Source organism: Pristiophorus japonicus, chromosome 1 (genome assembly GCF_044704955.1).
Source record: "Pristiophorus japonicus isolate sPriJap1 chromosome 1, sPriJap1.hap1, whole genome shotgun sequence".
NCBI classification, from domain to species: domain Eukaryota; kingdom Metazoa; phylum Chordata; class Chondrichthyes; family Pristiophoridae; genus Pristiophorus; species Pristiophorus japonicus.
Genome location: NC_091977.1, coordinates 347810488 through 347882576, shown reverse-complemented (window position 1 = coordinate 347882576; position 72089 = coordinate 347810488). Strand labels below are relative to the sequence as shown.

The window sequence follows — 72089 nt, the reverse complement described above, 5'->3', positions numbered from 1 at the left end:
GTAACCTGGACGGAAGCGACCGGGAATACAACATGTCGCACATTGCGACGCGCAGCATAATAGAGAGGACCATTGGCATCTTGAAACAACGTTTCCGATGCCTGGACCATTCCGGAGGCTACTTGTTATACTCCCCTGAGATTGTCGGTCAGTTCATTGTTGTGTGCTGCATGCTGCATAACTTAGCCATCATGAGGCAGCAGCAGCTGATAGTAGAAGACCCACTTGAGGTGAGAGTGGCTGATGATAATGATGAGGAAGATGCAGATGACGAGGAGGAGGAGGAGGAGGAGGAGGACGAGGAAGCCATGCAACTACCTGAACCCGTAGCACGATGGCGGAGGAGGTTGGGCCGTCATGCCCCTTTAATGATTGCTCAAGCCTTGCACCAGCAGCTCATCTGTGAATGCTTTGCTGCCTGAAGGCTCAGCGGCAACTATTCCAAATGGACCATGTTTACTGTTTGGACCTGTTCTGTAATGTTGTGTTGTGTTAATGGAACAAATGATGGAAATCATTCTTCTTTACTTCAAAAGTTGTGTTAATAATCAAACAAATAATGGAAATGATTCTTCTTGAGTTCCAAAAGTTGTGTTAATAATGGAACAAATAATGTACATGATTCAGTTATAATTTAAAGTATATTTTATTCTAAAATGTAACCAATATTTGTTTGTACTTAGCTTAACTTTAATAAAACATATTCTTGTCTCAAACTTTAAAGTTTTCACAAGATCACTTACAAACTCTAAGATCACTTACTAACCTTTAAACTTGTAAATTTACATAATTTACAAAAAACTTTTAATTTGACGGCAACGACAACGACAACGACAATGACAACAACAACAATAACAACAAAGAAAGGCTGCACCCATCCCTCCTCCACCTTATTCTAAGACCGCCCGCTGCGCTTGGTCTTAGTGATTCCACCCCTGCCCGCAGGGGGTGGCGCAGCACTTCTCGAGTTGGTACCAAGCTTATTCTTTTGAACATCTCGGGTAATGCGCATTTCTTGATGAGGGGGGCAGGCGGTAATGTGGAAGGCCAGGCTTGGGCCCCTTCAGAGGCTGGTCTGGGGATTGCAGTCGGAGTGGCAGTTGATTCTGTCAATGGCCGCAGGGTCTGGGCGTGTTCCCTTATTGCAGCAGCTAACTCCAAAATTCCCTCCCTCATGTGCCCTGACAGTGTCTCAATTACCTCCAACATTCCCTCCCTCATGTGCCCTGACAGTGTCTCAACTACCTCCAACATTCCCTCCCTCATGTTCGCCAACAGTGTCTCAACTACCTGTAACATGCCCTCCCTCATGTTGAGCAACAGTGTATCAACTACCTGCAACATTCCCTCCCTCATGTTCACTGAGAGTGTTTAAACTACCTGTGACATTCCCTCCCTCATGTGTACCGACATGGTTTCAGCTGACTGGAATATTCCCTCCCTCATGTTCCCAGACAGCATTCCCATTTCTCATACGAGTGTTGTTACTTCTCCCAACAGTCCTGATACCTCATCACCCACCCCATTGATGGTGTCCAGGAGTGATTGGGTAAGGTCAATGTTCTCCGCACTCATTGCCATCATCTGAACTACATCTGTTAGATCCTGCACCTCAGGAGAGCGCTGTCGAGCTCTGCTTCCTCTTCTCACCCTGGGTGTGGCTCGCAGCATCCCAGTGGGACTTGCAGCCTCAGACGTGGGGCCCTGGGTGTGCCTTGTTGTATCCCACTGGACCCGCAGCCTGGGACGGTAAGGCCCTGGCTGTGCCTTGCTGCAACCCACTGGAATCCCTAGCCACGGATGGTGGGAAACCATGAAATGTCCCACCAACAATTAAACCACTACTCAGGGAAGAGGCTGGCACCTCAATGGGCGGCATCTGCACCTCCTCCAAAGTACAATAGTGGGGACTTCATCCATCCCCTCCCCTTCCCCCTCACCCCCATGCTCTTGGTCTGGAAGGTGGGATTGGAAGATGTTCTCCTCTTCAGGCTCGTCCTCATCTGAATCTTCTTCTGCATCGTCAGGGTTGGCCTCAAGTTCTGCAAAATATAACAGAACACAGACAAATGGTTAGCAGCACAGGAGGAGGCAGGGTGGCATGAGTAGACTCACGCAGTGCAGGTAGCAGGCTCATTTGAAGGACCACAGTGAATGATCGCACATTGCATCAACCGAAACATAGCTCAGGGAGACCTCCCCATGAATCGAAGCATGGCTAGCCCGCATAGTACTTAACATTCAGCAAAGCCAGACTGTGGAATTTGCAGAACTTACCCTCTCCCTCGAGTGTGGGCCCAGCTTGTGCAGTGGTGGTTGTTTTTCTCCAGGCAGGACCCATCAAAGCAGCGACCCTCTCTTCCAAGGGTGTCAGTGGGTGTAGATTTTCTAGGCCTCCTCCTGTTCGAGTTCTTTTTCGTTTGTTGTGTGCCACTTTTCTCTGCAAAGATAAAAATATAACTTTTTAGAGAGGGTGTCTTTCTGCTGGGTGGGACATATACAGATTTGCAATTGCAATTCCATTGAAAAATGAAAATATTACTTACACTAACTACTTGACCAAGGTCCTGCCGCTTCTTTTTGCAGTGGCCTCCAGACCTCGTGGTGGTCACCATTGCACGGTAATCTTCTACAAGTTGGTTCCAGCGTTTCTTCATTTCTTTGGGTGGAACTTTTATGTGATCTCTGCTGGTATCCAGCTCCTGCCATCTGGTCTCAATCACAGTAACTAGTGCCTCCACTTCTTCCTGTAAGAAATTCTTGGTCCTTGCGCCGCCTTACATCTTGTATCGCAGCTCCGATTTTTCCAATGAGAATTCAAGTTCTCACACACAACTGGCTCTTTAAAAATGGCCGGGAGCTGTACTGTGCATATGAGCCCATAGGAATCACGTCAAAAACATCCTTTCATTTTTCGCACATGCGAAAGTAGTCCTGGAGACGTTCTGGCCTAGAAAAACGAGCGTAACTCTAGCAATATGCCAAAAAACGGCTTTGGGCAAAATTGAGCCCCAAGAGCTGGAAAGTGGGATTAGGCTGGATAGCTCCTGGTCGGCCAGCCCAGACACAATGGGCTGAAATGGCCTCCTTCCATACTGTAAATTTCTATGATTCTATGAAGAAGACGGCTCATCGCCATCTTTTCAAGGGCAATTGGGGATGGGCAGTAAATACTGGGCTTGCCAGCAACGCCCACCTCCCATGAACGAATAAAAAAAAATGTGAACACAATTACCTGGGTAACCTGGCATAGCCCAATAAATTTCTGCCTCAGCTGCTGCCAGATTCAGGCCACAGGTGAGACAGCATTAACTCTCCGTCGTCTCCATCCAGGCCTCTGGCAGTACACTTGACTGGAGGGTGCCCTTCCACTCCTAAAGGATCCACCCTTCTCCGCAGAACCTCTGGTAGAAGCATCTCCATAGGATCTGAAGTCTGCTCAATTTGAAATTAAATTTTCTCTCTCTAAACATTCTCTGGTTATGTTCTCCTTGTTATTACATAGTTGCTTTGCACAGCATTTTCACTCGATCCCCAGTGGTGACCTATTTTGGTGAATTTGAAGAACTCATTGGGCTAGAACCTCCACTTTTGAGCTTCGCGCTCAAAAATGGGCGTTATTTCCAGCGTCGGCATTAAAAAAGGGTTTTCAGATTGGCGGCTTCTCGCCCATTCTCAAAACACCTAGTTTACATTTTTGAAAATGGGCGTTACCACGAGCGATATCAAATGGGCGATAGCGTTAAATTTTTCTGACCTTCTGCCGTAAAGTGTCGCCGTCCTTAGCAACGGCATGGCAACGCTCCATTCCCGCGATTCTGGAGGTCAAGGGTCACCATGACATGCGCAGGAAACAGAGAGAGAGGGAGCTCAGAGGGAATGAAACTGCGTGTGTGGCTGTGGTGTGTGTTGTCTGGCTGTGGGAGGAACGACAGAGATTCACCAGCAGCAAAAGGTCCACGAAGCACCAAGAACATAGTTGGCACCGAGTTTTTGTCCAACAAATAACATATAAAATGGAAGGGATGGAGGAGGCCCTGGAGCTGGTAGCCAGGAACACTGGTGGCAGAGGGCTACCAGTGGTCCCGGAGCGCCACACTGCACCCCAAGGTGATGCACCCCCATTGTCAACCACACATGAGAGCCAGCAGCAACATCTTGCTTATGGCTCAGAGCAGGCTCCCACCTCAGGACCATCCTCTCCTGCATCCGTCCAAGCAGCGCTTCGGCCGTCACCCCCACCCCCCACAATGAAGCATCACCTGAGGACCTCCTCGGCCAGGCGGCTTGGAGTCAGGAGGGGGAGGGGAAGGGGTAGAGGTGGGGAGGAGAAGCGAGGTGGGGGGGTGGGGGGGAGGGTTGGTTTGTACAGAACTACCAATGATTTCAGACAAATGTTCGGTTTAAATGTTTTTTATTTAACAAAATCTTGCAGCACATTGCCTCAGATAGCTGCACCATTACACGCTGGTGATTCCTTAACATCAAAGGGTATAATCATACTTAACTTCAATCAACTTAAACTTTAACTGTCACCAAGGTGATGCCCACCATTGATGTATAACCTGCACACCCAGCAAATAACACTAACATTCTTTCAGGCAAAGCGATCATTGATGAGCTCCTAATGTAAGGCTCTTGCAGCGATCATGCCACCATGTGTTCTTTCATGCAGTCTACAGGAGGGCGGGGGCATGGCTTCAGCGTCAGCCTGATTGTCTGGGCCAATGTCAGCATCCGTCTCCTTGTCCTCCTCTTCCTCTCTCTGGTGAGGTGGACTGTCAGGCTCATCAGGCAATTCTTGTCCCCCCGATAGCCAAGTTGTGTAGCATGGAGCAGACCACCACGAATTGAGCTACCTGCTCAGGGTGGTATTAGAGCTCGCCTCTTGAATGGTCCAGGCATCTGAAGCGCTGCTTCAGCACTCCAATGGTTTTCTCAACAATATTGTGAGTTGCTTTGTGTCTCTCATTGTATCGCCTCTCAACCTCGGTGTGGGTGTCTCGCAGGGGGGGTCATCAGCCAATCAGATACAGTGCTCTCACACAGGATGTGAGCATCATGGGTGCTGCCCAGAAATTGAGCATTCATAGTTAGTATAATTTTCTGGTGGTCAACAACCAGCTGGACATTCAGGGAGTGGAATCCCTTGCGGTTCCTGAAAACCTCAGCATCCTGAAAAGGTGCCCACATCACGATGTGCGTACATTCTATTGCTCCCTGCACCTTGGGGAAGTTTGCAATTCTGGTGAAATCTAGAGCCCTCTCACTCTGTGTCTCACTGGTCATCGGGAAGCAGATCAAGTCCCTCCTGCGTGCATATAGGGCTTCAGTGACCTGTCTAATGCAGCGATGTGTGGCATGCTGAGAAAGTCCGCAAATGTCGCCAGCTGTGGCCTGAAAAGAACCCGAGACATAGAATGACAGTACCGCGGTGACTTTGATCTCGACAGACAGTGCAGTTCTGATGGTGCTGGCAGTCTACAGGTCTGCCCTCAGCCGGCATACCTTTGTGGAAGCGCAGTCTCCGAAGGCAGGTGGATTCGGGCAAGTCGAGGTAAGAATGCTTCTCCTTGTACTTGCGGGGGGTGTAATGTCTGGTCCTCTCATCTGGCTGTCACTTTGTTCATTGGGAACATAATGCAGTGCAGCGTTCCTTCAGCGATGTCGAGACTGCTGCATGTATTTGATCACCAAGAGAGGGTAAGAAAGGACAGGGCCCATTGCAATAGCTCTCTGTTTTCCACCGATTGCACACAAACAAGGAATGTCCCGACGAACACATCTCTTCAATTCCAATTGGTCACAGTGTGGTCAAGATGTTTTTAGAGATGTTCACATCAACTCCAATGACCTGCAGAGTACATCCGAACTCCGCCGAGGTTGAAGCACAGCAGCCTGTGATCTACAACACGGCGTCCACAACACTGTGATTCGTCCCGGTTAGTTCCACTTTTTGTGGGTGGTTTTTTGAGCGAGCGATATTGTAGGCGAAATGTGTGCAAGGTGATGAAATTGACGATGGGTGATCTCCATGGCCGCTAGTTTGGGTAAATATGCTCTTTACGACAAAAAAAGTCACCGGGCGTTAATATTGAATTTCGGCATTAATTCTGTGCAGAAAGTAATGCTGGGCGATATTATGGGCGTTGAATTCGCTCATCCTGCTGATTGCGCCCCAAAAAAGTGGGCGGGTGGTAATATTTTTTTTCGGTGTTATGCACATGGGGAAAGTAACACTCGGTGATAAGTTTCCGAAAAATGCCCGCCAGTTTCCATTTTGAGCCAAAATGGGCGATATATGGGCGTTATACGTCATTTCAGTGGTAAAATGGGAGTTAAGTGGGCATTAAGCAGGCAAAAAAAAATTGTTTTCTCATCTCTTCTCACTAGAACCAACACAGCATGGGTGCAATTCACCTGCAGCTTTTGCTCTCTGCTATCAAATGCTGTTACATTTGGATTACTATGGTTTCCATTGTGAAGTCATGTGACATAACCTCCTCAGTTGCAATGTGATGGTGTGATGTGCGGCCTGTGATGAGACGCCCATGGCAGCACTGCAAGCTGTTTAAGGGTGGGTGGATGAGCTTAATTCACAGATATGAGATGCAGAATACATCGCTCAAAGATTGGACCCCCAGGAAGAGTTTGCAGCTGTTTGTTGCTAATGTAGACACAACAGTCCCACAGGTTGTGTCCGTATTCTGGTCATTCTACCGGACTCTGCCTTACCCAGTCTGTATGTGATTCCAGTGCCACACCAATATGGTTGACTCTTAAATACCCACTGAAGTGGCCTAACTATGATACTCAGTTGTATCAAAAGCACTGCAAAGAATTACCACCATGCTCTCAGGGTAACTAGGGAGGGGCAATAAGATGAGAGAGCAGAGGTTTGGGAACACACTTGGATTGCACTTTGAAGATTGAATGGAGCTTTCAGGTGGCTGAACTTTAGCAGTAGACATGGTTGGGGATATGGGCTCAGGGTACTCATGGACTTGGGCGCGCAGTGAGGGAGTGAGGAAATTGGAGTACTCAAGGGAAAGTCTAGTGACTGAGCAAACTCAAGAGCTTGGGTGTCTGGAAGAACTGTGCAATAGAAAAGCAAGAAAGACTAGCATTTATACTGCGTCATTCACACCTTCAGGATGTTCCAAAGTTCTATACAGCCCATTAAGTACTTTTGAAGTGTAGTCACTATTGAAATGTGACAGCCAATCTGTACACGATCAGGTTCCGCCAGCAGCAATGTGATAAGCTGTTTTAGTGACCTGAAACATTAACTCTGTTTTTCTCTCCACAGATGCTGCCTGAGCTGCTGAGATTTCCAGCATTTTCTGTTTTTATTTCATATTCCAGTATCCGCAGTATTTTGCTTTTGTATTACTGTTTTAGTGACGTTGGTTGAGGGATAAATATTGGCCTGGACACCAAGGAGAATTCTCTTGCTGTTCTTCAAAATAGTGCCATTGGATCTTATACTTCTACCTGAGAGGGAGACAGGGCTTCTGTTTAGTGCTTCATCCAAAAGACAGTACCTCCAACAGTACCTCAGTGCTGCACTGGAGTGTTAACCTAGAATTTACGCTTAAGTCTCTGGAGTGGGACTTAAAACAAGCGGTTTCTGACTCAGAGGCGAGAGTGCTACCACTGAGGTACAGCTGATACCTTAATCTGCACATAGGTAGCTGTGGTATTGTGTGCCATACATACAGTTTCATATTGGCGAGGTCGGGACGAAGGAGTGGCAAGAGTTCATAGAGAGATGTGATCGGGGCCCAGGAGAGGAGAAGGTTCGGGGCCCAGCAGAGGCGAGGGCCCGGGGCAGCACGGGCAAGCCCACACTGCGATATGTGTGCGTACTACGTCCATGCAGCAGAGCTGGTCTCCAGTCGTCTTGGTTAATCCTTGCCACTGGACCAAGACCTAGCTCTGTCAAGCCTGTGTGGTGGCTGGGGTGCAACGGCCACCACACGTTAAAAAAAACCACGCACAGGCATCTTCCACACTTCAGGATGTAGTTCGGGAACCGGAATATGATTGAAACATCTGTGAACTCATCCATTTTTGATGTGGAAGCAAGTCATCCTCGTTTCGAGGGACTGCCTATGATGATGATTCATATATAAGAGGCTAGACTTTCCACTTAGATCGTTAGGGCCCAAAAAATGGCCGATGTTCCAGCCTTGGCGATGTCAGCCTTCATGATCGCTGGAACGTCGCCCATTTTTGGGATCGCGTCTTTCGGCTCAGCAATAGCCCAACGATGTGAAATGGGCCCAGCGATAGCCCAACAATATAAATCGGGCCTCAGCAATGTGGAAGGCAAAGCTTCCCAAGCAACGGCCTTCTGCGCATGTGTTTTTTTTTTGTAAACAGGTTTTACTGCGTTTTGGGAGGTCAGGGGTCAACCACACATGCTCAGAAGGCGAAGGGAGGGGGAGGGAGAGAGAAAGAGATACAGATACAGAGACAGAGACAGAGAGAAAGAGGAAGGAGAGTAGAGACGTGGAGTAGAGATTAAAAAAGAATTATATGGATAAAAGAACATACAAATATATTTTAAAACTGTCATCCTCTGATAAAAGTCATCATGATGTGGAGGAGGGGAGAAAAAGAGATAAGCCCTTTTCAGATGAGGCGAACAAGACCCTGGTCAATGAGGTGCACTCGAAGTGGGCCCAATTAACCCAGGGTGGGCGTGGGAAACCCCCACCCCGGGCGTATCGAAAAATCTGGGCCGAGATCGCAAACGTGGTCTCCTCAGCGTCCCATGAGGCAAGGGGGTCCGACCATGCTGGAAGCATTGGAACAGCCTGGTTGCTTCAGCAAGAGTAAGTATAGATTTTATATTGTAATGATGCAAATTGCAATTATAATTATAAATCTCCTGGATTGAATTTAAGCTTGTTATTCTTACATATATTACATATATTCCCTGCTAAGACCTGGACAGAGCTATGAACCTGCGCCCTTTTTAAGTCTCTGTGGCTGCTGTCACTTACACAGTGACCCAGCATGGACTGGGGGAGAGCTGCCCTGCTCACTGTTTGCCCTGGGATACTTTGGGACATTAGCTCCTGTCATTGCTGAGTTCAATGGAGATTGTAGTCGAAAGAAATGTTTGTGTCAAGCATTAGCTCCTAAACATGATCGTTGTTATATTCATGCATTAATTGTGGATACAAACTATATTCGCATATAACGTTGGAAAATGTTGTCTGTCCATGATAGTACCTAGTCAATTAGCTTATGCCATGCTCTTGTCACATTTGCAGAGGAAGATATCGAAGAATCGGGCAGAGCGGAGACGAACCGGAGGAGGCTCTGTCCAGCTAACTCAGCTCACCGAGTTGGAGGAACGTGCTGCGGCACTGGTCAGCAGCCACAGTCGCTCAGCCACCCGTGGTGAGGCAGAGCCCTCGCTTGTGTTACGTGAGTAATACATCAAGCAGTGTTAAAGTAATGGAACGTCATTTAATTATGATATACGAATGATGTCATGGTATGCATGCAGCTATCCTGATCCTGATAAGAGCAGGAGCAGGCGATCTGGCCATCTGTCTCCTTCTCTATCCACTCCCCATAAACATTCACTCCCTTATCATTTTGTCTTTCTCCGACTGATCCAGCCTCCAGAGCTCTCTTGGTCACTGAATTTCAACTTGGATTTACCGCCATATGTACTACCGTGTGATGCGTTGTTATGTAATGTCTCTTCGTCGCATTTATTGTAGCAGTGCTGCTCCTCCTTCGTATGCCAGCGCAACGCAGCTCAAGAATGTGAATCCTTCCGTTCTAATAAGCTCAATAAGCTCAATTGTGTTTTTCAGATCCACCAACACCCATGCGCAGCAAGGCGCTACCGGAACCCCTCCCCCTCCAGCTGCAGGTGGTCCTCACCCCGGGAGGGGAGGAGGAAGAGAGCACCGACCATGAGGAGGAGGAATATATAGAAACAGAGGAGGATGCCCCTACCATCACCATGCCTGATGTATGTGTGGAAACTGTGGCCACAACGTCGGTTTCTACGGAAGAGGTAGCGGGACCAAGCGGTGTGCAGCCAGCGATGCCAAGGCATTTGGTGCTCACACCAACCCCACGGTGGTCAGGCCAGCGAGGTCAGCACACGCCTCCTCTGGCCGATCAGATCGAGGGCTTGACCAGACTGTGCGAGGAGAGTGTCGCAATTAGTTGCGAGCATCTCCAGGCATTTGTGGAATTCATGAGGGACATCTTCCTGGCGTGTGCTCACAATTCGGACGATATGCAGCAGATGATCCGGGAGATGCGTGCGACGACCGCCTCTGTTGATGCCTTGCGGCATGCAATGGTGGCGGGAAACGGCACTGAATCCCAAGTTGCCGTCATCCGACATACCACCAGCACCAGCACACAAGCAAGTCAGGAAGAAGCACTTCCTTCTGGCTCAGAAGGCGATTCTCCAGCTTCGTCTTCCCCTCCAGCAGCACCCCCCCCCCCCGGCCAACAGTCGATCGCGCCACCATCACCCCACCATGGCAGGAAGTCTTGCCGTTGCCCGCTACACGTCAGCTTCATCTCGGTACCCGGGGACCAAAACGGGTGGGTGGGGTTAAGACATGGGCGGGGATGGGTGGGTACAGGATCTGGAGGGAAACATGGCCGTAGGTATGGGGGGCAGGGGGTGCTCTATTGTTTTTTTATATTATTGATATTGATCATTGTTGTTGTTTTTATTGTTGTTTCATTGTTGGGGTGTGGGTTGGGGGATGGGTTGTTGGGTGTTATTTTAAAATAGTTAATTAATTTTGTTCATATAATAAAAAATTATTTCACTTTACAATTGTTGTGCAGTGTCTTCTAATAACATAAGTTAAGGTAAAACTATCAACTATTGTAAAACAATGGCCAGGCCAGACCAGGCAAGAATGAAACATCATTCAACGCAAATGCAACTGTTGTCTTTCCATAACCGTAACTGTAACTGTGACTGTCCCCAATGTAAGTTCATGCAAAGCATTCATTTATGAGCTTTTGGCACAATTGCTTTGCAGCCGCGTAACTCCCACAGGGTTTTTGCAGTTTTGCGGGGGTGAGTGGGGGGAGACCATGGATTCATCACCAGACTGATTGTCCCCCCAAAGTCCTCACCAGCCTCCTCCTCCTCCTCCTCCTCATCTGCCTCTTCCGCCTTCACTCTCTCCTGAGGTGGACTGGCAGCTCCATCTGGCAATTGTTGTCCTCTCCTTATAGCTAGGTTATACAACATGCAGCACACCACAATAAACTCAGCGACCTGCTCAGGGTGGTACTTAGGCTGCCTCCAGAGTGGTCCAGGCATCTGAAGCGCTGCTTCAGCACTCCAATTGCCTTTGCCGATATTGCGTGTAGCTATGTGGCTTTCGTTGTAACGTTTCCCGGCTTCTGTCTGGGGATTACACAGGGGGGCCATAAGCCAGCTCGCAAGGCCATATCCTTTATCCCCTAGCATCCAACCATGACCTTCTCGCTGACTGTGAAACAGGTCAGAGACAGCGCTCTCACGCAGGATGTGCGCATCATGGATGCTGCCTGGAAATTTAGCATTAACTGCCATGATTATTTGGTTGTGGTCGACAACGAGTTGCACATTCTGGGAGTGGAATCCTTTTGGTTACGAAACACCTCAGCGTTCTGTAAAGATGCTTTCAGGGCAATGTGCGTTATGTCTATTGCTCCCTGCAACTTGGGGAAGTTTGCTATTCTCGAGAAACCCAAAGCCCTCCTGGTCTGTGCCTTCCTGGTCATAGGAAAGTTTATAAAGTCCATCCTGCGAGTGTAAAGGGCTTCAGTCACCTGTCGAAGGGAGCAGTGTGTGGCGTGCTGAGAGATACCACAGATGTCACCAGCTGAAGCCTGACAGGAGCCAGATGCATAGAAGGATAGTGCTGCAGTAACCTTTACCTCAATGGGCAGTGCAGTCCTGATGGTGCTGGTAGGTTGCAGATCCCCCTTGATGGGCTAGCATATCTCATCGATGACCTCCTTTCAGAAGTGCAGCCTCCTAAGGCACGTGTTAACGACAAGTTGAGGTAAGATTGTTTTTCCCTGTAAGTTCGTCGGCTGTACGTTCTCCTCCTCTGCCTCCGCATTAGTCTTCCACCTTTTCAATTGGGCCCTTCACTGAACCCTTCGCTAAACCCAACTTCAGACTCCAGCATGTGAGCATTTACAAGTAATGGTAGAGAAGATACAGGCCCCATTATAACTATAAATTACCTTTGTACTAAAATAAATATAAATATAACTGTGAGTGGATCAATGAGTAACTTAAAGGCCCTTAAATAACTCACAAATTATAAGCCCCTTGTTTAAGCACCCCCCTCACTTCCTCCGACTTTCAAAATGGTGTCCATAGTGCCGAGTTCTGTGACTAAAGCCAGGTAAAAGCAGCTTTTCTCCAGCGATGTCCAGTGATCTTCTCGGCGAGTGATCAGCCTGACGCTGTATGGGCGATGTGCCGAAAGTTGCACTGGGCGATGTGCGAGCGATAACCTCGTCGATGTGACATGAAAGTTGGGCCAGGAATTTTCCGGCGATGTTCCGGCCCAACTTTCCACTTTTTAAGCGAAATGGGCAATAGCCTGCCTTTTTGGCCGTTATATGGGCACTGGCCCAGCGATGTCAAGTGGAAAGTCTAGCCCATAATATTTAACATATCTCCTGTGGCATTGTTCACAAGAGCAATAAGGGAGTGAAAGGTTAAGGGGAGCGGGCAGGGAAGTGGAGCTGAGCCCAAGATCAGATCAGCCATGATCTTATTGAATGGCGGAGCAGGCTTGAGGGGCCAAATGGCCTACTCCTGCTCATATTTCTTATGTTCTTATAAGTCAGATGTTACATTGTTTACAGTGTAGTTGATAAAAAACAAAATTATACTATGTAATGTAAAATGTGTTGTCTGCTAAAACCACAACTTGTTAAATCTAATTGTAAAGTAAACACAAGCTGAGATCACTATGATTAATTATTTGAAGAAACTGGTATGGGCCTGTCTGTTTCAGATTGTAAATCAGAAGAGCACAGTATCTACAAACAGTTTTGCGTCTAGAACGAAGTGTGAAATCTGGAGCAACGATCTGGAGCCTGACTTCCAGACCGATACGAAACTTGCTCCATAAATTCAGACACGGGGCCTGATCTGACCCCTAAACAAAACAGTTGGAAACTTCCACGTTGTCAGACACTTAAGGTACTGGGGAGCTCTAATAGCCCATCTACTTCTCAATAATGGGCGATAACCAGTGATTCCCCCAAAGGTGCACATCAATCCCGAGGTCCCGCATAGGCTGCACATCAATCCCGAGGTCTCACGCATCAATCCCGAGGTCCCGCACAGGCTGCACATCAATCCCGAGGTCTCACGCATCAATCCCGAGGTCTCACGCATCAATCCCGAGGTCCCGCACAGGCTGCACATCAATCCCGAGGTCTCACGCATCAATCCCGAGGTCCCGCACAGGCTGCACATCAATCCCGAGGTCTCACGCATCAATCCCGAGGTCCCGCACAGGCTGCACATCAATCCCGAGGTCTCACGCATCAATCCCGAGGTCCCGCACAGGCTGCACATCAATCCCGAGGTCTCACGCATCAATCGCGAGGGCCTGCGCATCAATCCCGAGGTCCCGCACAGGCTGCACATCAATCCCGAGGTCCCGCACAGGCTGCACATCAATCCCGAGGTCCCGCACAGGCTGCACATCAATCCCGAGGTCTCACGCATCAATCGCGAGGTCCCATGCAGGCTAAACATCAGCTGTTATCGCTCGAAGCAAATTTAAAGAGCCTGCGCGCGAAAAAAAAATTAGAGGAAACATTGGCGATACCACAAAATGGGTGATTACGAATCAGAAGCCCATTTTATACCTCGCCCAATTTTCTTTTCCATTGAAGTCAATTTCACCCCAAGTACCTCAAACAACAAGACCATCAGAGGAAACCATGTAAAGTTATCAATGCAATCAGAGACACCCAGTTTTACTTAGAGAGGACTTTTTGCTTGGTGTCTCAGATTTCCTAGTGCCACCAATCAGCAGTCACTGGCAATATTAATAGCAAGTCTGCCATGGGCAGGTTTAAAGGCCAACCCACAATATGGTGTCCACTTTTCTTTTTTATTTATTCATTCATGGGATGTGAGCATCACTGGCAAGGCCAGCATTTATTGCCCATTCCTATTTGCTCTTGAGAAGATAGTACTGTGCCGCCTTCTTGAACTGCTGCAGTCCGTGACGTGAAGGTACTCCCACCTACCTGTTAGGGAAGGAATTCCAGGATTTTGACCCAGTAACGATGAAGGAATAGCAATATATTTCCAAGTCAGGATGGTGAGTGACTTGGTGGGGAACTTTGAGCTGGTGTTCCCATGTGCCTGCTGCCCTTGTCCTTCTAGGTGGCAGTAGTCGAAGCTGTCGAAGAAGCCTTGTCGAGTTGCTGCAGTGCATCTTGTAGATGGTTCACACTGCAGTCATGGTGCATCGGTGGTGAAGGGAGTGAATGTTTAAAGTGGTGGATGGGGTGCCAATCAAGCGTGCTGCTTTGTTCTGGATGGTGTGGAACTTCTTGAGTGTTGGTGGAGCTGCACTCATCCAGGCAAGTGGAGAGCATTACATCACACTCCTGACTTGTGCCTTGTAGATGGTGGAAAGGCTTTGGGGAGTCAGGAGGTGAGTCACTTTCTGCAGAATAACAGCCTCTGACCCGCTCTGTAACCACAGTATTTATGTGGCTAGTGCAGTTAAGTTTCTGGTCAATGGATGTTGATGGTGGGGGATTCTGCCACTGAATGTCAAGGGGCGGTGGTTAGACTTTCACTTGTTGGAGACAGTGATTGTCTGGCACCTGGTACTTTGCTGCCCTGCAGGCCTTGGAGCAGTGGTAATGCTCTTGCCTCTGGGGCCACCATTGGCCAGGCCCATCCATCTTCAGCTGCTTCATCAATGACCTTTCTTCAATCATAAGATCAGAAGTGGGGCCGTTCGCTGATGACTGCACAGTATTTAGTTCCATTCACAATTCCTCAGATAATGAAGCAGTCCGTATCTGCATGCAGCAAGACTTGGACAACATCCAGGCTTGGGCTGATAAATGGTAAGTAACAGTCGCACCACACAAATGTCAGGCAATGGCCATCACGAACAAGAGAGAGCATAATCACATCCCTTGATATTCAATGGCATTACCATCCCCCAGCATCAACATTCTGGCGGTCACCATTGACCAGAAGCTGAACTGGACCAGCCACATAAACGCCCTCCAGTGTCAACATTGGAGGCAACTGAGACACAGAGCAAGAGTGCAAAATGAGGCCAGAGTTGAGGGCCAACAGGGCTCTCAACAGGAAGCCTTAACTACCGAGGGTATTCCGGCAGCAGGTGTCCTACATCAATTTCACTGAGGAACAGTGGGCTAGAAATTCCACTTTTGTGCTTATCGCCCAAAAATAGGCATTATTTCCGGCATTAAAAAAGGGTTTTCTGATCGCCGGCTTCTCGCCCATTCTCAAAACACCTAGATACATTTTTGAAAATGGGCGTTACCGCGAGCAATATCAAATGGGCGGTAGCATTAAATTTTTTTGACCTTCTGCCATAAAGTGTGGCCTTCCTTAGCAACGGCATGGCAACGCTCAATTCCTGCAATTCAGGAGGTCAAGGGTCATCATGACATGCGTAGAAGAGGAGACAGAGAGAGAGGAAGTTCAGAGGCACTGAAAGCGTGTGTGGCTGTGATGTGTGCTTGTTTGAATGTTGTGGGAAGAACGACGGAGATTCACCAGCAGCAAAAAGCCTACTAAGCACCAAGAACAAAGTTGGCACCGAGTATTTGTCCAACAAATAAGAAATAACTGGAAGGGATGGAGGAGGCCCTGGAGCTTGTAGCCAGGAACACTAGTGGCAGAGGGCCCCTAGTTATCCCGGAGTGCCGCACTGCACCCCAAGGTAACGCACCCCATTGCCAACCACACGAGAGCCAGCAGCAACATCTTGCTCATGGCTCGGAGCACGTTCCCACCTCGATACCGTCCTCTCCCGTATCTGTTCAAGCAGTGCTTCGGCCGTCACCCCCTCCCCCCCACCACTGAAGCATCGCTTGAGGACCTCCTCAGCCAGGCGGCTTGGAGTCAGGAGGATAAGGGGGGGGGGGGGGAGGGGACAAGGTTGGTTTGTACAAAACTACTGATGATTTCAGACTAATGTTCGGTTTAAAAGTTTTTTATTTAACAAAACCTTGTAGCACATTGGCTCAGATAGCTACAAGGCTGGTGATTCCTTAACATCAAAGGGTACACGCTGGTGATTCCTTAACATCAAAGGGTATAATCACACTTAACTTCAATCAACTTAAATTTTAACTGTCACCAAGGTGATGCCCACCATTGATGTATGACCTGCATACCCAGCAGTGTGTCAGCCTTGTAAATAACACCAACATTCTTTCAGGCAAAGCGATCATTGATGAGCTCCTGATATAAGGCTTTTGCAGCTATCATGCCTTTCATGTGGTCTACAGGGGGGCGGGGGCATTGCTTCAGCGTCAGCCTGATTGTCTGGCCTGATGTCAGCCTCCTCGTCCTCCTCTTTCTCTCTCTGGTGAGGTGTACTGTCAGACTCTTCAGGCAATTCTTGTCCCCTCCTGATAGCCAAGTTGTGCAGCATAGAGCAGACCACCACGAATTGAGCTACCTGCTCAGGGTGGTATTGGAGCTCACCTCCCAAATGGTCCAGGCATCTAAAGCGCTGCTTCAGCATTCCAATGGTTTTCTCAACAATATTACGAGTTGCTCTGTAGCTCTCGTTGTATCGCCTCTCGGTCTCGGTATGGGTGTCACGCAGGTGGGACATCAGCCAGGTGGCGAGGCCATATCCTTTGTCCCCAGTCATCCAGCATTGACCTTGTGGCTCATTGTTAAACAAGTCAGATACAGTGCTCTCACACAGGATGTGAGCATCATGGATGCTGCCTGGAAATTGAGCATTCACTACCAGTATAATTTGCTGGTGGTCGACAACCAGCTGGACATTCAGAGAGTGGAGTCCCTTGCGGTTCCTGAAAACCTTAGCACCCTGAATACATACAGTCTATTGCTCCCTGCACCTTGGGGAAGTTTACAATTCTGGAGAATCCTAGAGCCCTCTCACTCTATGCCTCCCTGGTCATAGGGAAGCTGATCAAGTCCCTCCTGCGTGCGTACAGGGCTTCAGTGACCTGTCTAATGCAGTGATGTGTGGCATGCTGAGAAAGTCCGCAAATGTCGGCAGCTGTGGCCTGAAAAGAACCCGAGGCGTGGAACGACAGGTCCGCGGTGACTTTGACCTCGACGGACAGTGCAGTACTGATGGTGCTGGCAGGCTGCAGATCTGCCCTTATCAGTTGGCATACCTCAGTGATAACCTCTTTGTGGAAGCACAGTCTCCGAAGGCTGGTGGTGTCGGGCAAGTCGAGGTAAGAATGCTTCTCCCTGTACTTGCGGGGGATGTAATGTCTGGTCGTCGTCATCTGTCTGTCACTTCGTACATTGGGCACATAATGCACTGCAGCATTCCTTCGACGATGTTGAGTCTGCTGCAAGTATTTGGTCACCGAGCGAGGGTGAGAGAGGACAGGCCCCATTGCAGTAGCTCTCTGTTTTCCACCGATTGTTCACAAACAAGGAATGTCCCGATGAACACACTTCTTCAATTCCAATCGGTCACAGTATGGTCAAGATATTTTTAGAGACGTTCACATCAACTCCAACGACCTGCAGAGTACATCCGAACTCTGCCGATATTGTGTTCCTAACACAGATGAGACTGCACACAGGGAGGTTAAAGTAACAGTGACCTCAGTCTTTATTAAGACACTCCAGAGTGAGCAACAAGCTTTAGGGGCCGGCTTATATACAGTGCTCCCAAGGGATGCTGGGATCCCTTGGGACTTCAGTGGATGCGCTCCCTGGTGGCGGAACATGGGAGTGCATGCTTTATAGATAGACAACATCACTCCCCCTGCAAAGTCAAAGTGAAAACTATTTACAAGGTGAGGCGGTCGGGAGCCTTTCTTTCCCTGGTGGACCGCCTCGGTCCAAATGTCTGTTCTGGTGGCTGTGCCCTTGCTGGGCTGGCGTGTTGTTGGCCCTGCAGGGCTGCTGGTGAGCCTGGCCTTGCTGGGCTGTTGGCGTGATGGGTTCGATTTTTTGGTCCGGGGTGGTGTCGTTGATCATTTGGGTGTGTGTTGTGGGCTCGAAAAAGGTGGTGTCTGCTGTGGGTTGTTCAGGGCAGTCTGTGAACCGCAGCCTCGTTTGGTCCAGGTGCATTCTGCAAATTTGTCCATTGTCTAGTTTGACTACAAACACCCTACTCCCTTCTTTAGCTATCACCGTGCCCGCGATCCACTTGGGACCATGTTCACAGTTTAGCACATACACAAGGTCATTCAGATCAATTTCCCGTGACACAGTGACGCGACTATCATTTACATTTTGTTGCTGCCGCCTGCTCTCTACCTGATCATGCAGATTGGGCTGAACCAGCGAGAGACTGGTTTTAAATGTCCTTTTCATGAGTAGATTAGCCGGGAGCACCCCTATGAGCAAATGGGGTTTGTGCGGTAGCTGAGCAGTACTCGGGACAGGCGGGTTTGGAGTGAGCCTTCTGTGACTCGTTTAAGGCTCTTTTTGATTGTTTGTATTGCCCGCTCTGCCTGCCCATTGGAGGCTGGTTTAAACAGGGCCGAGATGACATGTTTGATCCCATTGTGGGTCATGAATTCTTTAAATTTGGCACTGGTGAAACATAGCCCATTGTCACTGACCAGTATATCAGGCAGGCCGTGGGTAGCAAACATGGCCCTCAGGCTTTCAATGGTGGCAGTGGCGGTGCTTCTCGACATTATTTCACATTCAATCCATTTTGAAAAAACATCCACCACTACCAGGAACATTTTACCGAGAAACGGGCCCGCATAGTCGACATGGATCCTTGACCATGGTCTGGAGGGCCAGGACCACAAATTTAGTGGTGCCTCTCTGGGACCGTTGCTCAACTGAGCACACACGCTGCATTGCCATACACAGGACTCTAAGTCAGAGTCGATACCGGGCCACCACACGTGGGATCTGGCTATCGCTTTCATCATTACTATACCCTGGTGTGTGCTGTGGAGATCCGAGATGAATGTCTCCCTGCCCTTTTTGGGTAGCACTACGCGGTTACCCCACAACAAGCAGTCTGCCTGAATGGACAGCTCGTCCTTTCGCCACTGAAATGGCTTGATTAGCTCTTGCATTTCAACAGGGATGCTGGCCCAGCTTTTTACTCGGGACAGCAGAGGATCTTGGCTGGTCCAAGTCCTAATCTGGCAGGCCGTGACAGGTGATTTATCATTTTCAAATGCTTCCATGACCATCAACAAGTCTGTGGACTGCGCCACCATCAACAAGTTTGCAGGCTGCGCCATTTCCACCCCCGTGGTGGGCAATGGTAGCCGACTGAGAGCATCCGCACAGTTCTCGGTGCCTGGCCTGTGGCGGATGGTATAGTTATACACTGATAGCGCGAGTGCCCACCTTTGTATGCGGGCTGAGGCTTTAGTATTTATCCCCTTGCTTTCAGTGAACAGGGATCTGAGGGGCTTGTGATCGGTTTCCAGCTCAAATTTGCGGCCAAACAGGTACTGATGCATTTTCTTTACCCCGAACACACACGCTAATGCCTCTTTTTCAATCATGCTACAGGCCCTCTCGGCCTTAGACAAGCTCCTGGAGGCATAGGTGACAGGTTGCAACTTCCCCGCAACGTTAGCTTGTTGTAATACACACCCGACTCCGTACAACGACGCGTCACATGCTAGCACAAGTCTTTTACACGGGTTATACAATACAAGCAGCTTGTTGGAGCATAAAATGTTTCTGGCTTTCTCAAAAGCAATTACTTGTTTTTTTACCCATACCCAGTTTTCACCTTTACGCAATAACACATGTAGGGGCTCTGAGAGGGTGCTTAACCCCGGTAGGAAGTTACCAAAATAGTTAAGGAGTCCCAGGAACGACCGCAGCTCCGTGATGTTCTGTGGCCTGGGTGAGTTCCTGATAACCTCTGTCTTGGTGTCTGTGTGCCGAATGCCGTCCGCCGCGATCTTTCTCCCCAAAAACTCCACTTCTGTTGCCATGAAGACGCATTTCGACCTCTTCAGCCGCAGCCCTACGCAATCCAGTCGCTGGAGGACCTCCTCCAGGTTTTGTAGGTGCTCAACGGTATCCCGACCCGTGACCAATATGTCATCCTGAAAAGCCACCGTGCGTGGTACCGACTTGAGTAGGCTCTCCATGTTTCTCTGGAAGCCGACCGAATTCCAAACGGGCATCTGTTGTAGATGAACAGTCCCTTGTGCGTGTTGATACAGGTGAGGCCCTTCGAAGACTCCTCCAGCTCCTGCGTCATGTAGGCCGAAGTCAGGTCGAGCTTGGTGAACGTCTTATCTCCTGCCAGCGTCACAAATAGGTCATCTGCCTTAGGTAGCAGGTATTGGTCCTGTAGTGAGAAACGATTAATAGTTATTTTATTATCACCCCAAATCCTGACCGTGCCATCACTTTTGAGTACTGGAACAATCGGGCTGGCCCACTCGCTGAATTCCACTGGGGAGATGATGCCCTTATGTTGCAGCCTGTCCAGCTCGATTTCCACTCTCCCTCATCATGTGAGGTACTGCTCGCGCCTTGTGGTGAATGGGTCGTGCCTCTGAGACCAAGTGGATCCACACCATCGCCCTGGAAAAGTTTCCAATGCCTGGCTCAAAAAGGGAAGGAAATTTGTTAAGAACCTGGGTACATGAGGCCTCATCGACATGTGATAGCGCTCGGATGTCATCCCAGTTCCAGCGGATTTTGCCCAGCCAGCTCCTTCCAAGCAGTGTGGGGCCACCGCACGGGACAATACAGAGTGGCAGTTCATAAACCATGCCCTCGTAGGTGACCTTGACCATGGCATTGCCCAGGACAGTGATAAACTCTTTGGTGTACGTTCTCAGTTTCGTGTGGATGGGGCTCAGAGCTGGTCTGAGTGCCTTGTTGCACCACAGTCTCTCAAACATCTTTTTACTCATGATGGATTGGCTAGCGCCAGTGTCCAGTTCCAAAGCTACGGGTAAGCCATTCAATTTTACATTTAGCATTATAGATGGACATTTCGTCAAAAACGTGTGCACCCCGTGTACTTCAGCATCTGCCTCCTCTCTCTGAGGCTCGAAATTGATTTGATCCACCATGGACCGATCTTCCTCTGCCACGTGGTGGTTAGCAGGCTTTGCAGAACTCGCAGCTCGTCTGCAAGCTCGTTGGAGGTGCCCCATTGTTCCACAGCTCTTGCAAACATACCCTTTGAAGCGGCATGAATAGGCTGAATGGAAACCTCCATAAAGCCAACAAGGTGTGAATTGCCTTGCATTCATCCTTTGTTGCGGACTCTTGAGTCATCTGGATCACCTGAGGCCTGTTGGCAGTTGCAGACTCGTGGTTTCTGCCCTGTACATTTCTGATCGCAAACACAGTTCCAGTTAATTTATGAACATTGCTAGTACTTGTGTGCTGACAGATTTGTTTGGTGTTATCACCGGTGGATATAAACGCCTGTGCTATCGCAATGGCCTTACTGAGGGTCGGTATCTACAGTCAAAAGTTTTCATAGGATGGTCTCGTGGCCAATACCCAGTACAAATAAGTCTCTGAGCATTTGCTCCAGGTAGCCATCAAACTCACATTGTCCTGCAAGTCGCCTTAGCTCGGCGACGTAGCTCGCCACTTCCTGACCTTCAGATCGCTGGCATGTGTAGAATCGATACCTCGCCATCAGCACGCTCTCCCTCGGGTTAAGATGCTCTTGAACCAGTGTACACAGCTCCTCATACGACTTATCTGTGGGCTTCACCAGAGCCAGAAATTTCTTCATAAGGTTGTAGATTGGTGCCCCGCAGACCGTGAGGAGGACCGCTCCCCTTTTTGCAGTGCTTCCTTCTCCGTCCAGCTCGTTGGCTACAAAGTACTGGTCTAGCTGTTCAACATAGGCTTCCCAGTCCTCACCCTCCGAGAACTTCTCCAGGATGCCCACAGTTTGCTGCATCTTTGCGTTGGATTCATATACTCGTCGGCAGTTATTGTGTTCCTAACACAGATGAGACTGCACACAGGGAGGTTAAAGTAACAGTGACCTCAGTCTTTAATAAGACACTCAAGAGTGAGGAACAAGCCTTAGGGGCCGGCTTATATACAGTGCTCCCAAGGGATACTGGGATCCCTTGGGACTTCAGGGAATGCACCTTGGTGGCGGAACATGGGAGTGCATGCTTTACAGATACACAACAGCCGAGGTTGAAGCGCAGCAGCCTTTTAAAGGACGCGACATGTGATCTACAACATGGCGTCCATATCGCTGTGATTCGTTCCGATTGGTTCCACTTTTTGTGGGCGGTTTTTTGAGCGAGCGATATTGTGGGCGAAGTGGTGAAATTGACGATGGGCGATCTCCATGGCCGCTAGTTTGGGTAATTATGCTCTTTACGACAAAAAACAGTGGGCTGGCGTTAATATTGAATCTCGGCGTTAATTCCGTGCGCTGGCGATATTCGGCCATTCTGCTGATTCCGCCCCCAAAAAATTTTCTCGGTATTAAGCATATGGAGAAAGTAATGCTCGCCGATAAGTTTCCGAAAAATGCCCGTCAGTTTCCATTTTGTGGCAAAATGGGCGATATATAGGCATTATACGTCATTTCAGCAGTAAAATGGACGTTAAGTGGACATTAAGCAGGCAAAAAAAGCGGAGGTTCTAGCCCAGTTTGTTTGAAGGCTTGGTCACAGAGGTCTTCCATCTCCTGCAACCAGACCTCGACCAGTTGGAGGACGGCTGCCTCAGTGGCAGTCGAGGTCACCATCGCGCTCAATTTCTATGTCAGCGGATCCTTCCAGTGTGCAACAGGTGACATCTCCAACATCTCCCAGTTTGCCATCCATTGCTGCGTCCGCTAGGTCACAGATGCTCTCTACAGAAGGAGGAGGGACCAGAGAGAAGCAGCACGAGTGTGCATGTGGCTTTGCCGGGATAGTGGGCTTCCCCATGGTGCAGGGCGCCATTAACTGCACCCACGTTGCTTTGTGGGCACCGCATAACAATCCTGAAGTATTCTGTAACTGCAAAGGCTACCAGTCATTTACAGTTGGTGTGTAATCACACATGCAGAATCCTCACTGTCAATGCCCACTATCCTGGCAGCAGCCACGATGCCTTGCATCAGACCGGTGTGCTAGCTCTCTTCCAGCCACCACACGAAGCTTACAGCTGGCTGCTGGGAGACAAGGGCTTCCGCTCTCCAGCTGGCTCAAGATTCCCCTTGGGAAACCCAACACTTTACCCAGCACTCATATAATGAGAGTCATGCTGCCACCAGGAACATCATTAGGTAGACCATCGGAGTGCTGAAGCAATGGTTCTGTTGCCTTGACCGCTCGGAGTAGTCCTCCAGCACTCGGCTGAGCAGGTGTCCCTTTTCATCTACTGCACGCTGCCATCATGAGGGCACAGCCCTTGCCATCAGGCAAAGCTCCACCACCTCAGGCGGAGGAGGAGGACTAGGAGGAGCAGGAACAGCACGCTGGAGGAGGCAGGCACTCAATTAGCCTTGTGGAAGGGTGGTCTGCGACCGCCTCATCAGACTTCGTTCCCAATGAATTCCAGGCTACTTCCCGGTTGCTTTGCACGTCCCCATCATTACATCGATTTCTCATTCCATACTGCACCCCCAAAACTGAAATGAGAAACAGCACCAAATATGCAACATTCCAATTAAAATTTTATCCGTAAACATTAACCACATATATACACAACAATTAAATTTACTATTCACCCATGTGCAAAATCTTACATTCCCCCTCAGCACTGCCTTTACCTATTCTGCTGCTCCTACATAGTGTCTCCCCAATGGCTGCAGCAAGGCTGGTGGAAGGTTGCTGAGTGTCAGGGCATAGACTACAGATGGCCTTGCAGGATACCCTTAACCAGCTCTGAGCCTGGAAGGCCCGGGCTGCACACCACCACCTCAGGCTCAGCGGCAGCAGTCTCGGCGGGCTGGATGACAGGCAGCAACAAGTGCAATGGCTGAGTGGCAGTGATGGGATCAGAAATTCTGAAATCCTGAGAGAGGACAGCAGATTCCTGCTCCACTGACCCACTGCCACTCACCCAGGGCAGCACCTCAGCATCCCCACCAATCTGCTGGCGCACAGATTGGTGGCCTGCTGCAACACCGTGAGATCCCCGGTGGACTGTGGTGGATCCAGCGACGATGGCAGCAGTCAGAGCTTGCGTGGCATCCAGCATGAGATTGCATGAGTGCCGTCTGAGCTTCGATGCCACCAACCATTGTCTGCATTACAGCACCAAGACGTTGCATTGCTTCCACCTATGCTGCAATGGAAGCTGCCACATCACCCATGGCATGCGTCATGTGGTCTGGGTCCCCACGGTTTCTCTGGGAATCCACTATCGTCTGCAGACTGGAAATGATGGGCTCCATGGTGTGCGCAGAGCTCTGTGCAATGTTGGAGGCGGTCTCCTCCATGTTCCTTATCATTGCCCGAGAGGCTCTCGGGCACCCTTACCATTGCACCTATTATCTCGGAGTGCATGGTCATCACCCTTCTTGTGAACGTCTTCCCATCGAGGACATCGTCTGAGTCCTGTGCAGCAGAACTCACGCGCGAACTTGCCCTCCGGGGAGCTGGCTCCTGAGCTACCCTTTTCCCTTGGCCTTGCTGCAACCCGCTCATCCCCAGTGCATCACCAAGTGCAGACCCCTCTACTAAGCTTGCCACTAATGATCGCGTTGTGCCAGTCTCTGAGGTGGTGCTTGCGGGTGAAAGATACAGTGACGCAGTGCTTGGATCCTCCTCCTCTTCTCCTTCGTCACTCAGGGACAGGCTGCTCATCTGGTTGCTGATTATCTGAAAGCATAAAAGCTCAAGACTCGCATTAAGGTGAGGGCAGGGGGGCAGGAATGGAGCAAGGAATGCAGACAGGATCAGGAGCTGGAAAGTGATAAACGCCTTCTGATGTGAGGGGGAAGTGGAATGAGAAAAGGAGCGGGGATGAAGATACTGTTGTTGCCCCTAACGGAGTCAATGTTGCCCAATGAACTGCAGCACTCGCGCCTCCAGATCGGAGAGCTGCTGGAGCTGAGGTTCATCCCCACTTGTCCTCTGCTGCTCCCTCCTATTGTGTGCAATCTTGGCCTGCAAAATAAATGAATGTGTGTGAGTCAGAGTCCAGCTGATATGCCTGCCGTCGTTGAATAGCTGTAAATGTAGGCAAGGCATGAGATGAGGATGTGAGTTTGAGTAGGTGCAGATGTTTGGTGGGTGCATGGTGGAGGAGTGGTGTTTTGCGCAGTGTGTACAGACAGGTCAGATGCTGGTATGTAGGACCTGTTGAAGCATGTACTCACCTTGACCACCCAACTGAGGACATTGACGTTTTTACAACACTGTGTCAGGCTGCGTTGCATGACACTACTGACCAAGACCTCTTCTGCCACTTCCCTCCACATTGCCCTGAAGACCTGGGGCAATGACCTCATTCCACTGGTCAGGAACAGCTCTTCCCTCCTTTGCTCCACTGCAGCCACCAATGCCTCCAATGCGACGTCAATGAACCGACGAGCTCTCCCCCTAGGATTTGGATTGGGAGCAGCCATAGCTCATAGGTTGTCTTCAGTTCCAGGAATGCTGAAAATGAGCAGCTTAACATTGATACAACCTCCCCTTTAAGAGCTGGAATGAGCCAGTGTGAAGGATTGAAGGATGATTGCTGAATGCAATTCACATGAAATTCAGTAGCACTCTGGTGGTAGTGCCCCTGTAGTGCCCTACTGAGGTCATTAGCGCTTGATTTATCACCCCCCCTTCCTTCCTGGGGGTGCTAAAGCCCAATTTAGAAGTTCAGAATCCATAGCGCCTGGCACTAAATTTTCAAAATTTCAAATGTTAACGCCCCAAACGGGACGACACCAAATTTCTCCCCCTAAGTTTACAACACTAGAAAATTATTGGGTAGAATCGAAAATGTGTCTTATTAGTCTTTTGTATGTGTTTAAAGTGCCTTATATGTTAACGTCTGGCATAAGTCTCCCACTTTTTGGCAATAAACAAGGCCACTGGTTTACAGTGGCTGAGTATGTCAAATTTCATTTGCATTACATAAAATGACTTTCTTCTCTGATATTGTGGGGTGTCATATTCCATCTTACAATTAATAATTTTCATAAAAATGATGGCCTTCCTTATAATATCCAATGGGGCTGTTACTCCCAATAACTAAGGTTATTGGTTTACTCATCATAGACAGTCCTTCGGTATCAAGGAAGTCTTGCTTCCACTCCTAAAGTGAGTTATTTGGTGGCTGAACAGTCCAACACGAGAGCCACAGACCCTGTCACATGTGGGACAGATATTCATCGGGGGAAGTGGGGGTGGGACTGATTTACCATATGCTCCTTCCACTGCCTGCGCCTGACCTCTTCACGCTTGCAGCTTTGAGATTTGAAGAGCTCAACGCCCTCCCGGATGCACTTTCTCCACCTAGGGTGGTCTTCGGCCAGGGTCTCCCAGGTGTCAGTGGTGATGTCGCACTTCACTGGGGAGGCTTTGAGGGTGTCCTTGTAATGTTTCCGCTACCGACCTTTGGCTCATTTGCCATTAAGGAGCTCCGCATAGAGCAGTTGCTTAGGGCATCTCGTGTCTGGCATGCAAACTAACTGGCCTGCCCAGTGAAGCTGATTGTGTGTGGTTAGTGCTTCAATGCTGGGGATGTTCGCCTGGGCGAGGACACTGATGTTGGTGCGTCTGTCCTTCCAGGGGATTTGCAGGATCTTGCGGAGACATCGTTGGTGATATATCTCCAGCAACTTGATGCGTCTTTTGTAAGTCGTCCATGCCTCTGATCCATACAGGAGGGCAGGTATCACGACAGCCCTGTAGACCATGAGCTTGGTGGTAGGTTTGAGGGCCTGGTCTTCGAACACTCTTTTCCTCAGGCAGCCAAAGGCTGCACTGGCACACTAGAGACGATGTTGAATCTCCGCATCAATGTCTACTTTTGTTGACAAGAGGCTCCCGAGGTATGGAAAGTGGTCCACGGTGTCCAGGGCCGCACTGTGGATCTTGATGACTGGGGGGCAGTGCTCTGTGGCGAGGACAGGCCGGTGGAGGACCTTTGTTTTAAGGATGTTAAGCGTAAGGCCCATGCTTTCATATGCCTTGGTAAATACATCGACTATATCCTGGTGTTCAGCCTCAGAATGTGCGCAGACGCGTACTGCAGCTCAACGACAGAGGTTGGGGTGATCTTGGACCTGGCCTGGAGGCGGCAAAGATTAAACAGCTTCCCACTGGTTCTGTAATTTAGTTCCACTCCAGCGGGGAGCTTGTTGGCAGTGAGGTGCAGCATGGCAGCGAGGAAGATTGAGAAGAGGGTTGGAGCGATGATGCAAACCCTGTTTGATCCCGGTTTGGACGTGGAATGGGTCTATAACAGATCCGCTGGTAAGGATCATGGCCTGCATGTCATTGTTGAGCAGGCGAAGGATGTTGACAAACTTTTGGGGGCACCCAAAATGGAGGAGAACGGTCCATAAGCCCTCATGGTCGACAGTGTCAAAGGCCTTTGTAAGGTCGAAAAAGGCCATGTATAAGGGTGGAGCAGGATTTCCTGGAGTGCATAAGGGATGGTTTTCTAGACAAATATGTCGAGGAACCAACTAGGGGGGAGGCCATCTTAGACTGGGTGTTGAGTAATGAGACAGGATTAATTAGCAATCTCGTTGTGCGAAGAGGAAGAGTGACCATAATATGGTGGAATTCTACATCAGGATGGAGAAGGAAACAGTTAATTCAGAGACCATGGTCCAGAACTTAAAGAAGGGTAACTTTGAAGGTATGAGGCGTGAATTGGCTAGGATAGATTGGCAAATGATACTTAAGGGGTTGACAGTGGATGGGCAATGGCAGACATTTAGAGACCGCATGGATGAACTACAACAATTGTACATCCCTGTCTGGTGTAAAAATAAAAAAAGGAAGGTGGCTCAACCGTGGCTATCAAGGGAAATCAGGGATAGTATTAAAGCCAAGGAAGTGGCATACAAATTGGCCAGAAATAGCAGTGAACCCGGGGACTGGGAGAAATTTAGAACTCAGCAGAGGAGGACAAAGGGTTTGATTAGGGCAGGGAAAATAGAGTACGAGAGGAAGCTTGCAGGGAACACTAAAACGGACTGCAAAAGCTTCTATAGATATGTAAAGAGAAAAAGGTTAGTAAAGACAAATGTAGGTCCCCTGCAGTCAGAATCAAGGGAAGTCATAACGGGGAACAAAGAAATGGCAGACCAATTGAACAAGTACTTTGGTTCGGTATTCACTAAGGAGGACACAAACAACCTTCCGGATATAAAACGGGTCAGAGGGTCTAGTAAGAAGGAGGAACTGAGGGAAATCCTTATTCGTCTGGAAATTGTGTTGGGGAAATTGTTGGGATTGAAGGCCGATAAATCCCCAGGGCCTGATGGTCTGCATCCCAGAGTGCTTAAGGAGGTGGCCTTGGAAATAGCAGATGCATTGACAGTCATTTTCCAACATTCCATAGACTCTGGATCAGTTCCTATGGAGTGGAGGGTAGCCAATGTAACCCCACTTTTTAAAAAAGGAGGGAGAGAGAAAACGGAATTATAGACCGGTCAGCCTGACATCGGTAGTGGGTAAAATGATGGAATCAATAATTAAGGATATCATAGCAGCGCATTTGGAAAGAGGTGACATGATAGGTCCAAGTCAGCATGGATTTGTGAAAGGGAAATCATGCTTGACAAATCTGGAATTTTTTGAGGATGTTTCCAGTAGAGTGGACAAGGGAGAACCAGTTGATGTGGTGTTTTTGGACTTTCAGAAGGCTTTCGACAAGGTCCCACACAAGAGATTAATGTGCAAAGTTAAAGCACATGGGATTGGGGGTAGTGTGCTGACGTGGATTGAGAACTGGTTGGCAGACAGGAAGCAAAGAGTAAGAGTAAATGGGTACTTTTCAGAATGGAAGGCAGTGACTAGTGGGGTACCGCGAGGTTCTGTGCTGGAGCCCCAGCTGTTTACATTGTACATTAATGATTTAGACGAGGAGACTAAATGTAGTATCTCCAAATTTGCGGATGACACTAAGTTGGGTGGCAGTGTGAGCTGCGAGGAGGATGTTATGAGGCTGCAGAGTGACTTGGGTAGGTTAGGTGAGTGGGCAAATGCATGGCAGATGAAGTATAATGTGGATAAATGTGAGGTTATCCACTTTGGTGGTAAAAACAGAGAGACAGACTATTATCTGAATGGTGACAGATTCGGTAAAGGGGAGGTGCAACGAGACCTGGGTGTCATGGTACATCAGTCATTGAAGGTTGGCATGCAGGTACAGCAGGCGGTTAAGAAAGCAAATGGCATGTTGGCCTTCAAAGCGAGGGGATTTGAGTACAGGGGCAGGGAGGTGTTGCTACAGTTGTACAGGGCCTTGGTGAGGCCACACCTGGAGTATTGTGTACAGTTTTGGTCTCCTAACTTGAGGAAGGACATTCTTGCTATTCAGGGAGTGCAGCAAAGGTTCACCAGACTGATTCCCGGGATGGCGGGACTGACATATCAAGAAAGAATGGATCAACTGGGCTTGTATTCACTGGAGTTCAGAAGAATGAGAGGGGATCTCATAGAAACGTTTAAAATTCTGACGGGTTTAGACAGGTTAGATGCAGGAAGAATGTTCCCAATGTTGGGAAAGTCCAGAACCAGGGGTCACAGTCTAAGGATAAGGGGTGAGCCATTTATAACCGAGATGAGGAGAAACTTCTTCACCCAGAGAGTGGTGAACCTGTGGAATTCTCTACCACAGAAAGTTGTTGAGGCCAATTCACTAAATATATTCAAAAAGGAGTTAGATGAGGTCCTTACTACTAGGGGGATCAAGGTGTATGGAGAGAAAGCAGGAATGGGGTACTGAAGTTGCATGTTCAGCCATGAACTCATTGAATGGCGGTGCAGGCTCGAAGGGCCAAATGGCCTACTCCTGCACCTATTTTCTATGTTTCTATGTTTCTATGCACCCTGCATTTTTCCTGCAGTTGACATGCTGCAAAGATCATGTCTGTTGTTACCCGTAGGGGACGAAATCCGCACTGTGACTCCGGGATGAGCTCCTCGGCCACAGGGAGAAGATGGTTGAGGAGGACTCTAGCGACAACCTTCCCAGTGGTTGATAGTTGGGAGATTCCCCTGTAGTTGCTGCAGTCAGATTTGTTCCCCCTTTTAAAAATGGACACAAGCACTGCATCTCTGAGATCACCTGGCATGCTCTCTTCCCTTCAAATGAGAGAGATGAGGTCATGTAGCCGCGCCAACAGCACCTCTCCGCCATATTTTAGTGCCTCAGCAGGAATTCCATCTGCATCTGTAGCCTTGTTATTCTTGAGCTGTTTTATGGCAGCGTTGGAGTTTCACTGAGGTGGTGGCGGGTTGCATGCTGCGGGATGGAATCGAGAAAACTCGAGTCAAAGGCAGAGTCTCCATTGAGGAGATCTTCAAAGTGCTCCTTCCAGCGGGCCCTGACAGCCTCGGTGTCTTTGATGACTGTTTCCCCGTTCTTTGCCAGGAGTCGGGTGGGGCCTTGGGAGTTTGGACCGTAGGTCGCCTTGACTGCAGTGAAGAATCCTCGTATGTCATGGCTGTTGGTTAGTTGTTGTGTCACCTGCGCTTTCTCCATCCACCATCTGTTCTTTAAGTCCCGGGTTTTTTGTTGGACCTCAGCCTTGAGCTGTCTGTAACATTGCTTTGTAGCTCCCGAGTTTGGCTGTTGCTTGAGGCTCAAAAATGTTCTGCGCTTACAATCTATTAGTTCTTGGATCTCCTGATCGTTTTCATCAAACCAGACCTGGTGTTTTCTGGTTGAGTGACCAAGTGTCTCTTCACAAGCACTGGTTATGGAGGCCTGGAGGGCAGACCAAGTGCTGTGGGCATTGAGCATCTCAGGGTCATCAAGGCACGCCAGATTGGCTGTGAGGCGCTGGCTGTATAAGGCTCTCTTAACTGGGTCTTTAACTGCCCCGGCATTAATTTTTTTATGGCACTGCTTCTGCTGTCCCCTCTGCTTTGGGGCTATGTTAATGTTGATGATGGATCGGATTAGGCAGTGGTCCATCCAGCAGTCGTCAGCTCCTGTCATGGCACGGGTGATGCGCACATCCTTGCGATCCCTGGCTCGGACGATGACATCGTCAAGCAGGTGCCAGTGTTTGGAGCGAGAGTGTTGCCACGATGCCTTGTATTTGACCCTCTGACGAAACAGGGTGTTGGTGATGAGGAGTTCGTGTTCTGGACATTTTGTCAGTAGGATGCAGCTGGAGTTGCATTTCCCTACCCCTCTCTGCCAATCACGCCTCACCAGAGGGCTGTGTCGTTGCCGACCCTGGCATTAAAGTCTCCTAGGAGGATCATGTTGTCGTCCTTGGGGACGCGGGACAGGGATGTCTCGAGGTTGGAATAAAAACCCTGTTTAGCCTCATCCATTGCATCGAGTGTTGGGGCGTACGCACTGATGACTGTGGTGCATTGGTTCCAGGATAGGGTAAGGCGAAGAGTCATGAGGCATTCGTTAATCCCGCAGGGGGAGTCTTTGAGGCGGCCGACCAGTTCATTTTTGACGGCGAAGCCGACTCCATGAAGGCGGCATTCTTCCTCTGGTTTTCCTTTCCAGAAAAAGGTATAACCTCCACCATGTTCCTTGAGCTGGCCTTCCCTTGCCCGCCAGGTCTCGCTTAGGGCGGCGATGTCGATGTCAAAGCGCCTAAGTTCCCGGGCAACTATGGCAGTACGGCACCATAGTAATCTTGGTTTACTAAGATTATGTCAAACACCATTATCATAAAGCGCTATCGGGGCCTGCTCTCGTCTGCCAAAACTGATCACTATTTCAGGATCATCCTGGAATGCAAAGATAACACCCAGCTTCTTTTCTCCACTGCAAAGCAACTTCTTACACCCCTCGCCTGTCTCCTCCACTCTCACCTCCAACAAGAAGTGTGTGGAGCTCACGGACTTTTTTATCACTAAGATTGCGACCATCTGATCAGCTGCCTCTACTGCTTTCCTCCCTTCCCCTAGTCCACCGGGCCAAACTTCCTCTCAGATTCCCCCCTGCCCTAGTCCTGACTTGCATTCCTTCTCTAGTGGTGTAGTTGGACTTTCAAAAGGCTTTTGACAAGGTCCCACACAAGAGATTGGTGTGCAAAATTAAATCACATGGTATTGGGGGTAATGTACTGACATGGATAGAGAACTGGTTGGCAGACAGGAAGCAGAGAGTCAGGATAAACGGGTCCTTTTTCGAATGGCAGGCAGTGACTAGTGGGGTGCCGCAGGGCTCAGTGCTGGGACCCCAACTATTTACAATATACATTAATGATTTGGATGAAGAAATTGAGTGTAATATCTCCAAGTTTGCAGATGACACTAAACTGGGTGGCGGTGTGAGCTGTGAGGAGGATGCTAAGAGGCTGCAGGGTGACTTAGACAGGTTAGGTGAGTAGGCAAATGCATAGCAGATGCAGCATAATGTGGATAAATGTGAGGTTATCCACTTTGGGGGCAAAAACACGAAGGCAGAATATTATCTGAATGGCGGCAGATTAGGAAAAGGGGAGGTGTAACGTTACCTGGGCATCATGGTACATCAGTCATTGAAAGTTGGCATGCAGGTACAGCATGCGGTGAAGAAAGCAAATGGTATGTTGGCCTTCATAGCTAGGGGGTTTGAGTATAGGAGCAGAGAGGTCTTACTGCAATTGTACAGGGCCTTGGTGAGGCCTCACCTTGAATATTGTGTTCGGTTTTTGGTCTCCTAATCTGAAGAAGGACATTCTTGCTATTGAGGGAGTGCAGTGAAGGTTCACCAGACTGATTCCTGGGATGGCTGGACTGACATATGAGGAGAGATTGGATTGACTGGGCCTTTATTCACTGGAGTTTAGAAGGATGAGAAGGGATCTCATAGAAACATATAAAATTCTGACGGGACTGACAGGTTAGATGCAGGAAGAATGTTCCTGATGTTGGGGAAGTCCAGAACCAGGGGTCACAGTCTAAGGATAAGGGGTAAGCCATTTAGGACTGAGATGAGGAGAAACTTCTTCACTCAGAGAGTTGTTAACCTGTGGAATTCCTTACCGCAGAGAGTTGTTGATGCCAGTTCATTGGATATATTCAAGAGGGAGTTAGATATGGCTCTTATGGCTAAAGGGATCAAGGGGTATGGAGAGAAAGCAGGAAAGGGGTACTGAGGTGAATGATCAGCCATGATCTTATTACATGGTGGTGCGGGCTCAAAGGGACGCATGGCCTACTCCTGCACCTATTTTCTGTTTCTATGTTTCTCTCGTATCTCCCCTTATGCCCACTCCGAGCTTACCTTGTCCATAAGATCCACTTTCTGCTTCCTCGACCCTATTCCCACTAAACTGCTGACCCATCTTCCCTTCCTGACTCCCATGTTAGCTGCTTTTGTTAACAGTTCTCTCTACTGAGGTACTGTCCCCCTCTCCTTCAAATCTGCCATCATCAACCCTTCCTAAAATAGCTAAAACCCTTCTCTCCCCCCATCTCCCTCTTTTTCTCCCTTGTCCTCTCTTTCAATACCTTTCTTAAAAGGCAGCGACTGCTGTCAATGAAGTTGAAGTAGCTGTGCATGCATAGTTTGTGTTTTTATTGGTTGTTCGCATTTGAATATAATAAAAACAATTCTGGGGAAGGGTTGCACTGAATGGGTACATTTTTTTTGACAGCTGTTTAAAAAAATGTGGTTTGGGTTTCCCTCGTAAACGTCTTTCACCTCTTGCTAGAGATTTAGTACTCGTAAACAGTGAAAGATTACATTAGCAAAAACAGATTATCTGTTAATTATCACATTGCAGTTTGTGAGAGTTTGCTGTGAGCTAGTTGGCTGCTGCGTTTCCCACATTACAATAGTAACAACACTCAAATACTTCATTGGTTGTGAAGCGCTTTGAGACATCTGGTGGTTGTGAATAGCGCTATATAAATCCAAGTCTTTCTTTCTTTCTTTTCCTCAAAAAGCAATCCTTGATCCCTCCATCCTTGCAAACTAATGCCCCATCTGCAACCTTCCTATTCTCTCCAAAGTCCATGTCCGTCTTTCCCGCAACTCCATGTTTGAATTCCTCCAATCAGGATTCTGCCCTGCCACAGTACCGAGACAGCTCTTATCAAAGTCACAAATGGAATCCTATGTGATTGTGACAAAGATAAATTATCGCTCTTGAACCTTCTCAACCTGTCTGCAGTCTTTGATAGTTAACCACACCATCCTTCTACAACACCTCTCCACTGTCATCCAGCTGGGTGGGACTGCATTCGCCTCGTTCCATTCTGATCTATCTAATCGTAGCCAGAGAATCACCTGCAATGGCTTCTCCTCCCGCTCTCGCACCGTTACCTTGGTAACCCCCAAGGATCTATTATTGGCCCCCTCCTATTTCTCAGCCACATGCAGACCCTCGGCAAAATCATCCGAAAGCACACTGTCAGTTACCACATGTAGGCTGACGACACTCATCCATGCCTTTGTTACTTCGAGATTTGACTATTCCAACGCTTTCCTAGTGTCATGTATGTAACCACCATGTAACACCACTGTATTACTATATACACTCAACCTAGGTACACACCTTGACCACAAGGGGTGAACTTGTGGGAGACACTCCTTACCTGATCACATAGGTATAAAAAGGGAGGTCCCACGCAGGGTTATCGTCTTTGGAGTCCTGTAAATAAAGAGTTAAGGTCACAGAGTGACCTTGTCCCCAGAATGTGCCTCGTGTGATTTCATACTGTAGAGTAAGGACTTTACATTGGCGATGAGAAACGGGAATTCACGACCCACGAGAATGGCCACCGGTAGCACAGAGGAACAGTACTGTGTTGGGGAAGACTGGGACGATTTTGTCAAGCGGCTTCAGCAAAGCTTCGTTACGAAAGAATGGCTGGGGGATGCAGCGGCCGACAAGCAAAGGGTTCATTTTTTGACCAGCTGCGGACTAAAGACTTACGCGCTCATGAAGGACTTACTAGCACCCGAAAAGCCGGCAGACAAAACCTTTGAAGAACTTAGCAAATTGATCGGGGAGCACCTCAAACCGGCGAGTAGCATACATATGGCCCGACACAGATTCTAAACCCACAGACGTCGTGAAGGACAGAACATACCGGAGCTCCGGTATTTGGCCAGCCTCAGTAAGGTCACAGACGCCTACAGGGGGAAGATGCTAAGGGATTTCTCTTTATCGAGGGCATCGGTCATGCGGGAATTTTCCGCAAATTAATTGAGAATAAGGATTTGACCTTGGAAGCGGCAGCGTTGATAGCTCAAACTTTCATGTTGGGAAGGAAGAGACGAAAATAATATATGCGCGCAATTCTGCCTCTAACACGGCGATGGATCAGGGAGTCAACATAATCAATGCGACTCAGAGCCCCGCAGGCAGGCAGGGGCAGTCCGACACGCCCCAGGCAGCTATACACACCAGAGTAGGACTTCAACAGAGACAATGGCAGGCTGAACGGACATTCACGCCATCACAGTGGACAATGCGGCCTGGGATGGGGCCATTGACACCCACTAATAGGGCACTTAAGAGCAGTCAAAGGGACAGTCAGCGCGGAATGCCTAGCCATAGTCCCTTTGTTCCCAACAATGGAAACTTTAACTCATGTTGGAGGTGTGGGAGAAAACATTCAGCCAGGTCCTGCAGATTTCAACAGTTTGTCTGCAGCAACTACAATCTCAGTGGCCATTTAGCTCGAATGTGCAGGAAGCCTGCAACCAGACTAATATATGAGGCAGATGGACCAGAAGAGGATTCTTTGAGGCAAGATGACTTTTGGGGCAAATCGATGGACGTCAAGGTTCAGCGGGTCCATGTGGCGAATATTCATAGTTCATACACCAAAACGACACCAATGATGATGAGGGTTTTATTAAATGGTATACCAGTACGCATGGAGCTGGACACTGGGGCCAGCCAGTCACTCGTGGGCATTCAGCAAATTGAGAAGCTATGGCCACTTAAAGCCAGTAGACCCAAATTAGCACGTATTGAGACACAATTACGGACTTACACTAAAGAAATCAGTCCGGTGCTAGGCAGTCACACACAATGGGGTAGTGAATTGGCTACTGCTCTGGATTGTCCCGGGCAATGGTCCCGCACTGTTGAGGAGGAGCTGGTTAGCCGAGATGAACTGGAAATGGAGCGAAATTCGTGCTCATAAGTCCTACAACAATTCGATTCACTATTCCAATCTGGCGTTGGGACTTTCAAAGGCACCAAAGTAGTAATACACATCACCCCGGACGCCAGGCCAGTGCATCACAAAGCCAGAGCGGTGCTGCATGTGATGCGGGAAAAGATCGAGAGTGAATTGGACTGGCTGTTGAGAGAGGGCATCATCTCGCCTGTTGAATTCAGCGACTGGGCGAGCCCCATCATTCCCGTCCTAAAAGCGGATGGCTCTGTCAGAATCTGTGGCGACTACAAGGCCACCATGAATCGGGTGTCCCTACAAGATCAATACCCGCTCCCGAGAGTGGAGGACCTCTTCGCCACGCTGGCAGGCAGCAAGCTGTTCACCAAGTTGGACCTCGTTTCAGCCTATATGACCCAGGAACTGGCCGACGAATCTAAACTACTGACCACCATGACCACGCACAAGGGACTGTTCGTTTATAACAGGTGCCTGTTTGGCATTCGATCAGCAGCCACGATTTTTCAAAGAAACATGGAAAGCCTGCTTAAATCCATTCCTGGAACAATCGTATTCCAGGACGACATCCTCATCACGGGTCGAGACACCGAGGAACACCTCCACAACCTGGAGGAGGTGCTATGCCGACTGGACCGGGTAGGGCCTGCGACTCAAGAAGTCTAAATGTATGTTCTTAGCTCCTGAGGTTGAATTTCTGGGCAGGATGGTTGCTGCAGATGGGATTCGGCCCACCGAATCTAAAACAGAGGCGATTCGATGAGCACCCAGGCCCTGCAACACATCGGAGTTGCGTTCATTCCTGGGACTGTTGAACTATTTCGGGAACTTTCTGCCGAACTTGAACACGTTGTTGGAGCCGCTACACGTGCTCCTGCGTAAGGGTTGCGATTGGTTTTGGGGGACTTCAGGAACGGGCTTTTGATCGGGCGCAAAACCTACTTTGTTCAAACAAGTTGTTGACCCTGTATGACCCCTGTAAAAAATTGGTTCTGACATGTGATGCATCGTCCTATGGGGTCGGGTGCGTGTTGCAGCAGGGCAATGCTGAGGGTCAACTACAACCTGTGGCTTATGCCTCCAGGTCGCTCTCTCAAGCAGAATGGGGATATGATTTGGTCGAGAAGGAAGCGCTTGCATGTGTCTATGGTGTAAAAAAAATGCATCAGTACCTCTTTGGTAGGAAGTTTGAATTAGAGACGGACCACAAGCCATTAACATCCCTGTTGTCAGACAGCAAGGCTATCAATGCCAACGCATCTGCTCACATGCAGCGATGGGCTCACGCTGGCTGCTTATGACGACTCTATCCGGCACCGGCCCGGCACTAAACATTGCGCTGACGCGCTCAGCAGGCTTCCACTGGCCATCACTGAGGGGGCAGCGGAGCAAAGTGCCAAGATGGTCATGGCTGTCAATGCCTTTGACAGCGCAGGCTCCCCCATCACAGCCCGCCAGATCAAAATCTGGACAGAGATCCCTTCCTATCCCTGATTAAGAAATGTGTTCTGACTGGGGATTGGCCACCCACACACGGAGCATGCCCTGAGGAGATCAGACCATTCCACAGACGGATGGATGAGCTCTCCATCCAAGCCGACTGCCTACTATGGGGCAGCCGGGTAGTTATGCGCCAGAAGGGCAGGGAGGCATTCATCAGGGAACTCCACAGCGAGCACTCAGGCATTGTGCTGATGAAGGCCATTGCCTGGTCACACGCTTGGTGGCCTGGAATTGATTCAGACCTGGAACACTGTGTTCGCAGGTGCACGACGTGTGCCCAGCTTGGTAATGCCCCCAGGGAGGCCTCGCTCAGCCCGTGGCCCTGGCCCACCAGGCCATGGTCATGCATTCATGTTGACTATGCGGGCCCGTTCATGGGAAAGATGTTCCTTATTGTGGTAGATGCGTACTCGAAATGGATCGAGTGCATCATTGTGAATTCATGCACGTCATCCACCACTGTAGAAAGCCTACGTGCGATCTTTGCAACCCATGGCTTGCCTGACATCCTGGTTAGTGATAATGGCCCATGTTTCACAAGCTACGAATTCCGAGAGCTCATGTCGGGCAATGGCATCAACCACGTCAGGACTGCGCCATTCAAACCGGCCTCCAATGGCCAGGCGGAACGTGCGGTCCAAATCATTAAGCAAGGTATGCTCAGGATTCAAGGACCCTTCCTACAATGCCGCCTATCGCATCTCCTGCTGGCCTATAGATCCCGACCGCACTCGCTCATGGGGGTCCCGCCCGCAGAGCTACTAATGAAATGGACACTCAAAACTCGGTGGACCCTCATTCACCCAGTCCTGACCGACATAGTTGAGGGCAAGCGCAAGTCACAAAACGAGTACCATGACCGTAATTCGAGGGGGAGATGTATAGGAATAAATGATCCTGTATTCGTCCTCAATCACGCCATGGGGCCCAAATGGCTTGAGGGCATTGTAATTGACAAAGAGGGGAATAGGGTCATCGTGGTAAAACTTAACAATGGTCAGATATGCCATAAGCATCTGGACCAAGTAAAAAAAAGGTTCACCATCGACACGGAGGAACCTGAAGAAGACCGTGAAATGGATCTCACAACACCGCCAGTGAACGAGCAACAAGAGCAATCAGAAGAATGCACAGTCCCTGCGGTCAGCCCGGAATCACCACAGGTAACAGACACTCACGTCAGTGTCCAACAACCAGAGCCCCAACTGCAGCGCTCCACGAGGGAGCGTAGACCACCTGAAAGACTAAACCTATGATCCCAATAAGACTTTCGGGGGGGGGGGGGGAGAAAGGTGATGTCATGTATGTAACCACCATGTAACACCACTGTATTACTGTATACACTCAACCTAGATGCACACCTTGACCACAAGGGGTGAACTTGTGGGAGACACTCCTTACCTGATCACATAGGTATAAAAAGGGAGGTCCCTTTGGTCATTGTCTTTGGAGTCCTGTAAATAAAGAGTTAAGGTCACAGTGACCTTGTCCCCAGAATGTGCCTCTTGTGGTTTCATACTGAAGAGTAAGGACTTTACACCTAGCTGGCCTCACACGTTCTACCCTCCGTAAACTTGAAATCATCTAAAACTCTCACCACTACCTCTGTCATTACCTCAACGGTCCGAGCAGCGGGAGTCCGGGGGAGGCCTATAAAAGGCTCAGAGTCGAGGAGAGGCAGCAGTCCGAGCAGCGGTAGTCCGGGGGAGGCCTATAAAAGGCCCAGCGTCACGCGAGGCGGCAGTCCGAGCAGTGGGAGTCCAGGGAAGGCCTATAAAAGACCCAGTGTCGAGGAGAGGCCTACCGGTGCAGCGGCAGCAGGGAGAGAAGGCAAAAAAGAAGTAGAAAGAAATCGAAAGGTGACGTCACAGCCAAGGGGGTAAGTGATTGGTAAGTAGTTTTTCTTTTTCTTTTCTTTATCAGTAAGTAACCTTTTAGCATTGTTGTTGCCAAATTAAGTTAATCTAAGGGTTAAGTCATGGCAGGACCAGCTCAGAGACGCGTTATGCTCCTCCTGTACTATGTGGGAAGTCAGGGACGTTTCCGGTGTCCCTGACGACTACGTGTGCAGGAAGTGCATCCGCCTGCAGCACCTGACAGACCGCATTGCGGCACTGGAGCTGCGGGTGGACTCACTCTGGAGCATCCACGATGTTGAAGTGGACGTGAATAGCACGTTTAGTGAGTTGGTCTTACCACAGGTAAAGGGTACACAGCCAGATAGGAAATGGGTGACCAACAGGAAGAGCAGTGCAAGGAAGGTAGTGCAGGGGTCCCCTGCGGTCATCCCCCTGCAAAACAGATACACCATTTAGGCTACTGTTGGAGGGGATGACTTATCGGAGAGGGCAGCAGCAGCCAAGTTCATGGCACCGTGGGTGGCTCTGCAGCACAGGAGGGCACGAACAAGATTGGCAGAGCTATAGTGATAGGGATTCAATTGTAGACATTTCTGTGGCCGCAACCAAGACTCCAGGATGGTATGTTGCCTCCCTGGTGCAAGGGTCAAGGATGTCTCGGAGCGGGTGCAGGGCATTCTGAAAAGGGAAGGTGAACAGCCAGTTGTCGTGGTGCATATAGGTAGCAACGATATAGGTAAAAAACGGGATGAGGTCCTATGAGACGAATTTAGGAAGCTAGGAGCTAAATTAAAAAGTAGAACCTCAAAAGCACTAATCTCAGAATTGCTACCAGTGCCACGTGCTAGTCAGAGTAGGAATCACAGGATAGCTCAGATGAATACGTGGCTTGGAGAGTGGTGTAGAAGGGAGAGATTCAAATTCCTGGGACATTGGAACCCGTTCTGGGTGAGGTGGGACCAGTACAAACCGGACGGTCTGCACCTGGGCAGGACCAGAACCAATGTCCTGGGGGGGAGTGTTTGCTAGTTTTGTTGGGGAGGTGTTAAACTAATATGGCAGGGGGATGGGAACCTATGCAGGGAGACAGAGGGAAGTAGAATGGGGGCAAAAGCAAAAGATAGAAAGAAGAAAAGTAAAAGTGGAGGGCAGAGAAACCTAAGGCAAAAAGCAAAAAGGGCCACATTACAGCAAAATTCTAAAGGGGCAAAGTGTGTTAGAAAGACAAGCCTGAAGGCTCTGTACCTCAATGCGAGGAGTATTCGGAATAAGGTGGACGAATTAAATGCGCAGATAGCAGTTAACTGTTATGATGTAATTGACATCACGGAGACATGGCTCCACGGTGACCAAGGCTGGGAACTCAACATCCAGGGGTATTCAACATTTAGGAAGGATAGACAGAAAGGAAAAGGAGGTGGGATGGCATTGCTGGTTAAAGAGGAAATGAATGCAACAGTAAGAAAGGACATTATCTTGGATGATGTGGAATCGGTATAGATGGAGCTACGGAATACCAAAGGACAGAAAACGCTAGTGGGAGTTGTGTACTGACCACCAAACAATAGTAGTGAGGTTGGAGACAGCATCAAACAAGAAATTAGGAATGCATGCAATAAAGGTACAGTTATCATGGGTGACTTTAATCTGCATATTGATTGGGCTAACCAAACTGGTAGCAATACAGTGGAGGAAGATTTCCTGGAGTGTATTAGGGATGGTTTTCTAGACCAATATGTCAAGGAACCAACTAGGGAGTTGGCCATCCTAGAATGGGTGATGTGTAATGAGAAAGGACTAATTAGCAATCTTGTTGTGCGAGGTCCCTTGGGGAAGAGTGACCATAACATGGTAGAATTCTTTATTAAGATAGAAAGTGACACAGTTAATTCAGAAACTACGGTCCTGAACTTAAGGAAAGGTAACTTCGATGGTTTGAGGCGTGAATTGGCTAGAATAGACTGGCAAATGATACTTAAAGAGTTGACGGTGGATAGGCAATGGCAAACATTTAAAGATCACATGGATGAACTTCAGCAATTGTACATCCCTGTCTGGAGTAAAACTGAAACGGGGAAGGTGGCTCAACCGTGGCTAACAAGGGAAATTAAGGATAATGTTAAAGCCAAGGAAGAGGCATATAAATTGGCCAGAAAAAGCAGCAAACCTGAGGACTGGGAGAAATTTAGAATTCAGCAGAGGAGGGCAAAGGGTTTAATTAAGAAGGGGAAATAGAGTACGAGAAGAAGCTTGTCGGGAACATAAAAAGTGCCTGTAAAAGCTTCTATCGATATGTGAAGAGAAAAAGATTAGTGAAGAAAACATAGGTCCCTTGCAGTCGAATTCAGGTGAATTTATAATGGGAAACAAAGAAATGGCAGACCAATTGAACAAATACTTTGGTTCTGTCTTCACGAAGGAAGACACAAATAACCTTCCGGAAGTACTAGAGGACCGAGGGTCTCGTGAGAAGGAGGAACTGAAGGATATCCTTATTAGGCGGGAAATTGTGTTGGGGAAATTGATGGGATTGAAGGCCGAAAAATCCCCAGGGCCTGATAGTCTGCATCCCAGAGTACTTAAGGAAGTGGCCCTAGAAATAGTGGATGCATTGGTGATCATTTTCCAACAATCTATCGACTCTGGATCAGTTCCTATGCTAATGTAACACCACTTTTTAAAAAGGGAGGGAGAGAGAAAGTGGGTAATTATAGACCGGTTAGCCTGACGTCAGTCGTGGGGAAAATGTTAGAATCAATTATTAAGGATGAAATAGCAGCGCATTTGGAAAGCAGTGACAGGATCGGTCCAAGTCAGCATGGATTTATGAAAGGGAAATCATGCCTTGACAAATCTTCTAGAATTTTTTGAGGATGTAACTAATAGAGTGGACAAGGGAGAACCAGAGGATGTGGAGTATTTGGACTTTCAAAAGGCTTTTGACAAGGTCCCACACAAGAGATTGGTGTGCAAAATCAAAGCACATGATATTGGGGGTAACATACTGACATGGATAGAGAACTGGTTGGCAGACAGGAAGCAGAGTGTCAGGATAAACATGTCCTTTTCACAATGGCAGGCAGTGACTAGTGGAGTGCCTCAGGGCTCAGTGCTGGGACCCCAGCTCTTTACAATATACATCAATGATTTAGATGAAGGAATTGAGGGTATTATCTCCAAGTTTGCAGATGACACTAAACTAGGTAGCGGAGTGAGCTGTGAGGGGGATGCTAAGAGGCTGCAGGGTGACTTGGACAGGTTAGGTGAGTGGGCAAATGCATGGCAGATGCAGTATAATGTGGATAAATGTGAGGTTAGCCACTTTGGGAGCAGAAACGCGAAGACAGAATATTATCTGAATGGTGGCAGATTAGGAAAAGGGGAGGGGCAACGAGACCTGGGTGTCATGGTACATCAGTCATTGAAAGTTGGCATACAGGTACAGCAGGCAGTGAAGAAGGCAAATGGTATGTTGGCCTTCAAAGCTCGGGGATTTGAGTATAGGAGCAGGGAGGTCTTACTGCAGTTGTACAGGGCCTTGGTGAGGCCTTACATGGAATATTGTGTTCAGTTTTGATTTCCTAATCTGAGGAAGGACGTTCTTGCTATTGAGGTAATGCAGAGAAGGTTCACCAGACTGATTCCCGGGATGGCTGGACTGACATATGAGGAGAGACTGGATCAACTGGGTCTTTAGACATTGGAGTTTAGAAGGATGAGAGGGGATCTCATAGAAACATATAAGATTCTGACGGGACGGGACAGGTTAGTTGCCGGTAGAATGTTCCCGATGTTGGAGAAGTCCAGAACCAGGCGACACAGTCTTCGGATAAGTGGTAGGCCATTTAGGACTGAGATGAGGAGAAACTTCTTCACTCAGAGAGTTGTTAACCTGTGGAATTCCCTGCCGCAGAGAGTTGTTGATGCCAATTCATTGGATATATTCAAGAGGGAATTAGATATGGCCCTTATGGCTAAGGGGATCAAGGGGTATGGAGAGAAAGCAGGAAAGGAGTACTGAGGGAATGATCAGCCATGATCTTATTGAATGGTGGTGCAGGCTTGAAGGGCCGAATGGCCTACTCCTGCACCTATTTTCTGTGTTTCTATGTAAATTGTCAGGCTGCTTGTCCAACATCCAGTCGTGGATGAGCAGAGATTTCCTCCAATTAAATATTGGGAAAACCAAAGCCATTGTCTTCAGTCACAACCACAAACTCTGTTCCCTAGCCACTGACTCCATCCCTCTCCATGACAACTGTCTGAGGCTCAACCAGACTGTTCTCAACCTTTGAGCCCTAGCTGAGCTTCTGACCACATATCTGCGCCATCACTAAGACCGCCTATTTTCACCTCTGGAACATCGCCCGACTCTGCCCCTGCCTCAGCTCATTTGTTGCTGAAGCCCTCATCCATGCCTTTGTTCCTTCTAGACTTGACGATTCCAACGCATTCCTAGCTGGCCTCCCACATTCTACCCTCGGTAAACTTGAATCATCTAAAACTCTGCTGCCCCTGTCCTAATTCGCACCAATCCCATTCACCCATCACCCCTGTGCTCACTAACCTACATTGGTTCCCGGTTAAGCAACATCTCAATTTTAAAATTCTCATTCTTGTTTTCAAATCCCTCCATTCCCTCACCTTTCCCTATCTCTAATTTCCTCCAGCCACAGTTTTGAGATGTCTGCACTCCTCGAATTCTGGCAGCTTGAGCGTCCCTGATTTTAATTGCTCAACCATTGTTGGCCATGCCTTCAGCTGCCAAGGCCCTAAGCTCTGAATTCCCTCCCTAAACCTATCTGCCTCTCTACCTCTCTTTCCTCCTTTAAGACACTTCTTAAAACCTACCTCTTTGACCAAACTTTTGGTCATTTGTACTAATATCCCCTTACATGGCTCAGTGTCAAATTTAGTTTTATAATACTCCTGTGAAGCACCTTGGGACATTTTACTACGTTAAAGGTGCTATATAAATACAAGTTGTCGTTGTTGGGATTCTGGGACTTTTGCTGGTGGTTTGGGAATCACATTGTGCGATTGTGCCAAAACTACAAACAAGGGTCTTGGCAATAACTCTGAATAATTGCATCCTGGAAGTATTACAACTCAGGGTGCCATTTGTAGTTTACCCTGTACATATGCCAACCCCATTACAAATTTAGTTTAACATTTCAATGATTCAATTCCTACCTTTAACAGGTTCCGCGACCAATGGGCACCACAGGGTATAGAGGCAATAATTGACACTCATAATTGCATTATGTTTTAATTATTATTTATGTAACGGCGCTGTATTGTAGTTATTATTTGTTTCATATTTGTGGTGCCCTAGGACGCTTGCCTTAATGGTTTTTATTCCCGTCTGGTGACACTGGGGCAATTCAATGTCGCCCTTACAGGTACGTTTTAATGCACCAATGTCAGTGTTCTCACTCAGGCCAACATCCCCAGCATCGAAGCATTGACCGCACTCGACCAGCTCCATTGAGCGGACCACATCATCCGCATGTCCGATACAAGACTCCCAAAGCAAGCGTCTACTCGAAACTCCGACACGGTAAGCGAGCCCCAGGTGGGCAGAGGAAATGTAACAAGGACACCCTCGAAGCCTCCTTGATAAAGTGCAACATCCCTACCGGCACCTGGGAATCCCTGAACCAAGACCGCCCTAAGTGGGGGAAGAGCATCCGGGAGGGCGTTGAGCACCTCAAGTCTCATCGCCGAGAGCATGCAGAAATCAGGCGTAGACAGCGGAAGGAGCGTGCAGCAAACCAGACTTCCCACCCACCCCTTCCTTCAACCATTGTCTGTCCCACCTGTGACAGAGACTGTAATTCCCATATTAGACTGTATAGTCATCTGAGAACTCACTTTTAGAGTGGAAACAAATCTTCCTCGATTTCGAGGGATTGCCTATGATGATGTTTTAAATGTGCGTCTGCGCACATTCTGAGACTGAACTCCAGGATATAGTCGATGTATTCACCGAGGCATATGAAAGCATGGGCCTTTCGCTTAATATCCGTAAGACAAAGGTCCTCCACCAGCCTGTCTTCCCCACACAGCACTGCCCCCTGGTCATCGAGATTCACGGCGCGGCCCTCGACAACGTGGATCATTTCCCATACCTCGGGAGCCTCTTGTTAACAAAAGCAGACATTGATGCGGAGATTCAACATCGCCTCCAGTGCGCCAGTGCAGCCTTCGGCCGCCTGAGGAAAAGTGTTCGAAGACTAGGCCCTCAAATCTACCACCAAGCTCATGGTCTACAGGGTTGTAATAATACCCGCCCTCCTGTATGGACGATGTACAGAAGACACCTCAAGTCGCTGGAGATATATCACCAACGATGTCTCCACAAGATCCTGCAAATCCCCTGGGAGGACAGGCGCACCAACATTAGCCTCGTCCAGGCTAACATCCCCAGCATTGAAGCACTAACCACACTCGATCAGTTTCGCTGGGCAGGCCACATGGTTCGCATGCCAGACACGAGATTCCCTAAGCAAATGCTTTATGCGGAGCTCCTTCATGGCAAATGAACCAAAGGTGAGCAACGGAAACGTTACAAGGACACCCTCAAAGCCTTCCTTCTAAAGTGCGACATCACCATTGACACCTGGGAGTCTCTGGCCGAAGACCGCCTTAGGAGAAAGTGCATCCGGGAGAGCGTTGAGCTCTTCGAATCTCAACGCCGAGGGCATGCAGAAATCAAGCGCAGGCAGCGGAAGGAGCGTGTGGCAAACCAGTCCCACCCAACCCTTCCCTCGGCGAATGTCTGTCCCACCTGTGACAGAGTCTATGGCTCTCGTATTGGATTGTTCAGCCACCAAAGAACTCACTTCAGGAGTGGAAGCAAGTCCTCCTCGATTCCGAGGGACTGCCTATGATGATGATGTTTTAAAAGGCTCATCTTTAACAGGAACTCTGGGGCAACCCAATGTCACCCTTACTGGCAGCTGTGGCTCAGTGGGTAGTACACTTGCCTCTGAATCAGAAGGTTGTGGGTTGAAGTCCCACTCCAGGGACTTGAGCACATAAATCTAGGCTGACACTCCAGTGCAGTGCTGAGGGAGTGCTGCACTGTCGGAGGTGCCGTTATTTGGATGAGACGTTAAACAGAGGCCCCGTCCGCTCTCTCAGGTGGATGTAAAAGATCCCTTGGCACTATTTCGAAGAAGAGCAGAGGAGTTATCCCCGGTGTCCCGGCCAATATTTATCCCTCCATCAACATAACAAAAAACAGTTTATCTGGTCATTATCACATTGTTGTTTGTGGGAGTTTGCTGTGCGCAAAGTGGCTGCCGCATTTCCTACATTACAACAGTGACTACACTCCGAAAGTACTTCATTGGCTGTTAAGTGCTTTGAGACTCCGGTGGTCATGAAAGGTGCTATATAGATGCACGTCATTCTTTCTAGTTTTTCTTGTTGGCCCATCAAAAAAGACCCAACTTAAACATCACAAGTAGCACAGGTGCACGTTGTAGTACTCTGCGAGGGCTGGCTGCCCTGCAATACCACCATGAAGTCAACAAACCCGATCTTGGTGAGGAATCCTCAGCGGATGTCAGGGCTCCGCGTCACGCACGTGGTCACCGCCGTGCTGGTGACGTGTACACCACTGTGCTGCTCACCAGCCGAGCATTGCGAGACTGGTCTTGTGGCGCGCGGCTGTTTCCTTACTCCAGTGTCTGCGCTTCGCCAACGTGCTAGCGTAATGTGGCGGGTGAACGCGAACCAGAGCGACGATGTGTTCGACGAGGAGGCGGATGAACTGCGGCTCTCGCGGAATGAATGGAACACCTGCATGGGGCGGCGGCTCAAGGTATTTGTGGGCCGGGCCGGGGGCCTGAACCGCAAGGTCGCGGCGCCTGGGCTAGTGTAATGGGCTCTATAACCGTGTAACGAGGCTACGTTCTGTGCGTGCGCGATTCCCATCGATGGGACGTGAGCGCGTGTCGCCGGACACTATCCCCTCCCTTGTTGGTCGCGAGCAACAGTCTACTACTTTATTGTCAAGTTGCACAATTCCCGGCTGCTGTTTAAAATACTTGAAATACTCAGCAGATCAGGCAACGTTTGTTCGGAGAGGAACCGGGTTAACGTTTCAGGTCGATATTACAGATTTTAAGCAAGTATAGAGGCAGAGAAAGAACGGGGGATGGATAGGGAGATGCGGGGGGGCGGGATAGAACAAAGGGGAGGTCTTTCTCTACCCAAATTTTGTTTCTTTACTTGTCCCATTACCACCCCCTTTTGCCTTTCACCATTGTCCTTGTTATTTAATCACTCGTGCTTTCCACCCTAATCACAGATCTTTCCTTTTGTTCTTTTGTTTACCCCCTTTCCTTTCCCTGGCTCCTTTTCAACCCGGTAACATCTCTAACTTTTGCCAGTTCTCATGGAAGGTCATCGACCTGAAACTTTACCTCTTTCTCTCCACCGATGCTGCCTGACCTGAGTATTTGCAGCATTATCTGATTTTGTTTAGGTTGCTCCCAATGGGTTTGTAATGATATGTAGTCTGTGTTTTATGTGTGGCACTGCCACCAGCCCATCTCTCCTACATGGTGCTTGAAGATGGTTTTTACCTGAAACAGGATGTAGTATGGGGGTCATTTCTCTTCAACCCAAAATACTCACCCATCTCTGGAGGAAAACAATTAGACATTTTTAGTGTCAGTCAGCCTTGGCTCTGTGGTAGCAAGCCTCTTGAGTTAAAAGGCTTAAGTTCAAGTTTCGCTCCAGGATTGGATCACATAATCCAGCTGCACTATCGGTGCTATCCACTCAGATGAGACCTTGGCCTCATCAGCCCTTTCAAGTGGACTTAAATATCCCTATGGCATACTATTTGAACAAGCATGTCCTTGCCAACATATCCTTCAGTCAGCACCTCCAAAAACAGTTTGACTGGTCATTCAACTTATTGGGGTGTCCTGGGGGTGTGAATGACATTGCATAGATGAAAGTCCTTGTGGTATTGTATCGAAGTATTTCAAGACTTGCCTTATTCAGTAAATTAGTTCTCTTGTGTGTTGCATCCCCCTTCATATCCCACTTCCTTCTGTCTCAGCTCCTCAGGAAAAAACTCATGTTATTTACAACTGCACTTTCAAATTCCCAACAGTCTAGCCTTTGGTCCTCCATTCACCATGACATCTGCTCAACCTCAGTTCCACAGTTGATGCCATTGCCCCATTAAAACCATTTCTCCCTCACTCCCTGGTCACTTCTGGTGTGACCCTCACCTCCACTCCCTTAAGTCCAAGGGATGCAGACCCATGTTTATGGAGGACAACTGGTATGCCAGATCTGGCTAGACAACACACAAAGAAAAAAAAACTTTTATTTATATGGCGCCTTTCACGAACTCAAGACGTCCCAACACGCTTTACAGCCAATTAAGTACTTTTAAAGTGTAGTCACTGTTGTAATGTAGGAAATATGGCAGCCAATTTGCGCACAGCAATGTGATAATGACCAGATAATTTATTTTAGTGGTGTTGAATTGAGGGATAAATATTAGCCAGAACACTGGGGATAACTCCCCTACTCCTCTTTGAAATAGTGTCCTGGTATCATTTACATCCAGTTGACAGAACCTGAGTTTAACCTCATCCGAAAGATGGCACCTCTGAGTGCAGCAGTCCCTCAGCACTGTCAGCCTACATTTTTGTGCTCAAATCTCGAGTGGGACTTGAACTCACAACCTTCTGACCCAGAGGCGAGGGTGCTACCAACTGAGCCATGGCTGACATCGGTTACTGCTAAAACTGCACACTATTCCAGGACCAACCTGGAATGCAAAGAAAACCCCTGGCTTCTCTTCACTATAAAATTACTTCTTAAAGCACTCTCCCCTGACTCCACCCTTGCCTCCAATAATGTGTGAGGAGCTCTTGGATGCTTTTGTTACTAAGATTGAGTCCTTTTGTTCTGCTGCTTCCCTTCCTTGCTTTAGCCCTGAACTCACATCTTTCTCTAGTTTCTCTGCTCTATTCCTTCATGTCCTTTCTGAGCTCATCTTGTCCATGAGACCCATCTCCTAGCCCCAGGACCCTATTCCTACCAAACTGCTAACCACCCAACTTCCCTTTCTGGTCCTCGTATTACCTGATATTGTTAACGGTTTCCTCACTTTTGTTACTATCCCCTGTCCCTTCAAATTTGCTGTCATTAACCCCTACTTAAAAAAAAAATACACCTGTAACCCTTCTGTCCTTGCAAAGTACTGCCTGATCTCCAAACCCCCCCCCCCCCCCTTTCCTAAAGTCCATGAACGTAAAGGTGCTGGAATTCCGATGTCCCGGGTCCGTACGAAGTTTCTATGGACCCAGGAAGGCATCGGAAAAGCCGGTTTTCAGCATGCAAAGCGCATGCGCTGAAAATCGGCTTTTCCGATCGGTCAAGCTTCTTTCTGGCTTGACAGATCATCCGCAGATCGGGAGCGAGGACATTTGCAGGGCAAGATTTCCGATATTTACGGATATCTTGCCTAGCAAATGTCCTCAAAAATCTTGCGCCTGAAAACGCAGACATATAGCCTACTTTTACAGGCGCAAGTGTTTAAAATACACACAAACATTTTAAAATAAAGTTATAAAAACAATTTTATTCTTAAAAACCCTCCCCACTACAGTAAGTTTATTTTTAAGCATAATTTAAAAAACTTTTTTAAAAATCGGGAAAGTATTTAATTTTTATAAGACATAACTTTAATTTCAATTAATTTTAAGTGTAGTCTTTTTTTTAATTTTGTGATTGCTTTTGTTCCCATTAATAGCACTGAACGCATAGATACGTGAGTCTGTGCTATTAATGGGAACCTGTGAAATACTTACCTGATTGGCTGAGCAGTCACATGACTGTATGTACTGCGTCGGGACCCTCTGCACGGGAGCGCGCTTCGCACCGTGGGAGGAGAAGGCTTCCCCATCAGAAATCAGGGCACCTCCTGGACCACCAGGTAAATTTGTTTAAAAAAAAATATAAGCGAGGAGGCAATTGCCTGTGGGAAGACCCCCAGAGGAATTTCTAAGCCATTTTCTCCTCCCAAATCTGTGCCCATCTTTCCAGCAACTCCATATTTGAACTCCTCCAATCAGGTTTCCGTCCCTGCCACTGCAATTAAACTGTCCTTATCAAAATCACAAATGACATACTATGTGATTGACCGTGGTAAACTAATCATCCTCATCTTCTCGACCTGTCTGCAGCCTTTGACTCAATTGACCACATCATCCTCCTCCAATACCTCTCCTATGTTGCTCAGCTGGGTGAGACTGCCCTTACCTGAATCTATCTATCCAGTCATAGGTACAGAATCACCTGCAATGGCTTCTCTTCCCACTCCCACACCGTTATCTCTGGAATCCCCCAAGGATCCATTGTTAGTCCACTCTTGTTTCTCATCTATATGCTGCACCTTAGACATTATCTGAAAGTGCATTAGATTCCACATATAAGCTAATGACACCCAGCTCTACCTCACTCGACCTTTCCACTGTCTGATTTGTCACGCTGCTTGGCCAACATCCAGTCCTGGTTGAGCAGAAATTTCCTCCAACTAAATATTGGGAAGACTGAAGCCATTGTCTTCAGACCCCTCCACAAACTCCATCCCTGTCCATGATCACTGTCGGAGGCTAAACCAGACCATTTGTAACCTTGGAGTCCTATTTGACCCCGAGATGAGCTTCCAACCACCTATCCGCTCCATCACTAAGACTGCCTAAGTCCACCTCTGTAAAATCGCCTGTCTCTGTCCCAGCTCCTCTGCTGCTGAAACCTGCATCATGCCTTTGTTACCTCCAGACTTGGCTATTCCAATGCTCTCCTGGCTGGCCTCCCACCTTCCTCCATACCCTCCCTGCCCTCCATAAACTTCAACTCTTAACTCATGCCAAGTCCTGTTCACCCATCACCCCTGTGTCCGCTGGCCTACATTGGCTCCTAGTCCAGCAATGCCTCAACTGTAAAATTCTAATCCTCGTTTTCAAATGGCCTCTCCCCTCCCTGTCTCTAACCACCTCCAGCCCTACAACCCTCCAGGATATCTACTCCTCCAATTCTGCCGCCTTGTGCATGCCCGATTTTAATTGCTCCACCGTTCGCGGGCGTGCCTTCAGCCACCTGTAACCTTGGAATTCCTGCCCAAAGCCTCTACCCCTCCTCCTTTTAAGGTGCTCCTTAAAACTTACCTCTTTGACCAAGCTTTTGGTCACCTGTTCTAATATCTGCTTATGTGGTTCGGTGTCAAATCTTGTTTGATAACGCTCCTGTGAAGCACTTTGGGGCATTTTACTACATTAAAGGCGCTATATAGATGTAAGAAGTTGTTAGGCCATTCAGCCCCTTGAAAACTGAATTTAAATTCTCAGACGACTTCTTGATGGGATCTGAACACGCATTCTCTGGATTATTTGTCCAGACCTCTGGCTTACTGGTCCAGTAACATAACCACTACACTTCCATACCCTATGAGATCTGAACACGCATTCTCTGGATTATTTGTCCAGACCTCTGGCTTACTGGTCCAGTAACATAACCACTACACTTCCATACCCTATGAGCTGGAATGAGGTTTGTTGTTTTTATTGGTGTAGCTGGCGTAGTGTTTGTGCGTTCATGATGCAGTGAAGGTGACTTGTCATTTTTAAAGTGCGATTGACCAGTTGCTAATTAAGTCACTAGCTTCCAACTATTTTATTTTTAGGAAGGTTATCGGGATGGGCTAAACGCTGGCCGAGAATCCACTTTACAGCGTGGCTTCAATGAAGGTTACCAAGAGGGTGTGAAAAAGATGTTGGTCCCTGGACAGCTGAAAGGGCTTCTGAGGTGAGAGTACAGCAGAAATGTGCACAACTGTGCTCGCAGACAGCCATGGCCACGGTCTGTGGCGCTGTAGCCTAATTACTCACAGAACGTGTGCCATATAAACAGGCCATTCGGCCCAACTGGGTCTTTGCTATCCGCACGAGCCGCCTCCTACCCAACCACCATATCCTTCTATTCCTTTCTCCTTCATGTATTTATCTAGCTTCCCCTTAAATGCTATTCATTCAACCGCTCCATGAGTTGGAGCGTTTCACATTCTAACCATTCTTAGTAAAGAACTTTCTCCTGAATTCCTTATTGGATTTATTAGTGACTCTTGTATTTATGACCCTAAGTTTTTAACTCCCCCACAAATGGAAACATCATCTCCATGTCTACTCCGTAAAATCCCTTCATAATTTTAAAGACCTCTATCAGGTCACCTCGGTCTTCTCTTCTAGAGAAAGGAATCCCAGCCTGTTCAGCCTTTCCTTATAATTGCAGCGCCTCCGTTCTGGTATCCTTGTAAAAACATTTTGCACTTTATCCAATGCCTCTCTATCTTTGCCTCTATATCCAGTACTTCTATATCCTTCTATAAACACAACTGATGTCACGAGAATATGACTCATTAAAAGCTCTGGATACAAAATACCTTAATATTGGGTTAGATGATGGGATGATCTGAAGAAAGAACAGACAAACGAGTGCGCTTTTGAGGAACTCAAGTTAATGGGCGGGGAGGAAAAGTTAGGGTGAGCCATTAACTATACTACAGCTTCATATTTGCTCAATCGATCGATCAATGAGCATAACTTTGGGTGCTTGTGTAGTTATTCATTAATTGCATCCATTCTAACCTGATTGAACCAGTCAATGGTGCAACTCCAACACTGACTACAATCTGAATTAAGTTTATATCACATGTTAGTTGAATAAACATCTGCAAATACACAACTCGGCCTTCGGCATATGAAAAGGAAAAAAAAGGCTGGTTAAGGTTTTGGATGTAGACTCTTGGTCAGAGTTCTGAAGTGTCAATACCCAAAACATTAACCTGTCGTTTCTCTCTTCAGATACTGACTGACCTGTCACTCTCCATTGACATATCTAATTATCAGTGTTTTGAAGAATCACTTTTTGAAGAATGGTATTCATCATCCTTATCTGTACTATAGAAAATTGAGACATTTCACGTATTGTATTGGAAATATAAAAATACGAATGCAATAAATTGGCTGCCAATGTATGCCTCGGCATTATATAGTATCCTCCGAAATGAACTTTAGACCAGCTGAAAGGAACAGGGATAATGAGCGACTTGATTACTCTTGCATAGTTTAGTGCTTTTATGTCTATAAAATTGATCAGAAAATTACTATTCTCCATTGATGGCCATGCAATACACAGTGCATAATCCATAGGAATGTACAGGGTCAGAATACACAATTTCACTTCATGTGGCTAGCCCCAGAATTCAAAAGCCATACACAGTTCACTACCTGTGGCCTCCAGGTGATTTTCTCACCAAATGCCTGACCAACTCCATCTTAATATTACTGATATCAGCCTCAGTTGTTACCTGGGCAATCCATTCCAAATATTCACCACTCTCTGTACAAAATAGCTATTTTCACATGGACGTCCAATCCCTCTACATTTCCGTCCCCATCCACTGCCACCCTCCTCTGCCTGGCTGAACTTGTTCTCCCGTTGAACAACTTCTCCTTTGACTCCACTCAATTAACTCCAAATTTCTGAGCCTTAAACAACAACCCAAATCGGGAGCAACAAAGCAGTATTACAGGTGCTCAAGGCTGAGGTCCAACAACAAACCTGGGACCTAAAGAACAGGTGGTGGATGGAGAAAGCACAGGGGATTTAGCAGCTGGCCGACAGCCATGATGTGCAAGGATTCTTCATCGCGGTCAAGGCTACCTACGGTCCAAACACCCAAGGCCCCACCCCACTGCTGGCCAAGAATGGGGAAACACTCATCAAGGACACCGAGGCAGTTAGTGCCCGCTGGAAGGAGCACTTTGAAGATCTCCTCAATCGAGACTCTGCTTTTGACTCGAGTGTTCTCTACTCCATTCCACAGCATGCTACCCGCCACCACCTCAGTAAGACCCCAGCACTGCACGAGGTAGAAAAAGCCATAAGACAGCTTAAAAAAAAAAACAACAAGGCTACGGGAGCGGATGGAATCCCCGCTGAGGCACTGAAGTGTGGCGGAGAGGCACTGTTGGCACAAATACATGACCTCATCTGGAGGGAGGAGAGCATGCCAGGAGATAGAAACATAGAAAATAGGTGCAGGAGTAGGCCATTAGGCCCTTCGAGCCTGCACCACCATTCAATAAGATCATGGCTGATCTTTCACCTTAGTACCCTTTTCCTGCTTTCTCTCCATACCCCTTGATCCCTTTAGCCGTAAGGGTCACATCTAACTCCTTCTTGAATATATCCAACAAACTGGCATCAACAACTCTCTGCGGTAGGGAATTTCAGAGGTTAATCACTCTGAGTGAAGAAGTTTCTCCTCATCTCAGTCCTAAATGGCTTGCCCCTTATCCTTAGACTGTGTCCCCTGGTTCTGGACTTCCCCAACATCAGGAACATTCTTCCTGCATCTAACTTGTCCAATCCTGTCAGAATTTTATATGTTTCTGAGATCCACTCTCATCCTTCTAAACTCCAGTGAATAAAGGCCCAGTCGATCCAGTCTCTCCTTGAGGATGTAACTAGTAGAGTGGACAAGGGAGAACCAATGGATGTGGTGTATTTGGACTTTCAAAAGGCTTTTGACAAGGTCCCAGACAAGAGATTGTTGTGCAAAATTAAAGCACATGGTATTGGGGGGTAATGTACTGACGTGGATAGAGAACTGGTTGGCAGACAGGAAGCAGAGAGTTGGGATAAATGGGTCCTTTTCCGAACGGCAGGCAGTGACTAGTGGGGTGCTGCAGGGCTCCGTGCTGGGACCCCAGCTATTTACAATATACATTAATGATTTACGCAATGCGGATTTCGTCCTCTATGGGGCACAATGGACATGATTTTTGCAGCGTGACAGCTGCAGGAAAAATGCAGGGAACATGGCCGCCTTCGACCTTGCAAAGGCCTTTGACATTGTCAACTGTGAGAATCTATGGAGCGTCCTCCTCCATTTCGGATGCCTCCAAGTACGTCACCATCCTCCGCCTGCTCCACGACGACATGCAGGCCGTGATCCTTACCAACGGATCCATCACAGACCCAATCCATGTCTGGACTAGGGTCAAGCAGGGCTGCGTCATTGCCCCAATCCTCTTCTCAATCTTCCTTGTTGCCATGCTCCACCTCACAGTCGACAAGCTCCCCGCTGGAGTGGAACTAAACTACAGAACTAGTGGGAACCTGTTCAATCTTCGCCGTCCCCAGGCCAGGTCCAAGACCACCCCAACCTCTGTCATCTAGCTACAGTACGTGGACGACGCCTGCGTCTGTGCACATAGAGGCTGAACTCCAGGATGTAGTCGACACAATTACCGAGGCATACGAAAGCATAGGCCTTGCGCTAAATATCAGTAAAACAAAGGTCCTCCACCAGCCTGTCCTCGCCGCACAGCACTGCCCCCCCCCCCCCCCCCCCCCCCCTCCCAGTCATCAAGATCCATGGCGCAGCTCTGGACAATGTGGACCACTTCCCTTATCTCATGAGCCTCCTATCAACCAGCGCAGGCATTGACGATGAGATTCAACACTGCCTCCAGTGTAGCCTTCGGCTGCCTGAGGAAGAGAGTGTTTGAAGACCAGGCCTTCCAATCTGCCACCGGGCTCATGGTCTACAGGGCTGTAGTAATACCTGCCCTCCTGTATAGCTCAGACATGGACCATGTACAGTAGACACCAAGTCGCTGGAGAAATATACCACCAACGATATCTCCAAGATCCTACAAATCCACTGGGAGGACAGACACACCAACATTAGCGTCCTCGACCAGGCCAACATCCCCAGCACTGAAGCACTGACCACACACTTGATCAGCTCCGCTGGGCAGGCCACATTGTTCGCATGCCAGGCATGAGACTCCCAAAGCAAGCGCTCTACTCGGAACTCCTTCACGGCAAACGAGCCAAAGGTGGACAGAGGAAACGTTACAATGACGCCCTCAAAGCCTCCGTGATATAGTGCAACATCCCCACTGACACCTGGGGGTCCCTGGCCAATGACCGCCCTAAGTGGAGGAAGTGCATCCGAGAGGGCGCCGAGCACCTCGAGTCTCGATGCCGAGAGCATGCAGAAATCAAGCACGGGCTGAGGAAAGAACGTGCAGCAAACCAGTCCCATCCACCCTTTTCCTCAACGACTATCTGTCCCACCTGTGACAGAGACTGTAGTTCTCGTATTGGACTGTACAGCCACGTAAGGACTCATTTTAAGAGTGGAAGCAAGTCTTCCTCGATTTCCAGGGGACTGCCTCTGATGATGACTCCAAATTAAAGGTGTTGCTATGGGGACCCATATGGGTCCTAGCTATGCCTGCCTTTTCGTGGGATATGTTGGGGGTGACTGCGGAATGGACCAGGGTGTCGCGGAGGGAGCGGTCCCTTCGGAATGCTGAGGGGGGAGAGGAGGGGAAGATGTGATTGGTGGTGGGATCACGCTGGAGGAGGCAGAGGATGATCCGTTGAAGGTGGGGTGAAAGGTGAGGACAAGGGGAACCGTGTCGTACTCTGGTCCCCTCCCTCACCTCTTTCAGGCACATTGATGGCTGAATCGGTGCTGTTTCCTGCTCTCGCCCTGAAGTAGAAGATTTTATTCACTTTGCATCTACTTTCCACCCTTCCTTCACCTTCACATGGTCCATCACCGACTCTTCCCTTCCTCGACCTTCTGTCTCCATTTCTGGGGATAGTCTATTGACAAACATTCACTATAATCACACTGACTCGCACAGCTACCTGAACTGCACTTCCTCCCATCCCACATTATGTAAGGACTCCATTCCATTCTCCCAGTTTCTCCATCTCCGTCGCATCTGTTCTGACGATGCCACCTCCCACACTAGTGCCTCTGATATGTCTTCCTTTTTCCTGAACCGAGGATTCCCCTCCACCGTGGTTCACATGGTGCTCGACTGTGCCTGTTCTATTTCCCGCACTTCTCTCACCCCTTCCCCCTCCCTCCCAGAACCACGACACGGTTCCCCTTGTCCTCACCTTTCACCCCACCAGCCTCCACCTTCAACGGATCATCCTCTGCCTCCTCCAGCGTGATCCTACCACCAATCACATCTTCCCCTCCCCTCCCCTCAGCATTCCGAAGGGACCGCTCTCTCCGCGACACCCTGGTCCATTCCGCAGTCACCCCCAACACCCCTTCCCATGGCAAGCGCAGGAGATGGAACACCTGTTCTTTTACCTTCTCCCTTCCCACTGTCCAGGGCCCCAAACACACCTTCCAGGTGAAACAGCGATTTACTTGTACTTCTTTCAATTTAGTGTACTGTATTCGCTGCTCACGATGTGGTCTCCTCCACATTGGGGCGACCAAACACAGATTGGATGATCGGTTTGTAGAACACCTCTGTTCATTCCGTAAGCGTGACCCCGAGTTTCCGGTCGCCTGTCACTTCTCCGCTCCACTCCCACACCTCCGTTCTCTGCTTCCTGCACTGTTCCAGTGAAACTTAACGCAAGCTCAGAACAGCACCTCATTTTTCATTTAGGCACTTTATAGCCTCTGAACTCAATATAGAGTGCAACAATTTCAGACCATAACCTCTGCCCATATATTTTTTTTTCCCCTTTCCTCTTTTTTTTTTATAACCTGCCCCTTTTTTCTCTCTCCCATGGCAATTGGCGATGATTTTGCTATTCACACCCCATCTAGACTCTTCTTTTGTTTCTTAACTTGTGCCCTTACTATCTCATTTTTGCCTATGATCCTTTGTCTCAAATCTCTTCTGCCTTCCACCCCTTCACAGACCTTCCCTTTTGTTCTTTCCTCCCCTCCCCCATTCACCGCCCCTGGACTTCCTTAAGAATCTGCTGACGAAGGGGCACAGACCTGAAATGTTAACTGTGTTTCTCTCCAAAGATGCTGCATGACCGAGAGATTTCCAGCATTTTCTGTTTTTATTTCAGATTCCAGCATCCGCAGTATTTTTCTTTTGAAATGAATAGTTATATGTGATCGATCCATTCTCTTTTTTTCCCCCCCACCCTCATTCTGCGTTTCACCCCATGCTGCTTTGCTCTTTGAGCAGTGGTAATCTGTTCCCCAGGGTTCTTAAGAACATCGTTATCTGCTATTAAATGGTTAAAGAGAAAACTTCAGTACTGAAAATCTGCAATAAAGCAAAATCTTGGAAAATGCAACTGGAAGAGGAAAAACAGATTAGTGGTTTAGATGGGATGTTCTGATAGGTTACACTGAAACATTAGCCTTTATCTTTCATATAGTAATTGACTGACTTGTGCCTTTTTCTGAGATTCGTAGTTCTCCCAGGCATATCTTGGTGTGTCAGAAGATACAGTGATGTTGCAATACCAGCTAGTAGCCGCAGCCTGCGACAAGGGCGTTACCAGGACCTGATTAGATATAATTTCCATGTTAAATATTGACGAAGCCTGACCCAAAATCATGACATGCCTACACAAGATCTTTAATATAAATACATTATTATGTGATGTTGAATTATTTACAATTCTTGATATTGGCACTGGTAGCTTGTCTTGTATCATCTAGTCATGCTTTTATTTTTTTTTTATACAATGTTGGATGCTGTAAGTAGGAAATACCCTAAACAAAACTCAGTACATTTTCTATTTCTGCAGTGCCTTGCTGTCATGGTGTCACCTGAATGGAAGTGATCCTAATCTCCTGGCCAAAGTAAACCAGCTCCTTGGTGTTGCTGCCCAGCAGGAGGAACTTATTTTTAGAAATCTGAGTGCACCTCCCCAGGAAACAAGCGTCAGTGATGTAATGGAGTGCATTGAGGACATGGGCTTGGACACTGTGTCAGAGAAACAGCTGGGGACGGATAGCTGCAGTGGTACTGAAGGTGAAAACTGCTGCAACTCTGGCAGTGGGATTGCAAATCATGACCATGGAATCAAGAGTACCACTTTATTGCAACAGAAATCCTGTAGGACTGCATCAGAAATTGATGAAGCAGAAATGGTTAAGCAGCTCTATCGAGACTGTGCCCATTTGTTAAAAGACTGTGAGCTACCAGTGGATATAGCACTTCATTTCCAGCTGCAACCTTAGCTTTTGTCAGTAAAGGAATGCACCCAATATGTTCCAACATCCTTTTGGGGGGTTTATAGTGTGATTAGTTGTGAATGTTCACTACCTCCTGAGGTCATTTAAAAAAATAATAAACTAAGGGTGATTGTACCTAAGATCTGGTTGTTATGTGCCTAGGATGAGAAAAGGCCATCAGGCCCATACATGTTCGCCCTATTTTTCTTGTCTGATTCCCCCTCCCCATGGGGGCGGCGGCGGGGAAAGACTTGTAGCCAATTCAGGAGTCTTCTGTCAAAACTTGCCCTCTGGTCCCTCACAGGTGATCACATAAGCCCCAGGAGGCCCCAAACCCATTAGTTACCTTCCAGAATAATGAGTCTTGCTGTCCAAATGATGTGATCATCTCGTTTTCTTAATATCCATCTACCACATTCTTGAAGGACTGTACGGAATCTGTCTTCACTGCCACGTCTTGTCCTGATCCATAAGTTGATCCCTTGAGAAAAGTAAAACTTCCTGACATCCAGCCTCACTGGCATGCTGCTTCCTTAATTTAACTGGGTGGTGCCTAGTTCTACATAGATTAGATCCCTTCTAAGTCAACCCTTCTCCAACAAATAGATTGCCAAGACATAAAATTATCTTCATAGCTGAGGATTATGCATGTTGCCCTTCTCTGCACTCACTCGAGCCACGTTGTCCTTACTTTGTGTGTGTGTGTGTGTGGAGGTGGGGGGGTGATATTTTATTTAGGTCTGTAACCCCCGACGCCACTTGAATTTTATCCCTTGAGGCACTTTAGCCAAAAGCCTTTTGAAAATACATTTCTTCTGGCTCTCAATGCACCGTTCCAGTGACCTCAAAACTAGACCAGGTTTGCCAAATATGACACTCTTTTTTTCTGAAGTTGTTGGCTATGCCCTATACATGTACAACAGCTCTTATGTGTCCTAATAACTTCCTCACAAAAGTTAAACTCACTGGTCTGTAGTTCCCAGGATTTAATTTTAGTTTTTTTTTAAATCCGCCTAAGTGCTTTCATAAGAACATAAATAGGAGGAGTAGGCCATCTGGCCCCTTGAGCCTGCTCTGCCATTTAATAAGATCATGGCTGATCTGATCTTGGGCTCAGCTCCACTTCCCCAGCCGCTCCCCATAACCCTTCACTCCCTCATTGATCAAAAATCTGTCTATCTCCACCTTAAATGTATTCAATGACCCAGCCTCCATAGCTCTCTGGGGCAGAGAATTCCACAGGTTTATGACCATCTGAGAAGAAATTCCTCCTCATCTCAGTTCTAAATGGGCGACCCCTTATTCTGAAACTATGCCCCTAGTTCTAGATTCTCCCACGAGGGAAAACGGCCTCTCTGCATCTACTTTGTCGAGCTTCCACAGTATTTTTATATGTTTCAATAATATCACACCTCATTCTTCTAAACTCCAATGGGCTAGACTTTCAACTTAGATTGCTAGGGCCCAAAAAATGGGTGATGTTACAGCCTTACCGATATTTCAGCTTTCAGGATTGCTGGAACATCGCCCATTTTTCGGATAGCTACTTTCCCCGGCAATAGCCCAGCGATGTGGATTGGGCCTTAGCGATGCTAAATGGGCATCATCAATGTGGAAGGCAACGGTTCCCTAGCAACGGCTTTCTGCACATGTTTTTATTGCAAACAAGTTTTCCTGCGATTCGAGAGGGCGGGTCATCCACGCATACGCAGAAGGCAAAGGGTGGAGGAGAGAGAAAGAGAATATTACAGAAAATGTCAGGGCACGAGTCAGATCAGAGTGTGCAAGATGTGGGACGAGGGCAAAGCACTTTTCAGATGACGTGAACGAGGTCCTGGTCAGCTAGGTGCACTCAAGGTGGGGCCAATTAACCCGGGGTGGGTGTGGGAAACCTCCACCCCGGGCCTACAGGAAGATTTGGGGCGAGATCACAGACGTGGTCTTGTCTGTGGCCCACGAGGAGAGGGGGCCCAACCACTGCCGCAGGCGCTGGAACAGCCTGGTTGCTTTGACAAGAGTAAGTATGAAATGGATTTTAAATTGTAATGATCCACATAATATGTAAATCTCCCAGATTGAAATTAAGCTGGTTATTCTTGCATATATTCCCTGGTAAGATCTGGACAGGGCTCGGAACCTGCGCCCTTTTTAAGTACAACTTTGGCACCGTCTCCTTTTGGGTTACGTTGGTGGATGGAGCACGACTGAGCACTGAGGTGTCCAGTCACCTTTACCCAGACTGTCCGTCTCTCCGGCTGCTGTCACTTACACAGTGACCAGCCTGGACTGGGGGAGAACTGCCCTTGCTCACTGTCTGTCCTGGGACACTTTGGGACATTAGCTCCTGTCATTGCTGAGTTCACCAACTATCCTGATTCCCACCACCCCCGGGAGCCCTTCAATGGAGATTGTAGTCGAGATGTTTGTGTCAAGCATTAGATCCTAAACACGATCTTTGTTATAACCATGCGAAGGAATGGCGAGAGATTACAGAGCGATGTTATCGGGGCCCAGGAGAGGAGTGAGTTCAGGGCCTAGAAGAGGTGTGGGCCCAGGGGAAGCACAGGCCAGCCCACACTGCAATATGTGTGCGCACAAGGTCCATGCAGCAGAGCTCGTCTCCAGTCGTCTTGGTTAATCCTTGCCACTGGACCAAGACCAAGCTCCGTCCAGCTCGTGTGGTGGCTGGTGTGCAACGGCCACCACACGTTAATAAAAATCCACGCACCGGCATCTTCCACCCTTCAATATGCAATTCAGGACCTGGAATATTAGGTCCTTCATTGAAACACCTGTGAACTCATTGAACTCATCCCTTTTTGACGTGGAAGCAAGTCATCCTCAATTTGAGGGACTGCCTAAGAAGAGAAGCATCAATTGTGGATACAAACCCTATTAGAATATAACGTTGGAAACTGTTGTCTTTCCATGATGGTACCTAGTCAATTAGCTTATGCCATGCTCTTGTGTTTGCAGAGGAAGATATCCAAGAATAGTGCGGAGCGTAGGCACACTGGAGGAGGGCCCGCACAGCTGTTAACGCTGACCAAGATGGAGCAATGACTGCGGCACTGGTCAGCAGCCACAGTCACTCGGCCACCACCCGTGGTGAGGCAGAGCCCTCCCTTGCATCACGTGAGTAATGTGTAAGGCAGTGTTAATTCAAAGTAATGTAACGGCAATTCATATACGAATGATGTCATGTTATGCATGCAGCTTCTGTCCTACGCTCAGGTTAACAACATAAGAACATAAAAGAAGGAGTAGGTAACTGGCCCCTTGAGCCTGCTCCGCCATTTGATAAGATCATTGCTGATTTGACGTAGAGCTCAGCTCCACTTCCCTGCCCGCTCCCCATAAACCTTCACTTGCTTATCATTCTGTCTATCTCTGATTGATCCAGCCCCCACAGCTCTCTGAGGCAGTGAATTCCACATATGATGCAGTAGCTTCTCTCGGTCACATTTATTGTAGTAGTGCTGCTGCTCCTACATATGCCAGTGCAGCGCAAGAATCCCTTCTGTTCTAATAAGCTCAATTGTGTTTTGCAGGTCCAACAACTCCGATGGCGCAGAGGGAGGCCGCACCTGCCCTCCTACAGGTAGTAATCACCATGGGTGCCAAGGAGGCCGACACTTCGTAACCAGAACCAGAACCAGAGGAGGAGGAGGAGAATGCTGCTTCCATCCAACTGGAAGTCATACCTGCGTCATCTTCGACAGAAGTAGCGGGACCAAGCGGCTTCCAGCTGGCGACGCCAAGGCGTTTAGTGCTCACGCTGACTCCACGGAGGTCATGTCAGCAAGGTCAGCACACGCCTCCACTGGCAGATCGGATTGAGGGCTTGACCAGACTGTACATGGAGTGTGTCACAAGAAGTCGCGACCACCTCCAGGCGTTTGGTGTGTACACGGGGAACATGTCCCGGATGTCCGCTCGCATATCGGAGGATATGTAGCAGATAATCCGGGAGATGCATGAGCTGTAAGAATTGGCAAAAACATCGATACAGATGTCAACTCATTTTGGACTTTAAGTTTTGGACTTTGCTTTTTCATATTTAAAAAGAGCTGACAGCATGACTTGGGACAGACCCAAACATGTTCCACAGGAATACACATCAGGTGGGCGGGGATAGTCGAGGATGGCTCAAGGTGGATGGAGGATGCTTTGTCATGTAATGGGAACCCATCAGTGAGCGATCAGGTAAAACTGGTCTGTGCTCAAGCCATCGAAATGACAGGACCTCGGGGCAAAGGAAGCTATCTGGCCATCCAGACTTGTTGGAGGCTTTATCCCCAGAAGAACCCAGTAACAAAGGCACAGGCCGAAGATGTGATTCATTGCTCTTTAGTTGGACTGCTTCAGGCAAAGGACTGGTTTTCGGCACGAGAATTCAGAAGCATTTTTCAGGTATAAGAGACAGCAGTTTGCAGCCATCTCACGCTCCTTTTTTATGCTTGCTTCATTCAACGTACTCAAGGGCCGAGCACTCCCATCTAGGACTGGGAGAAGAAACCACCATCAACGAGCAAAGAGAGCCTCACTCATCGGGAGAAGCAGCGGGTAAGCCAGAAGGGTAACTGGTGAGCATTATCCCAGCCCATGCATCCTTAAGACCACCGCATAGTGTGAAGGGGTGTCTTGTCCCAACCAAGCCTTAGCGGTTTAGTGGGGAGGTTTCTGCGCAGATCATGGGCGTACGCACTGTCTGTTGGACAGATTTGGTGGTGCACTATTGAGCCAAGCGGGTGTTTTAGTCGTGGGTACTTTGCGATTAGGGGCCTGTTGAGACGGGCCACTGTTGTGTGTTGTACTGTTTTTTTTTGTTTTACACCACCAGGGTGTGTTTTACTGGAAGCGGGTGTGTGCTTTAACTTGAATAAAAGCATTGTGACGGTTGAGACCGAAAGATCCATCTATAACTCTCTATTTCTGTTCACCACTATAATTTCCGGGTCTAGAACTGTTGTAAGGGGGGTGATTTAAAACCACCAAAGGCAAAACCACTTAGAGCAGACCGCCGCCATCCATGCTGTTTTATAAATTTATTGTTGGCCGATTGGTGGGAGATTGTTACAGTTGGAAAATAGTTACATTGTTAAATTATTAAAAATTGTTACTGAATTTTACAATTGTTGTGCAGTGTCTTAATAACATACGGTAAGGTAAAACATGAATACGATTGGAAAACAATGGCCAGGCAAGGATAAAACGTTACGCAACTGCAAGTGTTGTCTTTCCATAATTAACTGTCAGCAATGTAAGTTCATGCAAAGTGTTCATTTATGAGCTGCTGACTCGAGAGTTTTGCAACTGCATAACTCCCACGGGGTTTTTCCAGTCTTGTGGTGGGGTGGGTGGGGGGTGGGGGGTGGGGGTGGGGTGGCATGGATTCATCGCCAAATTGATTGTCCTCCCCAAGGTCTTGATCATCCTCATCCTCCTCCTTTTCTGCCTCCGCTATCTTGAGGTGGACCAGCAGCCCCATCTGGCAATTGTTGTCCGCTCCTTATAGCTAGGTTATGCAACATGCAGCACACCACAATAAACTCAGCGACCTGGTCAGGGTGGTATTGCAGGCTGCCTCCAGAGTGGTCCAGGCATCTGAAGCGCTGCTAGCGCTCCAATTGTCTTTGACGATATTGCGTGTAGCTATATGGCTTTCGTTGTAACGCTTCTCAGCTTCTGTCTGGGGATTACACGGGGTCATGAGCCAGCTGGCAAGGCCATGTCCTTTATCCCCCAGCATCTGACTGTTAAACAGGTCAGGGACCGGCTCTCTCACAAGATGTGCGCATCATGGATGCTGCCTAGAAATGTAGCATTTACTGCCATGATTATTTGGTTGTGGTTGACCACAAGCTGCACATTCGGAGTGGAATCCCTTTCGGTTATGAAACGCCTCCGCATTCTGTAACGGTGCTCTCAGGGCGATGTGTGTGAAGTCTATTGCTCTGTGCATCTTGGAAGTTTTCTATTCTCGAGAAACTTAAAGCCCTCCTGGTCTGTGCTTCCCTGGTCATGGGATGGACTTTATAAGCTTCCCTATGTGTGTAAAGGGCTTTAGTCTCCTGTCGAATGGAGCAGTGTGTGGCATGCTGAGATCATCATCATAGGCAGTCCCTCAGAATCGAGGAAGACTTGCTTCCACTCTAAAAATGAGTTCTTAGGTGGCTGAACAGTCCAATATGAGAGCCACAGTCCCTGTCACAGATGAGACAGATCGTCATTGAGGGAAAGGGTGGGTGGGACAGATTTGCTGCATGCTCTTTCCGCTGCCTGCGCTTGATTACTGTATGCTCTAGGTGATGAGACTCTGTGCTCAGCGCCCTCTTGGATGCACTTCCTCCACTTCGGGCGGTCTTTGGCCAGGGACTCCCAGGTGTCAGTGGGGATGTTGCACTTTATCAGGGAGGCTTTGAGGGTGGCCTTGTAACGTTTCCTCTGTCCACCTTTGGCTCATTTGCCGTGAAGGAGTTCCGAGTAGAACGCTTGCTTTGGGAGTCTCATGCCTGGCATGCGAACAATGTGGCCTACCCAGCGGAGCTGATCAAGTGTGGTCAGTGCTTCAATGCTGGGGATATTGGCCTGGTCGAGAACGCTAATGTTGGTGCGTCTGTCCTCCCAGGAGATTGTAGGATCTTGCAGAGACATCGTTGGTGGTATTTCTCCAGCGACTTGGTGTCTACTGTACATAGTCCATGTCTCTGAGCCATACAGGAGGGCGGGTATTACTACAGCCCTGTAGACCATGAGCTCGGTGGCAGATTTGAGGGCCTAGTCTTCAAACACTCTTATCCTCAGGCAGCCAAAGGCTGCACTGGAGGCGGTGTTGAATCTCGTCACTCTCTGCTCTTAAGAAGCTCCCAAGGTATGGGAAGTTATCCATGTTTTCCCTATGCTTCCCCTATCTGTTCTGAAGGGATATGGGAAAAAAAGGTTGATTAGAACTGTTTGCTCGCATGGAGGGTAAACGCTGACACGGAGTGGTTGGTCCAAATGGGCTGTTTCCATGTTGTAACTTTTATGTATTTCCAGGTCTGTTTGTTTCTGTATCCTTCTGCTCTTGCACTGCTTTGTGTTTGAGCTGTGCTTCTCGCCAGCATGTTGATCTACTCTTGTCCCAGTATTACCACTTAATATGGATAATTCTTTCAGATATTTTGAAAGTGAAGCAAGCTCCACAAACCAGTAGGATAAATTACTAAACAGAGCTGCACTCCTTGAAATAAATGAAGCCTCAGCCATCAGATGTTGATCCAACTCCCACTCTGTTTAAAAGGCACACCCCACCTGAGTTTTGCTACTTTCCCAGGGGAAAACAGTACTGATACACAACAATTTTCAAAAGATACAGATTTAACTACATACAGTTTTCAGCTCAAAATAGGGACAGATCAGTAAGCTTTAAAGGACAAGCTTTGCAGCTGTCGTGGTTGCATGGTAACCTGTGTCAGGCAAAAATAATCATACTGTAGCCAGGGTCAATGCAAGGTCATTACTGTTCCTTGTGCAGACCTCTGGTATTTTCTTGGCATCAGCAGAGAACAAAAGTGTGCCGTACATAAAGTGCAGTGTATAAAGGAGATCATAGAATTTTACAGCACAGAAGGAGGCCATTGGGCCTGTGCCAGTTCTTTGAAAGAGCTATCCAAGTAGTCCCACTCCCCAACCCTTTCCCCATAGCCCTGCAATTTTTTCCTTTCCAAGTATATATCCAATTCTGTTTTGAGAATTGCATTAAATCTGCTTCCACCACCTATTCAGGCAGTGCATACCAGATAGTAACAATTGGCTGTGTTTTTAAAAAAAAAAGTCTCATCATCACCTGGTTCTTTTGCCAATTAATCTTAAATCTGTGTCCTCTGGTTATCATCCCTCCTGCCAGTGGAAACAGTTTTTCCCTAATTACTCATCAAAACCTTCATTATTTTGATCACCTTTATTAAATCTCCCCTTAACCTTCTCTAATCTAAAGAGAAGAATCCCAGCTTCTCTCATCACTCCATATAACACCAAGCTAAAAGTAAAGGATTTTACTTAAAACAAAGTGAACTTTAGCCTGTGCAGCTGATGTGAATGATCTGGATGAGGCTGCAAGTCATGACAGTTAGCTGCGGAAACTTCTAGAGGAAACGAGCAGTGAGCTCAACGCTGTTCACATCCCTCATTGAATGAATGGAACAAAAGGGTACCGAGAAACAGCACAGCAACCATCAAAACCCATTCATAAAAGATGCCAATGTGGCACAATACTAAACTGAACACAAAACTCTGGAAAGCAAAGCACTTGGATTTTGCAGGGAACTTCTAAATTAGCCTTGTAACCTGACCATTGCCTTCACTATTTAAAGTACTTTGCTACAAATCACAGCTTATAATTATAGTTTAACTTCTATATCCATTTCATTTACAAATTGAATTACTTCTTGAAATACATTACTTTTACTGAGATGACTCCAAATTTAACTGTTCTTTTTGAAGACGATCTACATGTGCTTTATTAGGCTTAAATCTTTTTATTCCCCCACATCTTTGGTTATAGCACATGTCATGTCAATAATCATGGTTTTTACTCACGGGATCGCTACCTATCACAGCCAGATAAAACTACATAGACAAACACAGGAAAGTGACTATTTTGAGCCAATTCCTTAAGAAGTTACATTTATATAGCGCCCATAATGTAAAAAGTTCCATGACACTTCACAGGAGAGTAATCAGATAAAAATTGATACCAATACAAAGAAAAGGAGGCATTAGGATAGGTGACCAAAAGCTTAGTCAAAGAGGCTTTGGCTTAAGGTGTATCTAAAATGAGAGAGGGGTGGATAGGTTTAAGGAGAGAATTCCAGAGCTTAGGGCCTAGTCAACTTAAGGCATGGCTGCCAATGGAGGGACAAAGGTAGTCAGGGATGCACAAGAGGCCAGAGTTGGAGGAACGCAGAGCTCTTAGAGGGCTGTAGGGCTGGAGGAGGTGGCAGAGGTAGGGAGGGGCGAGGCAATGGAGGGATTTGAATACGATGAAAATTTTAAAATCAAGGCGTTGGCGAACCAGAAGCCAATGTTGGTCAGCAAGCACAGGTGAACGAAACTTGGTATATTAGGATATGAGCAGCAGTGTGTTAGATGAGCTCAAGTTTATGGAGGGTGGAAGAGCCGGCCTGGAGAGCATTGGAATAGTTGAGTCTGGAAGTAACAGAAGCGTGGATGTGGGTTTCAGCAGCAGATTGGCTTAGGCAGGGGCAGAGTCGTGCAATATTTTAGGATATTGGATAAATCATCACTAGTACCCTATTAAATTTTTATTCTATTGCAAACAAGGAAAGCTTTTCTCGATTCATCCAATCAGTTTACCCACATAAATGGTTTCTAAAAATTGTCATAACATTTTAATTCAGTTTAGAAGCTAAGTTAGTCTTCTGCTTTTTGCTTCTGTTCATTTAATAATGTACACTGATAACAAAAGGTATTTTCTTGTTAAGTCCGACTCACGAAGTAGTGGAACAAACATCTGAGAAAGAGATTAAAAATTAAAATAAATTGAGAAAAAGAAGAAATAGGGAAAAAGAATGAAAGAAAATTTAAGTGTAAGCACAGGAGAAAAAGAAGGCAGAGAAAGAAAATGGAACTAATTTTCCAGCAGAGCTCTTAATGAAATAGTATAATTTTCAAGAAGAAAAATATTGGGGAGAGCCACCATCAGATTCGAAGACCCTTTACAATCTCATCATTTGCATTCAAATCAATTCAGCACCACTGCTGCAGAGAGGGCAGGTCTCACTACTGCCACTCTCAGGCTAGGAGGTGTATGAGAACAGCTAGTGTTGACTCTACCTCTGCATATCATGTCCCTGAGCAAAAGATGTGTTTTTGTTCTTACTATGTGGTTGATGCCATTTTTATTGCCCATCCCTGATTGTCCTGTGAATGTTGTGGTGGGTCGTCTTAAATTTTATTACAAATGTGGGTTTTTTAAAAACTTTTGGATTGTCATCTTCCCTTCAGATGGGAGTAAGTCAAGCATATACTGTGGGTATGAACATAAGAATTAGGCGCAGGAGTAGGTCATATGGCCTTTCGAGCCTGCTCCACCATTCAATAAGATCATGGCTGATCTTCGACCTTAACTCTACTTTCCCGCTCAATCTCAATATCCCTTGATTTCCCTACAGTCCAAAAATCTATCTCAGCCTTGAATATACTCAATGATTCAGCATTCACAGTCCTTTGGAGTAGAGAATTCCAAAGATTCACAATCCTCAGTGAAGAAATTCCATCTCATCTCAGTCTTAAATGGTCAACCCCTTATCCTGAGACTATGGGGCCGAAATTCACCATCTCTGAAGGGACGGTTTGGGCAGCTGGTCGAAAAAAGGAATCTAAAGCCCTCTCTCCTGCACCATCTCTCCAACCACGCATTCATCTGCTCTATCTTCCGATTTCTGTACTCTCTAGCTCATGGCAGCGGGAGTAATCCAGAGATTTTAGGTACTGCTTTTTAATTTCCTCGCTGCCTAAACTCTGCCTGCAGGACCTTATCCCTCTTTCTAGCTATGGCATTGGTCCCGATATGGATCACGACCTCTGGCTGTTCACCCTCTTCCCCCCCAGAATGCCCTGCAGCTGCTTGGTGACATCCTTGACCCTGGCACCAGCTGAGCCACCCGTGATGCCGTGGACTTGGTTCTGGCTGCACTCTCCAGAGCCACCATCGCCCCCATCGGTACTCAGAACAGAGTACCAGTTGAAGAGCGAGATGGACTCTGGACTCCTCCACTTCCTGTCTTGTCCTCTTCTGTCTGCTGGTCACCCTCTCCCTCTCTGCCTGCACACTCTTAAGTTATGGAGTGATCAACTCTAGAAATGTGTTATCCATGTAGCTCTCAGTCTCACGGATGCACTGCAATGACTCTAGCCACCGCTCAAGTTGGTGCAGCTGATGACACCTCCTGCGCACATGGTCGTCCAGGCTCCGCAAAGCGTCCAGGACTTCTCACGTGCTCCAGGATGTGCAATCCATGGGACTGAGCTGCCCTGTCATTCCTCTAGTTAGACTCTGAACAATCAAGTAGAATTAAACTCTAAACCTTAACAATTCACACCCAGCCGCTACTCAGCAAACAGCTGATTTAATTAATTCATTTTCTTTAGATAATAAATATCACTTATCTATTTAATTGCAGCTCCTAACTTAGACCAATGCCCAAGGTTTTAAAAAAGAAAGAAAAGTACTCACCAATCACTTACCTGCTTGGCTGTGATGTCACACTTCGATTTAGATTCTTTGTACATTTTGTCTCTTACTGTTGTCGCTGCTGGAGATAGCTCCTCCCAAACTGCCGCTGCCTTTTGAAGCACCGCATCCGGTCAGGTCTCGTGTTGGAACACTGCTGCCTTGAGAATTATTTTGGTGGGCTGACTGGTTCAGCCCCAACTGCAAAGCCATTGGTCCAGAAAGTTACAATGAAAACAGTTATCCACTTTTATTGTTTCTCACTGTCAGAACCATTTTTAGACACCTGTGCAGCCCACAACTTAGGATAGCCCTTCCCTCGATATATAACAATGGTGGAGTGTCATACAGCCTGCCAGGAAATATACAGATAGCTGCATTAGTGCAGTCAGGTCCTCGTAATAGATCCATCGCAATGTTTTATACTTTATACCTATTTTGGATGGTTTATGGGATCTTAACCACTATGCAGTTTGGTCCAGGGTAAAGGAGTCGTGGGGAGCTTGGCTGGAAGGGATTCAGAGTTAGTAATAGAAGCTAAAGTGCCGCAGGGTCCCTCCACCTCACAGCAGCTATTGTAACTGCTGCTGTATGAGGCTTGAAAGGAGTTCAGATTCATGAGAATGCCAGAACTTAAAAGGGTTAAATGCAGGACAGGTATTGGTTTGTATTCTCTTGAGTTTAGATGGTTGAAGGGTGATCTAATCAAGGTGTTTAAGATGATAGAGATTCAATAGGGTAGATCCAAAAAAAAATTCCTCTGGTGGGGAAATCAAAGAAAAGGGGACCTTATCAGAAAATTAGAGCCAGGCCATTCAATAGTGAAATCAGGAAGCACTTTTTCATACAAAGTGTATTGGAAATCTGGAATTCTCCCTCAAAAGGCTGTGGATGCTGCATGAATTGGAGCTTTCAAGACTGCGACTGATAAGATTTTTGTTGGATATGGATATCAAGGAAATGAAGCAAAGTTGTGGTGCAGATCAACCAT

At 47.9% G+C, this 72089-nt stretch overlaps 1 protein-coding gene across 2 annotated transcripts; it reads left to right on the top strand.

The window, feature by feature from the left end:
- The first annotated feature begins 47418 nt into the window (after positions 1-47418).
- On the top strand, positions 47419-64994 carry otulina (OTU deubiquitinase with linear linkage specificity a). 2 transcript variants are annotated; one of them, XM_070890333.1, is made up of 5 exons: positions 47419-47610; positions 52504-52625; positions 59430-61876; positions 62836-62994; positions 63411-64994. In XM_070890333.1, the coding sequence occupies exons 1-3, from the start codon at positions 47503-47505 to the stop codon at positions 59863-59865; spliced, it is 666 nt and encodes a 221-aa protein (XP_070746434.1). In that variant the 5' UTR covers positions 47419-47502; the 3' UTR covers positions 59866-61876; positions 62836-62994; positions 63411-64994. The 2 variants fall into 2 exon arrangements, with proteins under 2 accessions (XP_070746434.1, XP_070746426.1); XM_070890325.1 differs by having other exon boundaries at positions 59430-62994.
- Positions 64995-72089: the final 7095 nt, after the last annotated feature.

What these genes read in the sequence shown, in the direction of transcription:
- otulina (XM_070890333.1), top strand. Translation starts at nt 47,503, where the DNA reads ATGTGGCGGGTGAACGCGAACCAGAGCGACGATGTGTTCGACGAGGAG. An exon ending in GCATGGGGCGGCGGCTCAAG is followed by an intron (nt 47,611 to 52,503) that starts GTATTTGTGGGC and finishes TTTTATTTTTAG; the next exon opens with GAAGGTTATCGGGATGGGCT. An exon ending in CAGCTGAAAGGGCTTCTGAG is followed by an intron (nt 52,626 to 59,429) that starts GTGAGAGTACAG and finishes CTATTTCTGCAG; the next exon opens with TGCCTTGCTGTCATGGTGTC.